The following is a 72089-nucleotide window of genomic DNA, read 5'->3' as shown; positions in this document are numbered from 1 at the left end:
TTGTGGGTTTTTTTGTGCCCTTGCCGAAAACGTGCAGAAAAACTGACATCTCTGCACCATGGTACAACTGAGGCCTTACATAGATATTGAAAATATGAAGTTGGGTCACATTTTTACCGCATCTCAAACCCCTATCAATGCCACTCAAAAGTGTTAAAATAATTCAACAAGTGTTGATGCTTTGCAACCGCTTCTATTCACTGCTACTGAAGAGCACATCAAGCCTATGGTATTTACACCAAATTGCTAAGTATCAAAGTGATCATTCACAATTTTAGCATTTTAAATTTTTTTTTTACATTTTAAGAATCTCACAGGGTGTTTGAGGAGTGTCGCCTGATAACACCTGTGCATTGTGTCCAAAACTCTCATTAAAGTGATTGTAAACCTTTTTTTTTTAAATAATAAACATGTTACACTTACCTGCTCTGTGCAATGGTTTTGCACAGACCAGCTCTGATTCTCCTCTGGGATCCCCCGTTCTTCTCTGGGATCCCCTGCTGATGCCCCTGGCTCCTCATCCTCAGAGACTGCCCCCATAGGAAGCTGCTTCCTATGGGGTCACTCGTGTGGGCTCAATTCCGAGCCGCAGGTTCTGTGTCTATAAACACAGACAGAGAGGCTCGGTCCCACCTCCCTCATCACAAAATTTGATTGACATCACCTGGAACCAATGGCTCGCACTGCTATCAATCTGTCCTGTGAGGAGGGAGAAAACAGGGAGAGCCATTGCTCTTGAGCACAGCACCGGATCAAGATCTGGCTCAGGTAAGTATGGGGGGGATTGGGGGGAATCCTGCAGCACAAAAGGTTTTTTACCATAATGCAGAGAATGCATTATGGAAAAAATCCTTAAAGCAGGGTTCCAGTCTCCTAGATGGAATTATACTAATCACTTAGTTACATAGTTAGTCTGGCTGAAAAAAGACAAATGTCCATCCAGTTCACATCATCGAGATGGTTGTAATTCACCATAACTACAATGGATATTGCTGGCCATTATGCACATTATAATTACTTACTAACTGACCATTTCTCTTTTCTCCCTTGATGCAGCCATGGAGGATGTGGACAGCTGGCAATCCAGTATGTATTTTCTGATACACTTCAATGTGCGCTTTGTTCCGATCAGGAAATCTCAATCGTAGCCACATTAGATGCCTGAAGACTCCTGGGACTGATGACATAAATATCCCAGGAGTCAACAGGTCAGGCTGTAGTCGCCTAGGCGGCTCAGGGAAGACAACTGTGAAGGGTACTTTCTTAAGAAATTTCATCATATAGGTATCCAAACATCACCATGGGTGCACATTCCAATTTATAACAAATGAGTGGACCTCCACTTTAAAGTATAACTATAGGCACAACGTTTTGTTTGGTTTTGCATAGAGTGAAGATGGACTAGTGTACCTGTCAGGTTGTTATTGCTGTCCGTGCCCCCGTTAGGGAGATTCACCCTATTTCTCCTGTTTACTATTATCATTGAAAGTGAAAGTAAAAGAAAATCCCAAATTTTTAGTTGTCCCCAGAAAAGTAATAAAGGGGAAATTTTCCAATGGGGACACCAGTTCTAGTGAGCTGGGGGTCCCCAATGAATTCCCTTCATTTGCAGGGATTCTATCTCACTTCCTGTTTTAGCTATAGGACAGGAAGTGAAGGTACATCTCCCCAATGGGACGTGGACATCAAATAATTAACTGATAACCCAATACTCTATCCAAAAAGAAAAAAAACACTTTAATGCTGTAGGTGCATTATTGTGCAATAAAGGCTGCTTTAAAATTCAAAGCTTGTGTGAAAGTCAGCATTTCAGTAAAGGAGTAAGCGGGGCACTTTTAAAATGTGAACTTTGTATTTCAGCTTCAAGGTTTGTATTTACGAATTCAAATAAGTTTGTTTATGTTAGTTTCCGAAGCATGAAAACATACATTATACACACCCATTTCTCCACTGCCCCGAAGCCATCTATACACCCCAAAAGCCAATGTGTCACTGTCCCATGTCTCTGAAAAGCAATCCACCCCTGGATCACTTTTCAGAAGCAGCAATGAGGAGGTGATATATTACCTCCTCACTGCCTGTTTTACCCCTGCAAAAGCCACACCATTGTGCTGTAATCATGAGCATTGCACAGAATTGCGGTGCAGCCCCATTCACTTGAATGGGTTGCGTTTTAACTGCACTACTGAATGCCAATGCGACAAAGGGGATAATTCCTGCCGTGCCATTTTTACTCTAATATGGTCTCTGCCTTAAGGTAAAAGTGACCCACTACCTGTCCTACCCCCCTCTGTCCCTAAACACATACCTGGCTCCATGTCACTGCTCCAGCGCTGTTTCCGGCTCCAAGACTACTGCCTTCCTGTTTTTTAAAGGAGAAACCAGGGTGGATAAAAATCAATGATTTTTAAAAAAAAAAAATAAAAAAATCTTATTTCTTTGATTTAAATCAGATTTTTTTAAATAAAATGCTTTTTGAGGAAAATATATTACCATCCAAAGGTTATTCCACCATGAAATAAAGATTAGTTTTTTAATTATGTAGAATAAGGCTGTATATGTTTAATTTGTTTGGTAAATAAATTCCATGAATCCATTCACAATGTCATGCTCTTCCAGAGGTTTTTGTAAGATTATTGGGCAGTTTCTCTCCCTACAAGGTATCATCACAGATGCTTGGTTTACTTTTGCACTTCTCAAAACTGAATTTGACTCAGCGGAGATCACATGCCTCTTCTTCACAGCAAAAATGTTATAACATGAACAGAGTTAAGAAAAAGACCTTAATCCTAACTTCTACAAACCTATGAATACAGAATCAACCCCTTCAATGCTAAGTTTCAAGAAGTTCAGTGAATAGAATAGAAACAATATTTTTCTGATTGTTTGGAGTGGAATAGATCTGCACAAGAAGAAAGTGAAACTAAGTGTGAGGAGGAAGGGGCTGACAGTCTAAGTTTCTTAAAATATATATATTTTGTTTAGCCAAATTAGTTACCAAACATGGATGTTTGTTTAAGCAAATAACATATGGTGGAATGTTATTGTTTCAGTTGAATAAATCTATTTAAATTGTTATTATTAAGGTAATGATTATTTTTCTCCTTCCTAAGTACAACAGAAAAGTTGTCCAAATATGAATGATTAACCTATTAAACTGGGGATAAAAAAACGAATATGAAAAGTTGTTATTCTAAAAATCTTCATCTACTTGCATATTAAAGTTATACCAGCAAGAATTAGTCTATGTAGAAAACTAGGATTTAAATCAAGCCTTACTGACTAGTGATTTAAATCGTGATTTAAATCAGTTTGATTTAAATCAAATCCACCCTGGGAGAAACTAAAGGTAGTGGAGTCATAGGCGGGTTACCGACACTGTGTGTGTCTATGAATGCACACAGCCAGACTTGGGACCTTGAGCACAAGGGTACCTCCTTAGCACCTGGCTTGCTAATGGAGACCCCCAGCGGAGACTGCCAGAAAAGGAAAAAAACAACCTTTCTGTGCAATATCATTGCACGGAGCAGGTAAGTACAACCTCTTTTTTATTTAAAAACAATAGAATTTGCCTTTAGTATAACTTTGACCACTTGCCCTCCAGAGGATTTACCCACCTTCATGACCAGGCCATTTTTTGCAGTACTTTAACTGACAATTGCGCGGTCATGCAATGCTGCACACAAATTAAATTTACGTCCTTTTTTCCCATGATTTGAACTTTCTTTTGGTGGAATTTGATCACCTGTGCATTTTTAATTTTTTGCGCTATACGCAAAAAAAGACCAGCAATTTTGAGAAAAAAACAATATCTTTGATTTTTTGCAATTAAACATGTCCAATAAACAAATTTAAAATATCAAATTTCATCATAAATTTAGGCCAAAATGTATTCTGCTGCATGTCTTTGCTAAAATAATCCCAATACGTGTAAATTAATTGTTTTTCGTAAAAGTTATAGTGTTTACAAATGGCGGTATAGATAATGGGATTTTTTTTTTTACTAGTAATGGTGGTGATTAGCGACTTTTAGCGGGACTGCGGTGGACATTCTGACACTGGAGGGGGGAACTAACTTGGTGTCACTGACATCTTTAGTGCAACCAATATGGTGATCAGTGCTAAAACAAAGCACTGACACTGTACTAATGGCACTGGGCAGGATGGGATTAATGTGAGGGGCGATCAAAGGGTTAACTGTGTGCTGGGAGTGTTTTACTAGGGGGCAGGGGGGGGTGTTCTTCACTGTAAGCACACTGTTCAGGATGGCTGTGCTGTGCACAGCCATCCTGAGCAGTGTGCTTGAGTTAACAGGGAGGAAGATTATTTGTAAACAAAACAATCTTCCTCCATATCGGAGATGCTCGGTAATTAGTGGGCGCCAGCAGGTAATTACGCACGTGCGCTCCTACCCGGAATAGTGGAATCACACACACACACACACACACACATATATATATATATATATATATATACATATATACTGTATATACATGATTTTGCGCACAGGTGCTGCCCTGTAGCAGTATATCTGCTATAGGGCGGTTCTTAAGCGGTTAAAGAGTAATGCAACTTTTGTTGAGAAAAGAAAACAATCCCCTCTGGGTGATCAATGTTTTAGCAAACTTTGTTGCAGAGCTCTTCCTTTTGCTCTGAAGATAAAGCTGTTTATTGTCTGCAGAGTCTGAATGGAAGTGAATTTTTCATTATTAATCAGCTGATGCACTAGCAGTGTTCTAATGAGCAAGATCCAGGGTCTGTATCCCTTTAGATGTGGTTACCACTTTTGAATTGTCACACCTAAAATGACATTTTTGTTGCACAGAATGTCAAAAATTTGACTTAGTTCAGGATTCTGTGAAAATCAGAGAGCCAATTCCACAAGCATGGCATATCTGGGGGTGTTTTGTACACCATCTCCAGGTTGCATTGCATGTTACAGAAAATTACAGTGCTGCAGATTGAAAAGGAAAGGCATATGTAGCAATTGTATATGCTCTTTCATTTTTATTTTGTTTGCTATATTCATTTCCCATGAATGCGAAGTTGTCCTCGGTTCACATATACCATATTGCCAAAAGTATTGGGACACCCATCAAAATCATTGGATTCAGGTGTTCCAGTCACCTCCATGGCCACAGGTGTATAAAATCAAGCACCTAGGCATGCAGACTGCTTCTACAAACATTTGTGAAAGAATGGGTCACTCTCAGGAGTTCAGTGAATTCAAGCGTGGTACCGTGATAGGTTGCCACCTGTGCAATAAGTCCATCCGTGAAATTTCCTTTCTACTAAATATTCCACAGTCAACTGTTGGAGGTATTATAACAAAGTGGAAGCAACTGAGAACAACAGCAACTCAGCCACAAAGTGGTAGGCCATGTAAAATGACAGAGCGGGGTCAGCGCATGATGAAGTGCGCAGAAGTCACCAGCTGTCTGCAAAGTCAATAGCTAAAGACCTCCAAACTTCGTGTGGCCTTCAGATTAGCACAACAGTGCATAGAGAGCTTCATGGAATGGGTTTCCATGGCCCAGCAGCTGCACCCATCACTAAGTGCAATGCAAAGTATCGGATGCAGTGGTGTAAAGCATGCCGTCACTGGACTCTAGAGCAGTGGAGACGTGTTCTCTGGAATGATGAATCACACTTCTCTGCCTGACAATCCGATGGACATGTCTGAGTTTGGTGGTTGCTTGCAGTACTTGCCTGATTGCACTGTACCAAGTATAAAGTATGGTGGAGGAGGGATTATGATGTATGGTTGTTTTTTTTTTAGGGGTTGGGCTTGGCCCTTAGCTTGATTGAAGGGAGCTCCTAAGGCATCAGCATACCAAGACATTTTGGACAATTTCATGCTCCCGACTTTGTAGTAACAATTTGAGGATGGCCCCTTCCTGTTCCAACATGACTGCACACCAGTGCACAAACCAAGGTCCATAAAGACATCCATGAGCGAGTTTGGGGTGGAAAAACTTGACTGGCCTGCACAGAGTACTGAAACCCAATAGAACACTTTTGGGATGAATTAGAGTGGAGACTGCGAGCCAGGACTTCTCGTCCAACGTCAGTGCCTCACCTCACAATTGCACTTCTGGAAGAATGGTCAAACATTACCATAGACACACTCCTAATCTTTGTGGACAGTCTTCCCAGAAGAGTTGAAGCTGTTATAGCTGCAAAGGGCGGGCCAACTCAATATTGAACCCTACGGACTAAGACTGGGGTGCCATTAAAATTCATGTGCGTGTAAAGGCAGGCATACCAATACTTTTGGCAATATAGTGTATACACGGTGCAGGAAACTCAGCGAATCCTGAGTGTTTCCTGCACCGCATTGAAAATTGCATCGCGTCATGCGATCTGCTTTGAGTATCAATTTTAAATTAACAACACCTCAAAACAGTTCACAAAATGCAGTGCCTTGTCACAAGGTACGGTATCAAAGGTTATAATGGCATACAGTTTCAGGGAAAACATCGTCTGATAAGCATAAGTATGGTCGACCTGGTCAACTGACCAAAAGAGAATTGCATAGGATTGTGACTGCAGAGCTCAGTCTCAGTCTTCCAAAGCCTTACATCACCATCACCAGCATGCTCCCCCCAAGCTTAACTTCTGTCTGCAAGCCAAAATCCTCCCCAAATAACAATGCAACTACTCCTAGCACAACCCCTTCCAATGTACCCTTCCCAGCACAGATCCTCTCCCGCCTCCTCTTAGCACAAATATGCACAAAAATTCCCCCAAGCCCCCTCCTGGCATAAATCCCCCCAAAATCCTTCTCCTGGCTGAAATCTGCCCCCCCACATTGCTATTACCCTTTCCAGCACAGATAGCCCATTCTCATCCCAAGCACAACTCATCATTGATGTCACATGGGGAGGGGTTTCTCGGATGATGTCCCTGGCTGGCCCCGCCCCTTACCTATTTAAGAACTGTCACCCTGTCTGTCCACTGAGGCTAAGTAGCTGAATGCAGGAGACAGTCTGACAGTTCTTATATAGGTAAGGGGCGGGGTCAGCCAGGGACAGCAAGCATGTGACATGGGGCAGGGTCACTCGGATGATGTCCTCGGCTGGCCCTGCCCCTAACCTATTTAAGAACTGTCAGCTAGGCTTTTTTTCAGACGGCTGGAAGCCTCCGACGGGACCGGAACTTTTTTTTTTTCTTTTTTCGGGTCGCCGCCACCGCCGCCGCCGTGATTGACGTTGGATCTACTTCGGGGGACATTGTTTTAATAAAGGACTTGTCAAAGACCCTGTACTGTGTTTTTTTTACACCACACTTTGTTTTTTTGTGAATGAGTCGCGGGACCATGTACCGCAGACTCGTTCACGTGGGGGGGGAGGCGGGATCTGGGGGCCCCCTTGTTAAAGGGGGCTTCCAGATTCTGATAAGCCCCTCGCCCGCAGACCCCCAGAACCACCGGCCAGGGTTGTGGGGAAGAGGCCCTTTTCCCCATCAACATGGGGACAAGGTGCTTTGGGGGGGGAGCCCCCCTGCCCCAAAGCACCCCCCCATGTATGGTATGGATATTGAGGGGGACCCACGCTGTTTTTTTTTTTAATTTCGGCATGAAGTTCCCCCTTAATATCTATACCAGACCAGAAGGGCTTGGTGTGGATGAGAGGGGGGACCCACGCTGTTTTTTTTTTTTTTTTTTATTGCGGACCTTTATTTTTACATTCAGCTGTCAAAATAAATATTATCTAGACCTTCGAAATAAGTAAAATCATTACAGAAATAATTATAAAGGATAAGAAACAAAAATACAATCACTAGAACTAAGGAAATCAAATTAGAATACATAAAGATATGCTTAGTGCTGTTTGTTAAACACATTAGACGCGACCGAGTGCCGGCTGTCAGAGGAATCCACACTGAGATTTACTATTGAGCAGTAGCTAAAAAGCAAGCGCCCACAGAGGACGTCTAAAATGTGTTCTGCACATGCTCAGTTATATCGGCCAAAGACACTGCACAGGCGTCTAGTTTTACTGTGTTGATTTGCTTTAAAAAAACTATTTTTAACACATTCTTAATTTCTTTTGAAATGGCAGATATTGTTTAAAGGGAAGTCCTGATATTTGGCAAAGCAAATTTTTCAAAGTGAACATGTCTCTGCAGTGATTTTTCATGGTGTTAGACATGCCTCTTAGCAAGTCTGCTTTGTGAGTTTGATTCCGGGCGTGTGTCTTGTTAGTAAATTCGATTGGGCGTCTACTTATGGACGCTGCTCAATAGTAAATCTCGTTGCGGGGTAAAAGTAGATGGTCGCTTGTAAAAATTAAACATTCGCCCACGGAAATGCGCCCAGGCACAATAGTAAATCAGGGCCTATGAGTCACAATCTGACTCCTTCAGATCCTATTAATGCAGTGCACACCACTCAATAACTAGAGGGTTTGCCTGTTGCTTTTACCAGTACTGTCCTTTCCCTGCTAATGGCTCCTGCTGCTGTATCTCAGCCAATCAGGAGGTTGAGACCCTGGAGAGCTGCTGCTCTCATGCACATAGCTGAATTGGGCTCGGGGGAGTTAAGGGGAGCTGCACATAGAATGCATAAAGGTTTAATATAGCAACCACCATACCACCATATGCACATATCTTTAACCCTTTCACTATAAGGTTATTCTGCTATGTTTATGATCCCCCCCCCCCCACACCTACCTCTCCTTCTCTGCCTTTCACCTGCTGCTTCCTCCCCTCCACTTTCCTGTCTCTGACTGCTAAAATTCCTCCCTAACCCACCCTTATTGACTCCTTCCTGTGCCCCCCCCAGCACCAGCTAAATATCCCCCGACCATGCCCCCCACCAGCACTGATCCCCTGTGGCTCTGCAATTACCAGCTTCATTCCTCTGATTCTCCTGTCGTTAATTAGATAGTCTCCTTGTGGCTGTGGCACCCACCCTTTCCTGCACCTCTGCAGCACCAATCCCCCCCAGTATTGGCCGATTACCCCCCCCCCAAACAGCGCCGATACGGTGTGGCTCTGCAGCTACCAGCTTCCCTCCTCTGCCTCTCCCGTCAGTAATTGCAAACCTTTCCTGTGCCCCCCAGCACAGTACTGATCCCCCCAGCACTGGCCAATTACCCCCAGCCAGCACCAATACCCTGTGGCTTTTGGCAAGATAACTCATATGTTCAATATCAATGCCAAAGGTTCATGATTTCTGCCAGGGTATGCAAACGTTTGAGCACAACTTTAGTAGCAAACATGACAAGGACAAAAGCATGGGAAAATCTGTCGCATTTAAAAGTGACATTTTGGTTATAGACAGAAACTTGTGGGTTGCGTCACCCATTGGCAAATACAGATTTTGAGGACTTTATTGTTGAAATATCTTGCAGTAGGCATGGGGAAATACAGATATTGATTATTTCTAGCTCTCTAGATGCATTCGTATTAGTATAAAATGAAAAAAACAAGCAGAAAAAAAGAGACCTTCTAGTGGGTTTAGTCACCCACTGTCAAATATATTGTAACTTCTGAGGATATTACAGATGCGGAATCACACATAGCCATGGAGAAATTTTACATAGAGAGTTTTAGCTTTCTAGTTTAATTCTCCATATTGCAAAATAAAGAATGAGCAACAACAGATGGACCCTGTGATGGGGGGAGGGGGTGGTACTGAGAACTGGGTGGTACTGGTTGCTAAAAGCTTTAGAATTCAGCATTGCAACCAAGGTTAAAGGAGGATGAAAAAAATTAACGCAGTGTCCTTGGTGGGAATACTAAATCCAAGGCTCCAGTGCTGCAAGGCAAAAGTGTTGACCTAACCAACATACATAGACAAACATGGCATATACTGGTGCTTACCAAGCCTGATCACAACAGTTTTCCAGCATGTTTTGGTTATCCTTATGCTTGGCTTTTATGTAATTGATCTGGTCAATGAGAATTTTTAAGGAGACAACTTGGATCAGAAAAACCTTTTACAGTTAAAGACAACATGGATTTATGACTTAAATACTTGGTTTAACCCAGAGGTTTACAAATGAAAGGCTGATTTTATTTTTGTTCAGTTTTTTATGTTTTTAGATATTTTTTTCTTGTTTAAGGACTGTTTTATAGAGGTTCTATATTTCAACCTGGTAATACAAAATGCAGTATTCTTTACTGTCCTTTTAATGCAAATATTAAATGATGCAGTACCTACTTTTGTCCACAAGATGGTGCTTTTGTTTTGTTTTTTTTATTGTTTTGTAATGCATTTATTTGTTTTGTATTATACATGAGAACATGAGAAGTAGTAAGGTGGCACTGCCATGTTTCTACCACATGGTGCATACTTCCACAAGTCTCATTCAAACTATTGCAGTAATTAAACTAGTTGGTATTCTTTAACCGGGCTGTAGTGTTTGTTTCAGATGCTCTTAGGTCACAAATGTCTCTATCTGCATGAATAATTTTATTTATTTTTTTATTAGAGGTATTTACAGTATATAGCTGACAAATTACAGTTTAAGGTTTTTATGGACATATTCTGCTGTTTGATCCTATAAGCTCATAAACTATGAGTGGACTTTTGATAGAACAGAGGTCTGCTTGGCTCCAAATTAAGCTTTTCTTCAATATAATGTCTACAATGAAGAATTTTAAAATAAAAGGATTATGAGGAAGCAAATAGAGCACCTGTTGCTGACAATGACTGCCAAGTATCCCACATTCAATGAGATACCTAATAGGGATTTAGCAGGGTGGGAACTTTGCAGATAATTTATTTATAACACAAAAAGGTTTATGAGGAAGCAAAGCAGAAATCTACAGAATGAGTTAAACAGAGGGGCGCAGATTCTTGCACTGCAGGCCCTCAAGTACACCTTTCTCTCCAGCAAGGAGTAGAGTTTGTAGCACAGTAGTGACATCACCAAATGTCAGACATCAGCAGCACAGGTGGGCAAATTTGCGTAGCTACTCTCAGGGAATTGGAAGCAGACCATATATATTTAAAGTAATATTTATTTGCAGTGAAACCAAAATTCATCAAAACACCAGCAAACAGGAAGCATAAGTGGAGTAACAAAGCCTAACAAACTACCTACATACAATATATATAAATAGGGAACACAGAAAAGTAGGGTAAAACTGGAGGTGCAGGGAAGATATAGGAAGAGGGAACCAAAACTGGGATCAGGAACCAAAACTGGGATCAGGAACAAGGGGGGGGGGGGGGGGACAAGGTGGTAGGGTTTAGGTTCAAGGCAAAGAGCACAATCAAGAACAAGAACAGGATAATGGCTAGTAGTATCTGGCAGGCAGCAAAGCAAAACACTGGAGTGAAGGTGAAATGTAGAGGAGGAACTAATTACTCTCCCAGCAGCCAGCATTAGTTGGTATTGATTACTGGGATCTGATGGCTGCTAGGAGACACCTGCTGGTGGGCACCAGAACTACAACCTTCTGCTCGGGGAAGCAGACACACAGGTCCTGACACCAAATCGCACTTCAAATGCGGTGAGACTATAAGTCAGAGGCAGCAGTACCTTAGATCTTAAACAGCAAATATACAACTACAAGTCTGTATGCACAGTAGTACCTAGGCACATGAAGCACACTGCTATTTTCCAGACACACCACCAAATAAAATGTATATTTTTCAGGGTATTGTTCAGGGACAATTTCTAGAAGTCCCATATAATATAGTAAATCTTTCTTTTTTGAATTCTGCTCCACTTTAAGGGTTTATTTAGCACAGCTAAGCTTTAGGTTCTGCACAGTTTGCCCAGGCTAATGCTGAAGCTCTTCCTCCTATCACTGACTACTAGGAGAGAGTTGGAGAGCACTACAATATGTGCAAGGCATGTTCTGATATACTGCAGTTCTGTTGGTCATATGTTTCTTACACTTTACACTGAGTACATAAAAGTTGTGATAGTATGGTGAATGGCAATTATATGCAAATAGGATAATAGATAAGTCAGTTTTATTTGCACTAGGCCCCTAAATACTAATTACCAGTAAATTGACCAATAATGCCATGGTATGAGGGCCTACCTAAATAATCAATTCAAATTATATAGACTCATCCCCTCACAATACACAGCTCCTAAATTCATACAGTTCTTTAAATAACACCCCCCACTTGCCTCCGCCACCACCACCACCTCCACCTTAAAGCCTTATGCTTGTGGTCATTGCTCCTTCCTATACAGCACTTTAGGATCAAACTACCCTGGGTGCTCTGTTTCATTTTCTGACCATGCATAAACCAATCCTATTCATCTCTATGAAGAGGCCATTTATTATGCATCCCAACAGTGGACAGCCACTTTACATTATTGTAAAGTGGCTGTCCACTGTTGGGATGCATAATAAATTTGGTTTTTCTACACATATGCAGTAAAAGTAAGGCTCTGGCCAGGAGAGTTTGCAGCAGAAGCTGTGTGGCTTCTAGTAAACAAATGAGATATCATGACACTAAACAGTTAATCCTACCTACGTCATACTTGCAGTGGCCTAAATCGGATATTGTACGTGAAGTGGCAATTTTTTACTGAAACTTGTAAAAGCAATAATTGAAAACACAGAAACATACAGTTGCAAGAAAAAGTATGTGAACCCCTTGGGATTACGTGGAGTTTTGCATGAATTGGGCATAAAATGTGCTCTGAACGTCATCTAAGTCACAACAATAGAAGAACACAGTCTGCTGAACATAATACTACACAAACATTAGATGTTGCCATGGTTTAATTGCACATAACATGTAAACATTCACAGTGCAGGGAGGAAAAAGTATGTGAACCTTTGATTTAATAACTGATTGACCCTCCTTTGGCAGGAATAACCTCAACCAAACGTTTCCTGTAGTTGCAGATCAGACCTGCACAACGATCTGGAGTAATTTTGGACCACTCCTCTGCACAAAATTGTTTCAGTGTAGAAATATTCTTGGGATGTCTGGTGTGAATCGCTCTCTTAAGGTCATGCCACAGCATTTCAATCGGGTTGAGGTCAGGACTCTGACTGGGCCACTCCAGAAGGCGTATTCTGTGCTGTGGCAGCCATTGTTTTGAAGAATTACTTGTATGCTTTGGGTCATTGTCCTGTTGCATCACCCATCCTCTGCGGAGCTTCAGTTGGCGGACAGATGGTCGTACGTTTTCCTGCAAAATGTCTTGATAAACTCTGGAATTCATTTTCCCATCAATGACAACAATCCGTCCAGGCCCTGAGGCAGCAAAGCAGCCCCAAACCATGATGCTCCCTCCGCCATGTTTTACAGTGGGGATGAGGTTTTGATGTTGGTGTGCTGTGCCTTTTTTTCTCCTCACATAGTGTTGTGTGTTCTTCCCAAACAACTCAATCTTGGTTTCATCTGTCCACAGTATATTTTGCCAGTAGTGCTGTGGAACATCCAGGTGCTCTTTTGCAAACTTCAAACGTGCTACAATATTCTTTTTGGACAGCAATGGCTTCCTCCGTGGTGTCCTCCCATGTACTCCATTCTTGTTTAATGTTTTCCTTATTGTAGATGTGTCAACAAAAATGTTAGCATGTGCCAGAGATTTCTGTAGGTCTTTAGCTGACACTCTGGTATTCTTCTTTACCTCATGCAGCATTCTGCGCTGTGCTCTTGCAGTCATTTTTACAGGACGACCATGCCTAGGGAGAGTAGCAACAGTCCTAAACTTTCTCCATTTGTAGACAGTCTGTCTTACCGTGGACACATGAACATCAAGGCTTTTGGAGATACTTTTGTAACCCTTTCCAGCTTCATGCAAGTCAACAATTCTTGATCATAGGTCTTCTGAGAGCTCTTTTCTGCGAGGCATGGTTCACATCAGAGAGTGCTTCTTGAAACCAGTAAACCCAAAACAGGTGTGTGTTTTTTAAGGGCAGGACAGCTGTCAGCAACACATCCAATATCATCACACTGATTGGAGTCAAGGTTGGCTCACTCCTGGCTCCAATTAGCTCTGGGAGAAGTCATTAAGCTAGGGACTCACATACTTTTTCCTCCCTGCACTGTGAATGTTTACATGTTATGTGCAATTAAACCATGGGAACATCTAATGTTTGTGTAGTATTATGTTCAGCAGACTGTGTTCTTCTATTGTTGTGACTTAGATGACGTTCAGAGCACATTTTATGCCCAATTCATGCAAAACTCCACGTAATCCCAAGGGGTTCACATACTTTTTCTTGCAACTGTATGTGTGAGATAGTTATATGAAGTAGCAACTTCTGATAGTGGATATAAGTAATTTATTAGATGGATGAGTGAACAAGCAACTATTAATGTATGCATACTGTATGTAACCACTTAAATGCAGTTATATGTGAACAGTGATGGCAATGGCCATTGATTTGTACAGTGGTACAGTGGCTGCTGGTCACATAAAGAGTGCACTAGGAAGAATCTACGTATTCTCACTTATTATGGCCACCCAGTGTAGCCATGTGAATGTACCATTAAGTCCTCATTCACTCCCTCTTCTGTACCCCCCCTTTGCTCCCCCCCTCATTCTTCTTTTTTTTTTGTCCATCTTCCTTCTTTCTTTTCACACTATCTTCTTTCAGACGTTTATAAGGTAAAATGCAACATGAGGTGCAGAGGCTCCCTCTTATTGGGACCCTTGAAGTTCTCTAGCTGATGTCCACTATTTCTCCAGAATTGGACTAGATATTCTGCTCTGGAAGATAGTAGGTAATGAATGACAATGTACGATTATTGTGTATATGTTTGTTCCTCTACACATGGGTCTGTTTTTTGGAGATGTGGATATTTTTTCTTGGTCTCTGTACTGTTACTGTGTGTTGTAACAAAAAGAAAGAATTTATTGAAAAAAAAAGTCCTCATTCACATTGCAAAGGGACCATTTTTACCCAAGTGGGATGCAGAGGTGATCTATGCCTGGATTGTTTCTTAGATACACAGAATATAACTGGTTACTAACATTTATAGGTAAAGTTGATCCAGGGAATATCCGATTGCCTCTCAAGGGAACAGGAAGGATTTTTATTTCTCTGCAGAAGCAAATTGGATCGTGCTTTGCTGGGGTTTTTTGCTTCCTCTGGATCATCTGTGGGTGTAGAATTATAGCTTCTTTTTTTTTTCTTTTTTTTTAATGGTTGAACTGGATGGACTTTTGTCTTTTTTCAGCCAGATTAGCTATGTAAGATCTATGAAGGCAGCCTGTTCAAACCAAAGACAGGCGGTCAGCTACATAGACCTACATAGATCCAAGCAGTTCCAATGCATGGATCACAATGCAGTCTGTTTGAGTCCTGATCCATGCATTGGTCCCCTATGAATGTACACTCTACTACCTACTGCCTGTCATTGATTTCAACAGGCTGTCTGCACGGGTCTACATGGAACACCTGTGCATCTTGTGGACAAAGACAGCCCTTTGCACAGGGGAACAGATCGGTATGCCCATGTGAATGAGGCCTCATGCTCCTTAATGTTTTGTGCTTTTTAACATCTGAGTGCCTCTGGTCAGCAGGCATCAACCTTTATTTGTGTTTTTTAAAGACCTACAAAGCATTATATATACTATATACACAAGGCAGACTTGTGTGAAAAAAGTGTGAAAAAGCAGTGCTAGACCATGCTATTCAGCCAAGTGATCACAGTCAATTGGAAGTGATCTTCAACTGGAAGTTGGCTTGATTGATCTTAGTCATGACCATAGAACTAAACCAGAACAATTATAAAAGATGGGAGTTGAGGCTTCTCAGACACTACTGGCTGTATGCTCCTATATCACCACTAGTAGTGAATTCAGGATCAGAATGATAGCACTGGAACTTGCACCTTTAACAGGTCAGTCCAGTTTATTCATGTAGCAGAAAAGAAAACACTCATCAGACATTAGTCTTTACAACTTTATTTACATACATTACAGGTTTTAGAATATTTTATCATCATGAGCAGCCAACCTTGTATACAAGCTATAGTTTCAATTCCCTGCACCAACTAAACCCTCTAAACATAAATATAAACAGCAGTCACCTGAAAAGTGCAATAACACTTAAAAATACATACAGACAGAATAAAGGGGTGCTAAGTGCTCATGTGCATAAAAAAAGTGACCTGCACTCTTCATGTTTGCATATAAACAAATATATTAACCAATATATGCTAAATCTTGTATGAAAGAAGAAGAATCAACCCAAAGGACACATCATACTGACTGTATGTTATGTCCCTTGTGCTGATTTATATGTTTTTGCTATGTGGTTCTCCAGATAAATGGTTTGAAGAGAGGGAGCTCCAATGTTTACAATATATAAGAAAGAGGTAAGAACTACCGATCACAGGGTCCCATAGATACATTTTAAAGTGGTTAATCTGCATTCCTCAGTGACTTCTTTGCAAGGCAACCAGAAATTTCCACTTCTGGACAGTAGCCAACTCCACTACTGATAATTTGCCCCTTTATTCATCGGTGGCCAACATCCTTTTGTGAACCTACTTACTTTAGCTCCTTTGCACTGGTAGCTGGTGGACTTTCAGTTCCAAAAATATTGTTCCTTTTACATTGTGGCCTTTGTATTTTCTTGTAGAGTAGGCTGCTCCTAGCATAGCTATGCTATTACTTATACAGGCCATAGATGATTTGTTTATTAGCCGATTTTTCGTCCGAAAAACGAAACATCGGTCTTTCTGTTGCCACCAATTATTGTGAAAATCAGCCGTTTTTGAACATTTTCCAGCATGACCGATAAAAGAAATGAGGAGGAACCACGAAAATTGGTCGATGACATTGCCCACTATCAGTGCGAAAATCAGCCGATTATTATTTTGGATGAAAAATTGGCCGATAAACGAACCGTCTATGGCCTGCATTAGAGCTGTAGAATGAAATGAAAAAGTGTCAGTAGGAAATACTGTTGATGTGCAGAGAAATTTTGAATGAAGTTAGATTTTAATAATCTAACTGCAACCAATTATCCTAAAATCAGCAAAGCTCATACAATTTTTACACCTATTTCAGTTACTATCAGCTATTCTCTTACCATCATTCTGATAATGTAAAGATCTTATGGAACACCTGATGAAAAATGTATATATACTGTAGCTAAATTTTCAACATAACTGTCCATATGGAAAAGCTTTTTTCTGAAGTGTATAATATAGATATATGTTTGAGCCTGGTTCAACCCACATTTCTGAAAAACAAATCAATATATTGTTGGCAAATTGTTAGCTTGTGTATTTCCTATATTTTATATAAATATGAGATGTGGAAATAAATACGTGCCTGTTCCATCCCACATGTTTAAATACCTACCAAATAGATAAATCATTGTTAAATTGTTAACTCTTGTATTTCCTATTTTTGATATAAATATAAGAAAGAGAAATATATTTGTGTTTGTTCCATTCCACATTTGTAAGCCATTAACAAATCATTATATACAGTAGTTGGTGAATTCTTAACTCATGTAATTCCTATATTTGAAATAAATATAATAAATAGAAATATATTTGTGTCTGTTCCATCGCACATTTCGAAATAATTAACAAATCAATATATTGTTGGTAAATTATTAACCCATGTATGTCTTATTTTTGATATAAGTATTCATGTATTTCCTATTTTTGATATAATTATTAATATAAGTAATAGAAATATATTTGTGTCTTTTTCATCTCACCTTTTTAAATAATTAACAAATCAATATATTGTTGGTAAATTGTAATAGAAATATATCTGTGTCTGTTCCATATCTCATTTCTAAATCAGTATATTGTTGGTAAGTTGTTAACCCATGTGTTTCCTATTTTTGATATAAGTATTGATATAAGAAATAAAAATATATTTGTGTCTGTTCCATCCCATGTTTCTAAATAAATAACAAATTTATATATTGTTGGTAAATTGTTAACCCGAGTATTGCCTATTTTTTATATAAGTATTAATATAAGAAATAGAAATATGTTTGTGTCTGTTCCATCCCTCATTTCCAAATAATTACATCAATATATTGTTGGTAAGTTGTTAATCCATGTGTTTCCTATTTTTGATATAAGTATTGATATAAGAAAAAGAAATATATTTGTGTCTGTTCCATCCCATATTTCTAAATAATTAACAAATAGATATATTGTTGGTAAATTGTTAACCCGAGTATTTCCTATATTATTATGTTACTAAACCAGAACCCTGCATTCACTATATCTGGTCTCCTACAGTACACATGACAGTGAAATGCAATTATTTTAGCAAATATAAACTGCTAAATACCTTTTTTTCATCAGAAGAATATAGATAGCAGTCTCATGGCTTCTGACCAAGCGCTGGTTATTCTTGTAGGAGGAGTTTTTATTCTCCTCTGACTGTCCTATGAGGTTGCAAACCCTTGACCCTCTGTCTGAACAGTGCTGATTGGCCCTGTGCTAATCACATGCACCCTCCCAAAGAAAAACAAACTCTCTAGCCATACACACTAAATTGAGCATGTGCAAAGTGACTCCTATGGCTCTGTACTATCAGCAGATGAATTGGGGACAGTAGAAGAAGGGGAGAGTCAGAGAAGACAAGATTAAACAGCCTTTTTACACAATACAGAGGATTAACCCCTTAGGTTCCACAGTGAGAATAACAAGTGTGCTTTACTGCATATACAGACTGATTTTACCGGTGTGGGTTTAGTAACACTTTACGATAAGTATAAATATACATAAAAATATATTTGCGTCTGCTCCAGTACACATTTGTAAGTGATTACCAAACTGATATGATTTATAAACTCATGCTATGTTTGAAATTGTTCTTCTTATGTTCACACAGGCAGTGTATTGTACAGCCGCCGGAAATAAGCACAGGTGAGATAGAGTTACACTTTGTTTCTTGAGCCTTGTAGAGACTGTGTCCAGGTGCTGAGAAGGAATGGACATCATTGCTTACACTGACGACAAAAGTGCTTGGATCTCCTAGCACTAACCAGGAAACACATCAATCAGTTTGGCAACAATGGTTGTAGAACCTGTCTGAAGAGCTGCATTCCCAAATACAAATCTACCTTGGCTCACAGATTAACCAGCTCCACCTGCTGGACCATCAACCCATCATCACTTTGGACTCCTAAAGCAGAGATTCACGCGCTGTAGTGACAGTAAATTTCCTTTTCCCTGGAACCCATAACTAGGACTATTTTATCTGTTTTTCAGCAACTATAACCTAATAGACAACTAACCAATCAAACTCTATATTGCTCTGCACCTTTTCAATATCCTATGACATCAGAAGCACTCGATCCTTTATTATTCCTATATGGTGACAAATTCCACCAATACTAACAAAATTTAGCAATAACATTAAAAATCATTTTATACAAAATGTGTGCACTTTGAATTTGATAACTGTCATAGGACTCCCTTTATTATTAGTGACATGACGCTAAACTCTGGTTTGGTTAAAGTCCGGACACTTTCACCCCCTTTCTGTCCAGGCCAATTTTCAGTTTTCAGTGCTATCACAGTTTGAATGACAATTGCGCGGTCATGCAACACTGTACCCATATGAATAATTTAGCATGTTTTAGAGACAGATAAAACTTTATTTTGGTGGTATTTATTCATCACTGGGATTTTTATTTTTTTCCTATATAAATGAAAAAGTCCAAACATTTAAAAAAAAAGGGTTTTTCTTATAAAATTTTGCAAATAAATAATCTTTTTTCATAAATCTTGGCCAAAATGTATTCAGCTATCTTTTTAGTAAAAAAAAATAACACAAATTAGTTTATAACCAAAAATTATATTTTTTCAAAAACATTTTTAACATTTTTAATTTTTTTTATATTAATATTTATGGTTTTTTTTACACCTATAAAGGCTGTAAAAGCAATCATTTCTCCTTCTCTCTGGCTGCATTCTTGCAGCTGTTGAGAAATATTGTGTGACCTGTGATTGATCACAGCTTGTCACATGGTACAAGGCAGTTGTGAACAGCCTTGTACCATGTGACCTCTGTAATCATTCACAGATTTCACTAGTACTAAGCAATGATGTCAGAAGTGACATCTTGCTTATTACTATTCATGTGATCACAGTGCCGCGCGCTCCTAGGGAGAGCGTACAGGCAGGGAAGCAGGGAGGATGTTTATAAATGGCCACCCGCTCCTGCAATGCTCCTATCGAGCCGTTTATATACATGGGCTGGACAAGAAGTGGTTAAAAAAGAGAAGTATGTATTCTTAACTCAAAAAAGTACCTTTTATTGCTCTCAACATTTTTTTTGCTGATGTGATCCACTTACTGTTTAGAGGTTTGTTACATTTGGTCTCCATGGTCCCACTGTTTGTTGGAATGTAGCCAGCCGTTCTTGCGCACCCTCGAGATAGACTAGGGACTATTGACTATAGGACTTGTAGTGTGCATAGAGTAATGCTCGTTTGGAAATGGAGAGGTTTGGGAACTCATGGAGGAGGCAGAAAAATGCAGTAAGCAACAATTTCATGAAAAATTGATTACAGACCCACTAAGTAGTGGATGTGTATGGATTATTGAGACTAAGTATATTGTTTATTGTCACTGTAACAAGCCAAGAACCTTGCTTTTTGTTTAAAAAAAATATTTGTGTGAAACTAAATTATGATTGGTTGCTACATGTAACTAAAAATTATTGCTCTTTTGGCCAGCAATGTACCACTAGATGTGCAATGTGCTCATTCAGATTTGTTTTTTGAATGAATATTTCATTTTCAGCAATTCGGATCTATCCGAATTCCTGAATGGACATAGTAACAAATCTGAACGAACCTGAAAAAAGTTATAACAAACTTTTTGGATTCTTCAGGATATTTTGGATTTAATAAGAAGAGCCAGTTGTTAAGCAGTGGGTGGCTGCTGCGTCCTTAACAACCATGACTTATCTGCTGTCAGTGTGATTTCCTGCTGTCAACAGAATGTAAACAAAAGACGTTCCGCGTGGGGGTCCCCCCAATCCTTACCAGGTCTGGTATGGATTCTGAGGGAAACCCCACACCAAAATTAAAAAATGAAAATGGCAAGACCAGACCCTAATCTTAGTATGCAGCCTGGCAGGCCAGGAAAGGGGGGGGGATGAGCATGCACCCTCTTCCTGAACCATACCAGGCCACATACCCTCAAACTGGGGGGGTGCCATGGGGGGGAGGTCCCCCCCAAAGCACCTTGCTCCCATTTTGATGGGGACAAGAGCCTCTTCCCCACAACCCTGGGTTTGGTTGTAGGGGTCTGCAGCCAGGGGGCTTATCAATGTCTGGAAGCCCCCTTTAACAAGGGGACCCCCAGATCCTGGCTCCCTCAAAGTAAATCCGATGTCATTCATGATGAATGCTGACCCACACAAAAAAGCTCACCGAACACAGCGTTTCCTGTCTAGCGACACAATCCAAATGACAGGTAACATGTGGGTGGGTTCAGCCGATGACTCTGCCCCCATGTCTACCTGTCATTGGGCAAGTATCTCTCCATGCCAGTGGCTGTCAGTGCTGATCAATGGGTTATGGCAGGGGGTGGGGTGGTGGGGTTGCCAGTGTAATAGCTCAATGGAGGATATCGTCGCACTAACATCGCTTGTGTTAGTATGGCAATCTGTAAGTATTTTTTGTTCAGTTAGCATGGTTGAATGGAGAAAAAATGTATAGTGTGTACCCTACATTACCTTCCATCCACTTGCACAGGGAGTGTGCACAAGACATGGTATAATGGTTATTTTTTGCACTTATTGAACACAATATAAATTAACACTTTCAATGGTATATTTAATAGACAAAAGCAAAAGAGAGAAGTTCATTCTAGGGTTTAAAGTGAATATACACTATATTGCCATAAGTATTGGGACTCCTGTCTTTACACGCACATGAACTTTAATGGCATCCCAGTCTTAGTCCGTAGGGTTCCATATTGAGTTGGCCCAACCTTTGCAGCTATAACAGCTTCAACTCTTCTGGGAAGGCTGTCCACAAGGTTTAGCAGTGTGTCTATGGGAATGTTTGACCATTCTTCCAGAAGTGCATTTGTGTGCTCGGGCACTGATGTTGGACGAGAAGGTCTGGCTCGCAGTCTCTGCAATAATTCATCCCAAAGGTGGGTGCAGGCCAGTCAAGTTCCTCCACCCCAAACTTGCTCATCCATGTCTTTATGTACATTGCTTTGTGCACTGGTGTGCGGTCATGTTGGAATAGGAAGGGGCCATCCCCAAACTGTTCCCACAAAGTTGGGAGCATTAAATTGTCCAAAATAACTTGGTATGCTGATGCCTTAAGAGTTCCCTTCACTGGAACTAAGGGGCCAAGCCCAACCCCTGAAAAACAACCTCACACAATAATCCCTCCTCCACCAAACTTTACACTTGGCACAATGTAGTCAGGCAAGTACCATTTTCCTGGAAACTGCCAAACCCAGACATGTCCATCAGATTTCCAGACAGAGTAATGTGATTTTTCACTCCAGAGAACATGTCCCCACTGCTCTAGAGTCCAGTGGCGGCATGCTTTACACCACTGACTCCGACGCTTTGCATTGCACTTGGTGATGTAAGGCTTGGATGCAGCTGCTTGGCCATGGAAACCCATTCCATGAAGCTCTCTATACACTGTTGTGCTAATCTGAAGGCCACATGAAGTTTGGAGGTTTTTAGCTATTGACACTGCAGACAGTTGGCAACTTCTGCGCACTGTGCTGCTTCAGCATGTGCTGACCCCGCTCTGTCATTTTACGTGGCCTACCACTTCGTGGCTGAGTTGCTGTTGTTCCTAGTTGCTTCCACCTTGTTATAATGCCACTAACAGTTGACCATGAAATATTTAGCAGAAATTTAACAGATGGACTTATTGCACAGGTGGTAACCTATCATGGTACCACACTTGAATTCACTGAGCTCCTGAGAGTGACCCATTCTTTCACAAATATTTGTAGAAGCAGTCTGCATGCCTTGGTTCTTGATTTTATACACCTGTGGCCATGGAGGTGACTGGAACACCTGAATCCAATGATTTGGAAGGGTGTCCCAATACTTTTGGCAATATAGTGTAGGTCCACTTTGAGTTGAGGGAGGCTTGTTTGTGTTCATGATAATGGATGGGGCATATCAATAGGCACAAGGATGGTATACAGTATCTTATTGAAGTTGATAAAAGATGAGGCATATATGGGCAGGCTTTTGATTTAGACAGAATCATCCTGCATTTACTCATATGAGTACATTGTCTTTATTGGTGGGTCTGGAAGATGAGAACTGTGGCCGCGTTAGTACCAGCATCAGGCACTGCACAGACCTAACTGCTTTCTGTAAAATCCACTTACACCTGCAGAATTTCCTGCACAATGGTAGCACTTCTCTAAGTATGTAACAAATAGCAAAGTAAGCACTCCAGTTTATTCTTTCAGTTTTACATCTGTGCACTCAGTAATTTCACCCTCATTCCTTCTGTCATATTTATTTCCTCTGTACACCTGCATGTATTATCTACAGTATGTGCTTTGAATTCTATGCAGCTCACTGTCTACCCTAATAAATATGACAATGGTCTTACTGAATACTGAGGTTATAATAGAAACCTTTTTTTATTGACATACTTGCAGATTTGTATAATGACCCACTTGGCAATACAAGTTTTTATTTTTAATACTGTTATTTGGTCTATAAGTTCATTTTGTTATACTCTGATTTCAAGGGACTTCCCTTTTCTTTAACAGTTTGAATGGAACCTATTTTCCAAACTGTAGCAATATGTTCAAAATTGATTACATGTCAAGAAATATTTTACAACATTTAGTAATTAACGCCAAAGACCAACCACATCTTCTTTGAACTGGTTTATTATCACAAGAAAAGGTTTATTCACATTAGTATATTTTTATATTTAACATTTTAGCATCTTTCATTAGATGCTTGTGCTAGTTTTAACTGGAAATGAACATTGCAGATCTTGCTACTTTATTACTGGAAGGCCACGCAGCTCCTTTTTTTTTTAACACTTCCCATCTCTTCTGTTCCTCACCTATTAGTGGCTTGATACAATGTTGAGAGGGTGCAGAGTGCTGGATCTTTTTGTTTACAGTTGAGCTCCAGGTAGATACAAAAAGATACATTATTGCAACTCTGTATTCATTACAATGTATCTAAACCCCAAAAATGTTAAATAATGTAGCTTACCAATAGAATCATTGTTCACCTTTACTAAAAAAAACTGATGCAGATAAGGGGTGTCTATAGATAAAAAACAAACTGTGCAGCTTTGACCAAAGTCGAATAATGCCCTTGCTATAGGTATAGGACATTTACATACCTCCTGAAGCCTGCCTTGTTACTAAGGCGTTGCTAAGACACACCCAGCTGTTACTGTTCACCTTAACCATTACAGGAGTTAGCTCTTTCTCTGATTCAAACCTCGTCAAATGCTCTCTCTCTCTCCTCAGATGCAGTGAGCAATAACAGATGAGTATATATTTTGAAAATATATATTTTTGAAATATACTCTTCAGATTTTTTTAACATATAAAAAAGTAATTTTAACATATTTTTACATATATTTGTAAATGCATTCCAAAAATGTAGATTTGTATTTTTAAAGATATACAGTATATTTGAAATGTATTTTAAAAAATACCTTTTATATATTTTGTAATAAAAACACATTTCAACATGCAGTGTGTGTGTATATATATAATGAAATATATTTTTAAATATATTGAATATAGCCAAAATTGTAGTATTTCAAATGTCAGAATTTGTTCATTTTATTAATTCATGTAAATCCTTTATTCCAAGAGGAAACAAGATAGCTGTAACTGCTTAAAAAATATCACCAGAGGTTCATCTTTAAAGCAGAATTAAACCCAAAAGCAAACATTTATTATATTGCAACTTACCAGTTCTTAGATGTGATGATTGGATTAGTTTTCCTTCCCTTATTTTCATCAGGTGATCTGGCCAGTAAGTTTTCTGTTTTTCAAAAGAACAAGCTCTCTTCCAGATGTATCAATTACAGGGATGAGACTAAGCATTTACCACAGGGCAGGGTGCTTACAATGATAAGCTTTTATTTATTTATGTAAAACTTTTATCCCAAAAGTAACAAAAACTGTTGCTGTAACTGCTTATAAAGTGTTAGCTGGAGTTTGGCTTTAATCTGTTTAGTGTATTTAAATATGCTGAGACTTCTAATACTTCCCTCCTCCCAGACTGACAATGCTGCTGTCCAAATGTGCCACCTGGTCCCCTTCATCCAGAATGGAGTATTACTAGCCACATTACCAGGAGATGTGTGGGGGTGCCAGCAATCCTAATGGCACCCCCATGCATTAAAAACAGCTTGGCCTCCTGCACTGGGAACTGCATTGTGGGTTGCGTTTTCTGAAAAGGTGCTGCTGTGACCACGCAAAATGCGGCTCACAGAGCTACAGAAGTGTGAACCTAGGGTAGGGGTTAAATGCTCATTTATGCCTAGGGTACCTGTAACAAGGGTTTTTAAACTCCCTCAAACTCACAGGTCCCATCAGTGGTTGGGGCGAAACGTGTCAGGGGTGTGGCTGGGATGGAGATAAACTGAGTCTGCTACCACCTCCTTGATGTATGGGATTGCTTGGTGTGTGGATCATGGTTCATTATTTTTGTTCTCATACTCTTGAAAGGTTCCTTGAAAAGAACAGGTAAAAAAGGTCATGGTAATGCGTTTCAGACTCCATATATGTATTTCATCTGTGTGTTTAGTTGGAGTTCAGACACTTCCAAGTCTGGCAAAGACCTCAAAGGAAAACACAGGACTTGATAGGGTCCCCACGTTCGAGGGACAGAACTGGCGGGAAATTTGAAAGTTGTAAAAGTGACATTCACTAAATACACTAAAATCACATAGTAAAACATTACTGTATCAAACCATTTCACATACATTTTGTCCCGAGTGCTTTGTCCTGTCCCCTGCCTGCATTTTTACCGTTCTTTCTGCCTGGAAACTGAGAAACGTCCATGGCGTCCAAAAAGCGTCCCTTTAGGTCAAATGCGGTTTTAGACCAGCTAGAGAACAGCGATAGTAAATTAGAACCACTTGCAGAATTGAGTGATAATGATTCGTGGGGAAATTCGTCATCAGACACTGAAAACGATTTTGCGACTTTGCTCATTGATGTGTGAACTTGGCGCTATATTTCAAATTTCAGTGCTTTTGGTTTGATTATATTATTGAATTAAATGTATTATTATATTATTATTTTTTATGATAATTTATTAAATTATAATTTATGATTTCGTGTTTCAAATTTTAACATACCCGGGATGTTTACTAGATTCTTGTTCAGACAGATTTCAGTGAGTTATTCCTAAAAATGACAGGCCTACAATAAAAAAATACATATTTCCATGCAAAAAAATGTACCGCTTTGAGCACAGAAATATGGACATAATCAGACTGCTAGGGAGGCTACTGTGCTTTTCAGGCGTTTTTGAGGCATTTTCCATTGATTTCAATGGGAAGAGGCATTTTTGGGGTGTTTTTTTTAACTCCCCAAACATGCCCCAAGCAGGAGTTTTTACACCGCACCGCAAACTCAACGCCTCAGTGTGAAAACATACATAGATATACATTCACATACATAGGGAAGCGTTTTTCTTGAGCTTTTCAGGTCCTTTTTTTAACGCAAAAATGTTTCAAAAACTTCTCAGTGTGAAAGCAGCCTAAGTCACAAGGAGAGATTGAACCTGAGGGGGATCTAGTCTCTCAGGTTCCCCATTAGGATCAGTCCACTACAGCATCATTGGTTGCTAGCAGCCTGTTGACTGTGAAGCCCACAGGGTCCTAGACAAACAGTGACAGGTGGGGAAGGGATTATGGTGGAAAACATTCCACCCTGCTTCACAGTGTATACATATAGGAACTCTGTCTTTGTACACCATATTAGAGTTGATCTTAATTACTTGCAACTGGAGGTAATTCTTTTTAAATTTGATGCAGCCGAATCACCACTTCGTAAAAGTGGCACTATTGGGATTTACCTGAAGCTGTCATTCACATCTGACTCAGGTCTTCTTCAAGAGCCATATTGCCAGAAAAGTAGCACAAATGCCCTATTGAACCCCCCCAGCATGTTCTGTTTACATAATCCCATAGTGTCAGAGAGTCTGCATAGGTGTTAATCATTCAATAGATATGGCTGAAGGTGTGATTAGTTGACAAATCACCTTGGAGAAGATGTTAAAGTGGCATTACATGTGGAGGGCAGATAGTGTTAAAGGCCCCCACCACTGTTTAACCACTTCCCGTCTGGCCTATGTATATAAACGGCTGGATGGGAGCAGTGCAGGAGTGGGTGGCCATTTATAAACGCCCTCCCGCATTCCCTGCCTGTGCGTGCTCCCTGGGAGTGCGCGACATCGCTGACACTGCAAGAGGCTGATACTAAGTCAAAGTCAAGTAATGATACTCATTTCATAAAAAAAAATACATTTAATAATTTATTAACCTCCCTGGCGGTATTCCCAAGCGTAGCTCGGGGTTAACTTTCAGTACCAAAAGCGGTAACCCCAAGTTACACACGGGATTACACTGCAGTGTTGCTCTGGGATTCCCTGTTTCACTTACCTTGTCCTGCGCTCCCGCAATGTCCCCCCTGCAGCATCCCCGGCCATCTCCTCCAGCTGATGCCGGCATCCGTCTTCCAGCGTCGGAACGTACGGGCCGTACGGGGCACTGGAACCAGTGGGAAATTTAAAAAAGTTAAAAAGTGACATTCACTAAATATACTAAAATCACATAGTAAAACATTACTGTATCAAACCATTTCACATACATTTTGTCCCTAGTGCTTGGTCCTGTGCCCTGCCTGCATTTTTACATAAATATAAAAACAAATTTGTAAAAATTATAATTTTTGGTTATAAACTAATTTGGGTTAGTTTTTTTTTTTACTAAAAAGATAACTGAAAACATTTTGGCCAAGATTTATGAAGAAAGATTATTTATTAGCAAAATTGTATAAGAAAAACACCTTTTTTCAAAATGTTTGAACTTTTTCACATATATAGCAAAAAAAATTTAAATCCTAGTCCTGAATAAATGCCACCAAAATAAAGTTTTATCTGTCTCAAAAAAATGCTAAAAAGTTAATATAGGTACAGTGTTGCATGACCGCGCAATTGTCATTCAAAGTGTGATAGCACTGAAAGCTGAAAATTGGCCTGGACAGGAAGGGGGTAAAAGTGTTCGGACTTGAAGTGGTTAAACCAGAGTTTAGCACCATGTCACTAATAATAAAGGGAGTTCTATGACAATTATCAAATTCAAAGTGCACACATTTTGTATAAAATGATTTTTAATGTTATTGTTACATTTTGTTAGTATTGGTGGAATTTGTCAACATATAGGAATAATAAAAGATTGAGTGCTTCTGATGTCATAGGATATTGAAAAGGTGCAGAGCAATATAGAGTTTGATTGGTTAGTTGTCTGTAAGGTTATAGTTGCTGAAAAACAGATAAAATAGTCCATCAGTTTAGCTGTGTTTGCATACCGTGTTTATGTGCCTTTAGCATGGTTTATGCGCGTTTGCGTTTAGAAGCATTTTTAAAATATAACCTCAGGAGACCCTCCCAAATGCCCAGAATGCACTGAAAAATAGTAAATAATTAACTATTTCAGACATTTTGAGAGAAATATAGAGAGCAGAAGCAGAGAGAGCAGTATGTGTTGAGATTACCTGTCTTTTCTGGTTGTATTCACTATTGGTCCCATCATGAACATAATGCAGCACGTTCTACCATTTTTTTCCTTCACACGAAACCTGGAACTGGCTGCACTGGTGTACTGGGTCCATTTGAATACATGGAAAACACTTTGCATGCATTTTTGGCTCTGGACAACATCTGGATATGGACCAGTCAAAAACGTGTCTAAACGCAAATGCGCATAAATGCGGTTTAATGCGTTTACAAGCATTTACACATATTTGGCGTTTGAAACGCTGATAAAATCTACTCCTGAATGCAATTTTGGTGACTGTAAACTCAACTGCCTGTAAACGACTGAAAATGACATAGTGTACATGGACACATAGGAAAACATTAGGGAGAATTCAGGGGCTTCTGAAAAAAAACGCTCAACAGCTCCTGAATGTCAGTTTAGCAGCTGCAGTGTACATGAGCCCTTATATCTGCCAGAATTTTAGCTTTAAATAAATTTTTTTTCAACAAAGACATAATAATGTACAAGCAAGATTGGATTTATACTTCCTACCCACCTCAACTTACTGTGCTGCCACCCTCTTACCCCAGTTAAATTGCTATGCTTATGGGTATATTTATTAGGGATGCACTAGTGAAATTTCCCCAGTGAAAAAACAGCTACATTTGCCGAAAGTAAGGCCTCTTGCAGACAGGGTGGACTATGACCCTATCAGCAGGGGATCTGCTTACAGATTTCCCACTGATTGGAGCAGAGCGAGCAGATGACACATCTGTGTCCCCTCAGTTTATGCAGAGTCCGCTCTGCTGGGCGGCCAGGTGTAAACAGACTCTGCTGTGCATATACACGCAACTAATTTCTGATCCAATCCAGCTAACCTAAAGAGCACAGATCCCTTTCCATTTTTCAGGGGACCTGATTGGACTCATAGGTAGTTGGATGTAAATGGACACAAATCCGTTTACACCAGCCTGTCCATAGTGGTGAATGGACCAGCCAATCCTTGTATTAAAGCTTTGCGAATTCAGTTTTATGTTTGTTGTTGCCTAGTCTATACTGTGTATGGATGTAATCACACCCAACCTGAGCAGTTTATACATTTTTGTTTTTTTAAGGCATTACATGGACTTATATTTCCTTCTGAAAAACCTATTCCTTATCCAAATCTTAATTCCCCTGAAAGGCCAGGGAATCCCAGTGATACTGTTATCTTCCTTGCTATGTATACAGAGCAATCCAAACATAACTGTAGAATAAAAATACTGATAAAATAAATTACTAGAATAGTAGACCAAACTACAGATACACTTTTTTTTATCATCTCTTTTAGTTACTAACATAAACTTGAAGCATATTGTCATTTTCTCTTCCAATTGTGTTAAAGCATATATAAACCAACTCCTTAACATTTTATATACTGTATATTTTAAAGGGTATGTTCAAACTAAAACCTTTTGGATAGTGTAGGGAATGTTTAAAATTCCTGGCAGCTGCAGTGGAAAGCTGCCTTTAGTTTGAGTTACTGTCAGTTTTATACTAATGTTTTTGTAATTTATGTGCCATTGATAGCCCCTGCGTGGGCGCACCTTTTGCTCTGTTGGTGTTAGAGCACTGTTTTTTTGTTTTTTTATGTGCAATTGATAGCCCCTGTGTGGGCGTGTTTTGTTGCTCCTGTCTTAAACTGTTTATAAATTAATAAAAACATTGAAATACAAAACCCCTGGCAGCTTATTTTTATAGCCTCTGCTCTTCTGTAGAGGTTTAACTTTCAGTATCTGTCCCGGAGACACGACAGGAAATCAGAGAAAATCTCCCCAAAGTGAGGCTAATTCACATGCCAGCTGTCACCAGAAGAGTTGTCCCAATTGGAAGATTTACGTGTACTTTTTTGTTCTGGTGACAAATCTAAAATGTTGGATTTCATGCAATTTTATGTCTCAGTGGCAATGTTTATCAGGACAAATAAAGGAGGAAATCTCACTCAACTGGGACACAGATGGCAATAAATATTTGACAAACGGTCTAACCCCCTCACCACTCTATCCAAAAATCTGGTACAGCTCTGCATAGAAACCAATCAGCTTTCAGGTTTTTTTGTCATAGCTTAAAGCAGAGTTCCTCCCAAAAGGAGAAGTTCTGCTTTAAAGATTGGTCCCCCGCTCCTCATTAAAGATTGGCACCTTTGGGGAGCGGGTACCCGAATTTGACAGGTACCTGCTCCCACTTCCGCTGCAATCACCTAGGCTATCAGAAACGGAAGTTGTCCTCCTACCCTCCCTCCCCGAAGTCTTGTGGGACACATGACAGGTTCCAGAAGACAACAGGGCCATTCAGGAAGCACAGCGCTTCTCGTGCATGCGCAGTGGGCACCAGGCTCTGAAGCCGCAAGCTGTCACAGCCAGGTGCCCACAATGAAGATGCCGGATCCTGAAATACAGAACAGCCGGTGAAACGGGCTGCGGCGGGGGGCAACACATGATTGTGAGACAGGCGAGTGGCTGTTTTTTCAAAGTCAGCAGCTACAGTAGCTGCTGACTGTTATTTTTCTACAGAGTGAGTGGAACTCCGCTTTAACTCAACAAGCTGAGGTTAGAAGCTGATTGGCTATCATACACAACTAACCAGACTTTGCACTTTCCCAGTCACAGAGTCATCCAATGAAGACTACAACTGGCCTTATTCAGTCATGGTCTGCTGTTATTACTATCAGTACACCTACCCTGGCAAATATCATGAAGCCATCATTGGATTGCATTCATTTAGACAGAGAGGAGTTGATTCATTAAAACTGGAGAGTGCTAAGTCGGATGCAGCTCTGCATAGAAGCCAGTCAGCTTCTTGGATTTAGTCACCGGTCACACCACTGCGATTTAAAATCACGTGATTTGTGTGCAACTTCAGCATGATTTCAGGTGCTATTTCTGAAGACTTTATTGCTACTTGTGAAGATTTTCAACAATTTCTTGCAATTTGCAGTGTGATTTCCATTGTATTCTATGTATGTGAAATTGCAACAAAACTACAGAAAGAGTAATACAAGAACTACTTTAGAAATCATGCTGCAGCAAATCGCACATGCTAAGATACTGACATTAACATTCAGTCCCCAGTCACACTGGGTGCAACTTGGCATGCGATTTGCATGCCATATGACTTGAAAATCACATGGCAAGTTGCACCCTATTGTCTGCAATTACAGCGGTCATATCGGTGCGATTCCGACTTGGTCGGAGCCACACCGATTTCTAAAGTAGTGCATGCACTACTTTTGGTGCGATTTGCATAGACATCTGTGTCAGATGTCTTGCCAGTCGCACTCAAATCAGCATGTCATCGGACTTTGAAATTGTGCGACTAAACTAAGTCGCACGATTTCAAAGTCGGAATCGGTGTGACCATTGTGTCACATTCATTAGATGTGATTTCAGGTGCGATTTCAAATCGCACTGGTATGACTGGCCACTTACCCCTGGTTCACATATCTGCATTCCTGCGGTCCGCGTTTTGCGTGGTCGAGAGCCCATTCATTTGAATGGACTCCCATGCCCCAGGAAACACATGGAAGAAGTCCCTGCACTTCTTTGGAAAATGCAGCCTGCACGGGAACCTCGGTTCCCAGTACGGTTGTGATTTCCAGTGCAGGAGGTGTGCCATTAATGAATTAATGGCACTCTCCCGCGGGTCCGAATTCTTCTGTGCAGGTGGATTTTTGTGCGGATCCGCAGAAGCACCACCTGCACATATGTGAATGTAGCCTTATTGTCCAAGCTTGATTGAACAAGCTGAAGTTAAAATCTGATTGGCTACCATGCACAGCTGCACCAGATTTTGCACTCTCCAGTTTTAGTAAATCAACTCCAAAGTGGCTGCAGAAAGGCTACAGGAGATCAGCAGCACAGAGATGTAACAAATGATGAAAGAAAGTAATAAAAAGTGACAATCCTTTATGATTTATTGTGCATTGGATATCTAGGTGTCAGTCACTTGTACATCTGCTGCTGTCCTGACTTCAGGTGCAGAACTTGACCTTTGATGTGGCAGCTATCTGGCACCCATCTCTCTCTTTTTGTCATCTGTGTATAAAATCTGCTCACACTTGTCACCTGGATGTTTTTTTTCTTTTGCCCCTGAATGAGTAGGAATCTCTGATGTGTCTGCTTCCTTCTCTCCCCATTGTATTGTTAGTTTTGTGTAGAAGGAGGGGTCAGTCTCGGATCAGTACTAGAAAGTCTTGCAACAACTGACAACAGGTAATGATGAGACCTGCCTCTCTCATCTAAATAAAGCAAGAGGAGGAGAAGCCAGGGCTGTCCAGGAGTCTACCTGTATCTGACACTTGCAAGGGACACTGGGCTCATCAGTCACTGGCAGCTGGCTCCCAGGTATGTCACAATTCATCATTGATGATCACTAATGTCACATACATATGAAATACTCAGACATCATTTACTGCTTGTGTGCTTATAGAATTCGTAGTATGCTCACACTCATATATAGAAGCCAACTACTACAACGAAAGGTCTTATCCAGGTTTATGCAGCATGCTTAGCCTATAGTAGTTGCTCCCATTGTGGCCGTTAATAGAATTTCTTGTTTTAGTTGAATAGCATACTTCACACTGGAGCCGATGACTATGTCCAAGATCTCTGGTGACATGTACGATGACTCTGACTGCATCTGTTCCTATGGGATGAAACTCACCTGGGACATCAATGACCCCAAACTCCCGCAGGTGGGTACAGCTGTGTCAGGTCTGCTGTGTGCGATCACCTGCGCCTCTGCCATGTACTAAAACAACACGAGGGAGCTGGGAACTCTGCCGGAGAAAGTTCAAAGAGTCAGCCTCTCTAAACACACTTCTTTTAGGCTAAGCCGAGCCTAGCAAATACTTTCACACTGCATGCACCATCTGTACACTACCTATACGAGCGAGAAACAGGACTTCTCCATGTTCATATATCACATACATCAAATCACTTGCATGTCTTGGAATGTCACACACTGATATGCTGGTTAAACTGACTGCTCACATTAAATACATCCTTACAATAACTATACAGGCTATACAAAGCCCTATTACACATACATAATATGACACTATATAAATCCTGTATAAAATTAATAATATATACACACATACATATGTGCTTATTATGTAAGTATGATAGTCTAATAGGGCTAAGTATATATATAATAATATATTAATAAAGTAGGGATATAAATTTGTGTGATTTGTGTGTGTAGAGAAATATATATATCCCTACCTTATTAATATATGGTATATATATGCTATACATACCTAGTATATAAATATTTTATATATTGCATGAATGCATGAATATTTATATATATATATGCTATACATACTCAATATCTAAATATTTTATATATTATATATGTGTGCTATACATACATATATATATATATATATATATATATATATATATATATATATATTTATTACATTTTATAAATACACACACACACAAATATATATATATTTTTATATATATATATATATATATATATATATATATATATATATATATATATGTGTGTGTGCGTGTGTGTGTATTTATATATTAAGTAATATATAATGTAATATATATATATATATATATATATATATATATATGTATGTATGTATAGCACACATATATAATGTATAAATATTTAGATATTAAGTATGTATAGTGTATATATATATATATATATATATATATTTACATACACCATATATTAATAAGGTAGGGATATATATACATATATATATATAGCCAAGTGAATTTTCAGTTTTGCAAAGTGATGCACTGTACAACTTTAGTTTTATATATATATTTGTGTGTGTGTATTTATATATTATGTATATATTAAGTAATACATACTGTGTATATATATATATAAAATTAGTAGAGCGCATCACTTTGCAAACTGGAAATTCACTTGGCTTTGTAAAATTCTTTTCACTGGGGTTTATTTACTAATGCTGGAGAGTACCAAATCAGGCTCACTTCTGCATACAAACCAATCAGCTTCTAACTTCAGCTTATTCAGTGAAGCTTTGGCAATAAAACCTGGAAACTAATTGGTTTCTATGCAGAAGTGAGCCTAATTTTGTACTCTCCAGCTTTAGTAAATAAACACCACTGTGTGCAAGAGAAATAAAAAAAAACTATTTTTTTTGCATGAAATTAGTTAAGTGCAGTGAGCACAGATTCGCCATATTTACTAAATCAGGCAACCATTCACTTTTGCAAAGTAAAAAATAAACCCTACAAAAATGAACATTTTGGGGGGAGATTTACTAAAACTGGTGCATGCAGAATCTGGTTGTGCATCGTAGCCAATCAATTTCTAACTGCTTCATCAATTAAGCTTTGGCAATAAAACCTGGAAGCTTGTTGGTTTATATGCAGAGTTGTACCAGATTTTGCACTCTCCAGTTTTAGTAAGTAAGCCCCACTATATATCCACATGCTCACTGTAGGAAGCCAAATAGGTTCAGGTTGAATATCAAAATCCTCCTACACCTTTAAGTGAGCATATACAAGGGTGAAAAGTACTCCTTTAAGACTTTTTTTTTTTTTGCTACATACAAATGAGCATCAGCATGTTTAGATGGGGAACGGGTTTTACAAATAATATGTATATAAATGGTTGTAATATAGTTACAGTACAGTAAGGATAGTCCACATTTACAATCAGAACATATAAAAACGATTTTAAATCAAAATGTGTAAAAAAAAAAAACACATTGGCTTCATTGGTTGCTATCTAGTATTATGAGAGTAAAACGTGCAGAAGAAGTATATAAATAGCTAGGGGCCAATTCCATAACGCAGTGAAGAAAACCAACAATGATTTGCATGATATAATAGCCTACAACAACCGATGCGATCTGATTAGATTCATTCCGTTTGTGATGGGTCCGACCTGGAATAATATTGTTCTTTGAGGAATAAGCCAACAAATGTATTAAAACCAACAGGAAAAACAAGTTAGTTATATAACAACCGCACATATAGTATAGTATTGATAAAAACGGCAGAAAACTGCTGTCTAGATAAATGTGATAAATATAACACTGATTATAAAATCTAAGCATCCCAATATTTATGGTGCTCCGTGATTTATTTTTTTTTAAATAAACTATCTAAAAAAATATAAGCACATAACCTAATATAATATAATATCATATAATATAATATAATATAATATAGTATAGTATAGTATAGTATAGTATAGTATAGTATAGTATAATATAATATAGTGCAGGGGTGGGAGTTGTTAAATGTATACGTATCACCAATACAATCAGTAATATCATCGTGCCAGCTATACATAATAGATAAGAAATAGATAATAAATAGATAAATTAATGGACATACAAATGAAGCGATCTTTAATTGGCCAGACTTTAGGGCATAAAGAAATGGGCTATTGAAGCTTACCTATTAAATCGTATCTACTAAAGGATTGTGTGTAAAGGAAACAGAATGGGATGACAGCGATCCAGTGATTGGAGTGATGGAGAACACAGCAGAGCCCCTGGCAATGGCACACAGACATTGCTATTCTCAGTGGGATCGCCTTGTCTGCTGCTAATACAATTCACATGTTGAAATTATCTTTTTAGGATGATGGAGCTGACATCACACAACATCTGCTTTAAAAAAAAAATAAACTAGCTAAATTAACATTTTCTAAGGGCCCCCGTTTACTAACATTGTAACTGCTAATCTTATGTGATTTAAATTTACTACATTTTACTCATATTGAATAAGATCTAGTAGAAATGTAGACTGGTTGCCACAGGATTCATTTACTAAATGATGTTCACTTTTGAACTTTAATAAATAATGAGAAGCTGTGTTCCCATCAAATCCACAAACATACCCTAGCAACACAAAAAAAAAAAATCATATTTATTTTCTTTTATTCCAGGTGAACACAGGTTCTCTTTTTTTTTGCTAGCATTTATTTTGCCATGTGACCAGCCTCTATTTCTTTAGTAAATCAACCTCTATATCTGAGTTATTAACCAGAACTTTTCAGTGTTTTATCCCAGGATCCATATAGCAGTGATTGCACTATGGAGGAGTAAGGAATAGTATAGCCTTATTCACTAACCTCTAGGGGTAGTTTCTGCCCCTTTAGGTAATCAAGTGCACAGGCAGGCAGCTGTAATAGGCAGGCAGCTGTAATATTCTAGCAGTATTTAATTTATTTTATTTATTACAGGTACTTATATAGCGTCATCAATTTAAGCAGCACTTTAAATATATATATTGTATATTCACATCAGTCCCTAACCCTCAAGGGGCGTACATGTTCCCTAACTCACATTCATACATACACTAGGGCCAATTTAGACAGGATCCAATTAACCTACCAGCCTGTGTTTGGAGTGTGGGAGGAAACTGGAGTACCAAGAGGAAACCCATGCAGGCACAGGGAGAACATGCAAACTCCAGGCAGGTGGTGCCGTGGTTGGGATTCGAACCAATGACACTAGTACTGCCAGGCAGCAGTGCTGCCCACTTAGTCACTGTGCTGCCCGTATTTAATAAGAATTAAAGTTCATTTTCCTAATATATAGGGGCTGCTGACCATTAGTAAATTCTACTAAGCTTTGCAAATCTATTCATTACTTCTTTTGTAAATCAATTTCACAGCACAATCACTGCCATGTGTGACAAATATGTGTGATTATGGAATAAAACACAAAGCTCTAATAGCTCAGATATATGGGCTGGTTTAATAATTAAAAAAAAAGTAGTATCCACACGGTCTTCAATAATATCTACCAAGACAAACACCTATGCAGATTAGAAAAGTTGGAGAAAAGTCCTAAACTACTGACTATTATAAGTGACAGCCAGGCAATCTGCATTTTCAGAAGGAAATACCAGACACTGCAGCCTGTATGTTTCTCCCTAGACAGGTTTGTTTTATTATGATGAGATGATTAAAAGAGATAATTACTGATGTAATTCGCCGCTAGATGTGTGCAGTTACCTATATACTGAGGAATAAATGGTGTTTGCCATAAATCGGAAACGTTGTAGAAGAGCTGATATTATGACAATTATCGCTGTGTCGGACGATCAGACTTTTTAATGGTATTAAATAGACTTGACTCTATGGAGGATGGATATATACCGTCCGATAATTATTATTAGTGATCTGGCGACTCATCTCTAGTGACCTTGGTCCATTCCTCACCACTGTCATGAGTTCGTTATGTATTTCCCCCAAATAATGAAATGTCCTGTCCTTTGCCATAAAAACAGTTCATAGCCATGACCCCGACAATGACACTGACCTGTCACAGGGGAACATTCGTCACGCACATCTCTCAGCTTCCCAAACTTGTTATTTTTACACTGAGATTTCATAAACACATTTCTTTTCGGTTCAATTAAAGGGAACTATTTAGAAGCCGCAGTATTATCAAAATGTCATTACTGAAATAGGGTGGATGTGGAAATAAAGGATGGCATTCATAATGTAAAGTGAAGAGAAATACAATTCAATATATTCTCTTATGCACAAAGGTGTAATGGTAGTAAAATAATAAAATAGAAATGCAGAAGTAATTGGGGCTGTAGAAGGAAGACTGTAAAGGCTGTATAAAATATAGATATTGTACTGGGTACGGTGGGGTCTCACATATATATAAGTTACATAGTCTGGCTGAAAAAAGACAAAAGTCCATCTAGTTCAACCATTAAAAAAATAAAAAGTTATAACCCTACACCCACAGTTGATCCAGAGGAAGTAAAAAAACCCAGCAAAGCATGATCCAATTTGCTCCTGCAGGGGAAAAAAATCCTTCCTGATCCCCGAGAGGCACCCTCACATATTGCTACTTTTGCTACCAATGCTAAAACATAGTAAGCTGTATTATTATTATTATTATTAGTACTACTATAGCACTACTACTACCATTCCTACAAGTAATAACAATAATAATATTTTATATATTATATAATACTATATCTTCTTCTTCTTCTTCTTCTTCTTTTTATTAATTGTGTCTTTACAGATTTGATGGTGATCCCCATGCAACAATAATATACTGATAATAGGAATAGTAATTATAAGAAAAATAAGAAAAAGAGCAAAGATAATGATAATGATGATGATTATTATTATTGCTATTAACTGTGTCTTTAAACATTTGATGGTGATCACTACTCAACAATAACATAATGATAATAAGTATAGTCATTATAATAAAAATAAGAAGAACAAATATTATTATTATTCATAATTGTGTATTTACAAATTTGATGGTGTTCACCATACAATTCTAACTTCATGATAATAATAGTAATAATAATAATAATAATTATTAAATAAATAAGAGGAATAGCAATATTAATAGCAAGTAAGAAGAACAGTTATTATAAGTATTATTGTGTCTGTGTACATTTGATGTATTATTGTGTCTGTGTACATTTGATGTATTATTGTTTCTGTGTATATTTGATGGTGATTAACATGTAAAAGAGGACACATACAATTTATAATGTTCAATGAGGTACAATTACTATAGCCTGTTTCCCTACCACTTAAACTTTAACCTAAGTGGACTGTCCCTACTTAATCCTAATAAACACAGCCTGCTCTAAGCAAAAGAAAACTGATAGAATCATTGAGAAAAGTACAGTACCATATGGCCAATCATAAACTATATTCATTGTTTTAACTGCTTTGAAATTCAAAGGAAGATCTGATTGATTTGCAATGACTGCACATAACTGGACTGTAGGATTGTCTCTATTTAAACCTAATAAACACAGCCTACTCAAATCAAAAGAAAAACTGATAAAACCATTGTGAAAAGTGCAGTACCATACAGTAACTAATGATAAATTATTTTAATTGTCTAATCTGCTTTGAAATTCAAAGGAAGTTCTGATTGATTTGCTATAACTGTACATAACTGGTTTTATTGACATTATCTCAATAAGTGCATTGTCTGCCGGAGTATATAGGTTAGACAAGTAATTACTATAGCTAAGGGAATTGACTGACAAGAGAAATCATTTGCACATCCCTTAGTTACTGAGTAGCAGTGTAGCTACATGTTAATCCAGTCTGCACACAGAAGTTTAGGCAAACATCCTTAATCACAGATTACAATGGGGAATATGTCATCACTTACTGGAGTGTTTAATCTGTAATGACTATGAGTAGGTAAAACCAGAACAAACACCTGCACACCTGCTTTGTGTTTAATACAGTTTATGGAAAGTGATAGGAAACAGTTACATTATTGTATGGAAATATATAAAAATCATTTGTTAAATAACATCTCATCACCTGTTGATATGATACAATTCATATTGGTGCAGTATGGAGAAACCAAGTTCATAAATCAGAAGCAGGTTTTGGTGTCCTTTTATCATGTAGTGGTAAATGACCACTGCTCAGTTCTCTGGCATTCTCAGAGGAGAGAGTTCTCCTCTGAATGCCTTTTTATGAAGCGGTGTAGATCACTTCTCTGAATGAGGAGAGAAGTGATCTACAAATGCTTTGAACACTGGAAAACAGCTGCTCTTACTATAATCTCGCGAGGTTACAGTAAGAGATCAGTCAAACACCGTTTACTAAGCAGTGGTAAATTATCGCTGCTTTGTTTACGGTTCCCCCGATTCTCCAGCTCTGGGCTAGAGAATCTGGAGGGAGAACACATATCGCCACTGAAAGGCTGACATCGCTCCTTCATACACTGGTAGTCTGTGTGCTGAGATGATCAGTGGAAAACATGTTCTCTGCTGATCATCTCTGTTTCTTAAACCACTAATGATCTGAGATCAGCAGCGATCCTCAGGATCGCTGCTGATCTCAGTTTCATAAAAGGACACCGTTGTGTCTTATAATGTTACATACATATTCAATATACTTATTATGCAATGATTGTAATTAAATCTGGATTTGTATAGATGTATTGTAATAATAGGGGTGCTCCAGTATAGCAATTTTATCATTTTGGGATAAGAGTCAATACAGTATAGTTCATAGAAAGATAAGGAACCTTACATTATTGGTCATAGAAACTGTGAGCTTGTGGCCTTTGATACTCTGTGCAAGGAAAATTCCAATGTTGTGTATTTTTCTGAGTCTTTGGAATGCGCAAATGCACCTGAAATATATGTACAGCCCTTCAGATGCCTGTTGAGCAAAGCATGTGTTCTATCCAGCCATAGGGTCCCATACAGCTATATTCCATGTAGGGTATGAACATGTCCTACTTCTTTTATATTTTATTACAATGAACAGTCAACAAACATTGTTCATTTTAACATGATAGGATCTGAAGCAGTTCGATAGTTTCCAGGAGTGGACAGATGGCTATGTTCGATATATATACACCGGGGAGGATAAAAATGCTCAACGTCATCTCAGTGGATGGGCCATGAGAAATACTAACAACCACAATTGTCAGATCCTAAAGAAGTCTTGCCTGGGTGTGGTGGTGTGTAGCCGAAATTGTACGTTGGCTGATGGTGACAAGCTACAGCTCAGGCCAGCAATCTGCGACAAAGCAAGACAGAAACAACAAAGTAAGTGGGAGGTCAATGATATCTGCCAACAGATATCTGTCTGTCTATCTAGCTATATACCTATTGTAAACCCGAACGTCAATCAAATTCCTCATATTACATTTTAAAAATCATTATGCAGGCTACAAAAGCCAACATATGTCAAACAAATACCAAAGACAAATTTTACTTGAAATGTTGAAAGTACATAAATATGGTTCATACATTTACAACAACACATACTACATGCAACTCGGTACAACAAACAAACTTTTCTCCTTAAGGTATTTGGAAGTTTCAGGACATAGTTACATAGTTAGTCTGGCTGAAAAAAGACAAAAGTCCATCCAGTTCAACCATAGGAAAAAAAAAAAAAGTTATAATCCTATACCCACAGTTGATCCAGAAGAAGGCAAAAAAGACCCCAGCAAAGCATGATCCAATTTGTTCCTGCTGGGGAAAAAATTCCTTCGAGATCCCCCGAGAGGCAATCGGATATTCCCTGGATCAACTTTACCTATAAATGTTAGTATCCAGTTATATTGAGGACAGAACTCAAATCCTGGTCATTAGAGTTACATAATTACATAGTTAGTCTGGCTTAAAAAATACGCCTAGTCCATTTAGTTCAACCATAAAAATGATAAAAAAAAAACCATTATCATCCAATTACACATAACCAGTCAGCTTCTAACTTCAGCCTGTTCATTTACGCTTTTAAAGTAAAACCTAAAAGCCAGATTCTGGGTGTACCAGTTTTAGTAAATCTCCCCCATAACATTGGCTGTATATTGTAGACAATGAGATGTTAACAAAAGATCTAAACATCAAATGATAATACAAGCACCTAAACAGGTACACTTGTGTCCTATATGGTCACATCTCTCAAGGTTGACACCCTTAGTAGTAATTTTCAATTTAAGGAGCAGAAAAAGTCATCCAACCTAATTTATACATTTTTCCATTGGGCATGAGATTGCCGGAGGTACCTGCTGGGGACTGTAGGAACCTCTAGATAATTATCTTGGGTAATATAAATTGACTACATGTGGCAGATCATTTCTAGTCAAATAAAAGTAGCAATACCAAAGAAAAGAATAACTGGATTCAAAGCAGCCAATAGAATTGAAAATTGAAATAGGCAAAATAGGTTTGTTAAAATGTTGCCAAACCAGGTCTAGGCTTGTGTGGTGGTTTAGAAAACCCCATGTCTGGCAATAATATACCTTTATCTGTCTGTACATGCTTATGCAAGGACAATGTCTTAATTTCAGAATTAATTTTTTACATTACAGAAAAGTTGTGTAGTAACTGCAATGCAGCTTTGGAGTTGATCCCTTGCCGAGGTCACAGTGGTTATCCGGTCACTAACTTCTGGCGCCTTGATGGAAAAGCCATATTCTTTCAGGTACTTATCTTATGTAATGATGTGTATAAGGCAGCGTGTAGCAGAGGTAATATCTGATAGTGCCCATAACCCCAAGGGGTCACATCTCTGTTCCTGACTGCTTGTTTTTCCCTTAATGCACCAATAGAAGCATCATTGTAGTGGGATTGATTTACTAAAACCGGACAGTGCAAAATCCAATGTATCTCTGCATTGTAGCCAATCAACTTCTAACTATAGCTTGTTCAATTAAGCTTTGATAAAAATTCCTGGAGGTTGACTGGTTTATGCAGAGCTGCATCATATATTGCATTCTCCAGTATTAGTAAATCAACCCCATTGTGTCTATTAGATATTATATTGCAAATATTGTAAATACACATACTTTAAATGTATGGTATTTGTTAATGAGAAGTATTACAGTTTGGATATATATTTTAAATGGGGGTCCAAAGTTTAATCACTGTTATGTTGATCCATTTTTAATGAAAAATAGGAAAAAACCTCCCGTGTTACCACTACACACTGATAATAGAATCTAAGAAAGCAGCAAGCAGCTATGGTGTCTGTTTATGACACAGAGAATAGCTGCGATTCAACGGATCTCAGCTATTCTCTGGTCATTCACAGTTTATAACACTCAGAAGATCATGTCAGCCCTTCACTGGAGATCTGTGTTCTCCCTCCAGATTCTCCAGCCCAGAGCTGGAGAATCAGAGGGACCGCAAACTAAGCGATAATTTACCTCTGTTTAGTAAACTAATCTTTTACTGTAATCTCACGAGATTATAGTAAAATCAGCCGTTTTCCAGCGTTTGTAGACCGTTCTCCAGCGTTTGGAGACCGTTCTCCCTTCGTTCGGAGAACTGCTTCATAAACTGCATTCACAGGAGAACTGTGTTCTCCGAGAATGAAGGAGAACTGAGCAGCGATCTATTACCGCTGGTTCATAAATGGACACCTATATACGAAAATAGAAAAAATGCAGAAGAAGGGGGGGATGATGCTGCGCTAACAAATACAGGGGAATCTAAATAAACTAAAGATAGTGAATGACCACAAAAACCAAAACGCATGTATAAGACTATATTAACACTACAGATGTGAAATAAACACAAATATGCACATATTAGACTCCAAATATGTGCTGGGAAACTAAAAGAAAAAACAAGTAATATAAGAGTCAATGGATGAAATATAATAGCGGACAATGAACAAATACCAGGAGAGCCCAAAAGTTGATGTCTAATGGTGGGAAATAAAAAGTGGATGACATAAATGTCAGGACAAATCAATAATAAGTGAGCACAAACACAAAAATACACAGCATAAATTATGTGAAATAGTGCCACAAAACTGTAGAAAAACATGGATATCAAAAGTGCACTACCTTAAGAAAAAAATGTCCTCAACTCTATAAGTGCACTGTAAAAGTGTGGCCAGCAAGAAAGTATAGTGAATAATACAAATAAAGTGTACCAATAATCAATATATATAAACACAGGGTGAATATGTCCCAATAGGGAACTGAATGTGGAATAACGAACATGTCACAATAAATGGTGGAAGAAAATATTGCATATAAAATAAACACAAAATCCACGTAATAAAATGGCATATGTATTGCCACGGGTGATGAATAAATCCAAAGGATGGTGCGATAGTCCACAATACATTAATACATGTAAAGTTCGATAATTAGACTCCCAAGTAAACTTGATCGGTGGTAGTAAAAGTGATCAGTATGACTAGCAATCCATCACTGGCTAAATTGCCTCCTCACTTCCATTTTGCGACCCCAAGGGGCCAACACACTTTCAGGGCACTCAACGCCAAACAGATCAGTAAAGGGGCCTTTGCACTCTAATCCTGGAGCATCAACCGTCAGCAACAGTGATTTTATCCCCCTTACGGAAAAACATGCACCACACAGCCAACTCAAAGGATCCCAAAAGAGGAGAAAAGGAACACTTCCATAGTGTAGTATTTATTAAAATTTATTGAGCAGCATATTGCCAAATGCCCACTTACATCAAATCAATGATGTACATTCACACCACCCTGAATGCGCCCGATCTCGTCTGATCTCGGAAACAAAGCAGGGTTGGGCCTGCTTAGTACTTGGATGGGAGACCACCTGGGAATACCAGGTGCTGTAGGGTTTTGTGGCAGCACAGTGGCTAAATGATTAGCACTTCCGCCTGGAAGTACTAGGGTTGTTGGTTCAAATCCCAGCCACAGCATCACCTGCCTGGAGTTTGCATGTTCTCCCTGTGCCTGCGTGGGTTTCCTCCAGGTGCTCCACTTTCCTTCCACACTCCAAAGACATGCTGGTAGGTTAATTGGATCCTGTCTAAATTGGCCCTAATATGTGTATGTATGAATGTAAGTTAGGGACCTTAGATTGTACACCCACTGAGGGTTAGGGACTGATATAAATGTACAATATATATGTGTAAAGCGCTGCATAAATTGATGGCGCTATATAAGTACCTGAAATTAATAAATAAATAATGTAAAACAAGCTCAAAGCAGCATGTAACGATTTGGGTGTACTTGCATGGGTGTAGCAAGATGGCAGCTGCTGTCCAGGCCGGAAGTGACGTCACCACGCTTGATCCATTTTTAATGTTTTCTTTCTGTGATGATAAACTGAGGCCCATATATTAGTAAAAATAAAAAAAAATGACTTCTGTTAAATAAAATTATGTAGCCTGTAGCAGCAGAGTATTGTTCTTGGAAACACACTATTATTATCCTGACAGTTAGAAAAGTGAGCTTTCCATTGCATCTTTACTGTCAAGAAGAAATTACCTGTTGATAATGTTTGTTATAACAGAGCAAAAAAGATTGCAGAAGGACATATCTTTAAAAAACAAAATAATGGGCCAATTAGTCAATCAAAGCATAGCGAGCATTGGGTACACTAGGGACTCCAATAATCTTTAGTGATTCTTTGTAAAGATATCTCTATTATGTTATTCATTTTTAGGCAAAGGGTGTTCACGATCACCCCAGACCAGAAAGTAAGTCAGAGACAGAAGCTCGGAGAAGTGCTGTAAAAAGACAGATGTCGTCCTCCCATTTGTCCCAGAAAAAGAAGCTTCTGGAATCCGAGGTGAGAACTGCCAACCATCTCTGTAATGTACAACTACCCCAGACTGGTGGGACTTAAACTCCTTCATCATGTGAATAGTGAAGATACTATTAATAATGATGACATTTAGAAACTAATATCACCAACAAACTCTCTCTGATTAGGATTTGATATATGGCATCTGGGTATTTTCCACTAATATGAACCTTTTACTCTAGAACAGGCGTGTCCATCCTTTTGACTTTCCTGGGCACTGGAAGTAGAGGAATTGTCTTGGGCCACACATAAAATACACTAACAATAAGGAGAACTGATGAGCAGAAAAAATCAGGCAGATCACAAGTTAATGATCACTGATATAGATAATGTAGCTATCTGCGTAATAAAACTTTTTTTGTATTTTTTTCTAAGTTATAAAAGTATAAGAGGACAACATAAAACTAGTACGATATGTGACACTGTTCTGATAAACTAACGCATAAATATCTGGTTCGATGGATGTAGTAGCAATTCTCAATGAATTCTCAATGTGCTCATCAGATATTTTGGTTTTAATATTGCCATCCATGTACTTCATCCTTGAAAACAGTTGCCCACAAATATAGGTGCTGCTGAAAACTGATCACAGACGTGATTGTGAAGAGTGGGACATTTTCATGTGTTCACTAAAAATATTTTGACAAAAAATTCCCCCCAAAAATCAACATTTTTAAGTATGTTTATGATTTTGTGTTGGGACGCATTCATAGCCATCTTGAACCGTATGCGGCCCGTGGGTTGGATGCCCCTGCTCTAGAATGTTAAAGAATTAAAGCTTACACGTGCTTGGTTGCTGAGCAAAAAGGAAAGTTACAGCAATGACAGCAAAAAACAGCTTAGCATACTTTTTCCAGCTCTCCTGTCCTAAACTATATTATCTCCCACTAGTTTTGGAAGAAAGTATCTTAAATAAAGAAATATCCCTCATGGAAGAAAAATATATTTTAAATATATTTTAAAAATATTCTTCCCAATTATATTGGCATATATTTGAAATACTATAATTTTTGCTGTATTCAATATATATAATAATATATATACTGCATGTTGATATATATATATTACAAAGCATATGAAAAATATTTTTAAAAATATATTCTTCAGATTTTTTTAACATATAAAAAAGTAATTTTAACATATATTTTTACATATATTTGTAAATGCATTCCAATGCATTCCAAAAATGTAGATTAAATGTATTTTTGAAGACATAGAGTATATTTGAAAATGTATTTTTAAAAATATTTTTCATATATTTTGTAATAAAACGCATTTCAACATATAGTATGTATATTTATTTTTTGAAATATATTTTGAAATATATTGAATACAGACAAAATTGTAGTATTTCAAATATATGTCAATATATTTGGGAAGAATACTTTTAAAATATATTTCAACTATATTTTCCTTCCATGTGGGATGACTGAAACATATCTAAATCCCTCCATTGCCACCAACTGGCGCTGTTCAGAATATCCACATCCATCTTTATGGTTCAGGTTAACGCAATAAAAAATGGGGCTGTTAATGCTAAAATGGCTCATAATAATGCCTCCATTCTTTATTACTAGGATCCTGAAGTTTCTGTGTTGCTCCCATCCAGAATTTCCAACTGCCTAGTTACGAGGTTAAAGGAAGTTCTTTCTATGTGTTCTTACAGCATAACTGTTGTTTTTGGCCTGCCTACGGCCTTTTTCCTCCTTCTTTACAGTCATTGGCCTTTTTAAGGAATCATTGGAACCCTTTCTTAATAGAAACATTGAGGCTGCTATTTTTACTTCTCATTGTTAACATCTTACTTCAATACAATGAAGATGATTTACAAAAGGATTCAAAAATTAGTGTGAATATTTACATCACCTATCATGTGAAAAGCAAATTCCTGTTTAATTTGAATACCCAATCCTGTGCAGATGCTTTTCACATGATTGGATGATTGAATTGAATATTCACACAATTTTGAGTGAAGAATCTCAACTCTTTTAGATTATCAGCTGATTTGTGTCTTTTACCTGACGATTTTTAATTTTACTCTTGAGATATCTTAAGAAATTGACATGGCCATTCTAAAGTTCATAAAGTAATAAGTAAAATCCCCAGTTCAATGGGGCAGCACAGTGGCTAAATGGTTAGCACTTCTGCCTGGCAGTACTAGGGTCATTAGTTCAAATCCCAGCCACAGCACCACCTGCCAGGAGTTTGCATGTTCTCCCTGTGCCTGCATGGGTTTCCTCCCACACTCCAAAGACATGCTGGTAGGTTAATTGGTTCCTGTCTAAATTGGCCCTAGTATGTTTATACATGAATGTAAGTTAGGGACCTTAGATTGTACACCCCTTGAGGGTTAGGGACTGATGTGAATGTGCAATATATATGTAAAGCACTGTGTAAAATTGACAGTGCTATAGAAGTACCTGAAATAAGTAAACATTTTTGGTATTAGGTAGGTGTCACGTTCAGTAGATCCAATGTGACATGTTTGGATGTTGGACTAGTGTTTTTTTCTAGTAAATCCCTCCCACTGATTGATTGTTGCTGATTCACAGTATCAGTGTGTCTTAGATTGGTAATTTAATGTTGCAAATTTGCCAATAAATATTTTTAGAAATATACTATGAATGGACATTGAACATAGCAAACAATAAATCAATTCTATAAATATTCTAGAAAATGTACTGTAATGTTAAAAGTGGTTCTAAAGCCAAGACTTTTTTTTTACCTCTATGCATTCCCTTCATTAAGGTAAAAAAATGTCCGTGTAGCAGTATCACCCCTCACCCAACTAAATACTTACCTGAGTCCTCACTTAATCCAGTGCTGTACGCATCTGTAGCAGCTCTCTCCTCTCTCCCTACATTCAATGGACAGAGAGGCAGCATTGGCTCCTGCTTCTGTCAATGAAATCCTGTGAGCAGAAAATGAGGGGCGGGGCTGAGTAATGCTGTGTGTGTCTATAGCTGCACACAGTCAGGCTTAGGAGCGAGTCCAAACATCTGCTCCCATAGCAGATGGCTTGCTATGGTGGCAGACCCTGAAGAGGAGAAGCAGGCAAAGCTCCTCCTAGAAGAGAAGGTTTGGGGCCAGTCTGTGCAATTCCATTGCACAGAGCAGGTAAGTATCACATGATAGTTATTTATTTAAAAACAAAAGCCTTTAAAACTGCTTCAAAAATAACCATGCACTTTATGTACACATTTAATTTATTTAATTAAAATATTTAACATTATTCCATTTGTTTTTAGGTGGGCAGATACAATGATAGTGGTGGACATTTCTCCAACATGCATCCTATATCTTGCTTAGATGGACCAGAGCGTTTCAGTCTTGTAGCAGAAGGAGGTTTTCCTCTCGCACCTCAACACTACCCCTCATTTCAGAACACAGACCCCTTCAAACCGAATTATGGTACAGTAGGTTACCAAGGTGATTCAGTTTCCTCATTTCCAAAATGCTCTGAAAGAATATACATGCCGAGAACACCATGTGGTTATGATTTCCATGTCCCTGGTTACATGACTCCCAATTCATACCCTCCAATATACAAAGAACCCATGGGAAGTCTGCCAGAAAGTGACCGAGTCTCATTAAATGGACCTCAAACCAATCTTAGTATGCTGAGCCCCCATGAAAGGAGTTTTGATGGTACCGGTAAACATCACGGATGGAAGCAGATATTTTCCAAAGCTGGATATGCTGACAGAAATGACTATGGCCAGATTCAGACAAATGCTGGTCATTCTTACTACAACCCTGAATACCCATGTAGATATGCGAGATCACCATCTCCTGCTTTACAGACTGTTATAACAACCACCACCAAAGTTTCCTATCAGGCCTACAAACCTCCAGTAGTGAAGTATAATGACAATGTGTGTGATGTCAAGGCTTTGCAAAACTATCCACATTTACAAGACAGTGTGTCAGAAGGGAACTTTCCCGATGTGAAAGCCCAAGATGACTTTAGTGTAATTAAAACAGCATTGGGTTACCAAGAGCAGATTCCTACAAAGTCTGAAAGACTGGAAAACTTGGACTTTTACAAATATGGTCAGTGTATGAGTAACGGCTTCTCAGGACAACCTTATAGATATGAAAATGGAGACTGCTGAAAATGGAAAATGTACACTGTTTTAGCTTGTGTTTTAGTGAGTTAAATCTGAAAAGTTCCTGTAATTTACGATATTGTATAATTGTATTTACTAGCTCAGAACAAACTGTTATGTATTTACATTTTACAAGGTCCTCCTGCAAAACATTCACAAGTGAAGTCAATTCAAGTGTTAACAAGGCAAACAAATTAACACATTTCCAATAATGTATTCACTTAAAAAATCATTATATGTATATTATAATATTGGTATTATGACTGTCTGAACTCTTTATCTAGCAACAATCCCTTGACATATAGGGAGGTCTGCTTACAACAAGCCAATCAGGGTCTATTGCATAGTATATTGCTGGAACTTGAAAATATCAGGCATTGGAGTCCAAAGGGTAACATACACTGAAAACCTCATCAGTGTAATAATACCAATTCATCAGCTAATCAGCAAGTGGGTCACACAGCTACTAAAGTGAACATTGGTGCTGCCCTGTAGACTGTATAGTGTGGCAAAAGTGTGCTAACCACAAGACTGGCTGAACAGGATTAGAAATACTTTGGAAAATTAAACAGTTATCATATATGTATTTCATTTACGTATTTCAGCAGTTCAGCAGGTGTTGTATATTGTATCCCAAAAGAGAAACAATTTATATAGCTATAAAACCAACATACACTGTCATATTTCCAGCAATGCTCATGTTCTGATAAATTATACAGTGGAAGCACAGAAAAAACCTAAAACATGAGCTACAGTAAAGCTGGCCATACATGGAACAAAATTTGTTTGGTTCATCAGGGACCAGCCAAGATTCAATCCACCCAAGGGCAGGTTGGACGTACCCAAGTTGATCCATCAATTGAATTGGGTGAAACCAGCCTGTCAGATAATTTCATTCGATTATTGCTACTGGCTATAGCTGCTATCAGTAATCATTGTGTTCTGCTGGTCAAGAAGGCTCCCCATGATCCCCCCCCCCCTGACAGAACACAATAGCTCTGCAGGGGACATTCCCCCCTGAAAGTGTTGATGGGGGAACCAAGTGTAAGGAAAAAAATTAGTCATCTACGGGCTGCTTAGTACTATTGACAAAAATTGAAGTATTTTTCACTCTTCTATGCAGGTAGGCTGCTTCCTTATCCATCATATTTATATATAGGAGTATTCAGTGAAAAAATACTGAGAAACATTTCACCATGTGCAGAATACCCTTATTTAAACTATTTGGTGCATACACAAAGGGTTCATTTACTAAAGGCAAAGAGCTTTCCCCAGAGCTGAGTGAAAGAGGTGAAAGGTGAAGCTCTTTTGACTTCCATCATCCAATCATGTGCAAGTAAAAATGCTTTTTTCCCCCCTTGCATTTAACTGAGTATTCTTTGCAAATGGAATTTACAGTATTCACTAAGCTCTGAGGAAACTTCCCATTGCAAAATGCAACCTCCCCTGCAAAGTGAATAGTCTATTTGCCTTTAGTAAATCAACTCCAAAATGTATCACCAAATTATCTGTGACAATAAACAAGCTGTGCATCATCTAAATCCATACAAGGTTCTATAGCTATTTTAGGCTACAGGAGGCTTACTAAAAGCTCTCCAACCTGTCCTACAACTGGATTTCTTGTAGAATGTCTTCTGTGTGCAAGAAAAGGTCCTATAACCATGTTATTATTGACCATGGTAACTTTTTTCCATATGCTATTTTAGCGCAGATTGAAGAAATGAAAGGATTTAGATACAGTCATATTTCCATTGACACAATAGTTTATTAGGTGAAGCGTTTGTCAGATCCATTAAATACGTGAAAGGTTTATAGATGTATTTGAAGTGGACTAGCCATAAACTGCCCCTGTAAAATTACACCTTAGGTGTAACAATGGGTACTTCCGGTGTTGGAAGTGGTCATTGATACAGACAAAGATTTTCCAAAAATGAGAGACCTAGGACAAGCTCCTAATCCCCATACAGAAGAGGGAAATGAGTAGTGAACTTTGCATGGATCCCTTAACCCATCAGGCAAATGGTGGGTCTTGCTTCAATAAAAGTATATGTAAACTCTAACCAAATAGTCTTTGCTTAAGCACTGTGTACCATAAACAATTTCCTTTGTTTAATTAAAATACTTGTTTTCACACTCTTGTCACCCTTTGTTACATCTCAGTACTGCTTATCTCCTGCAGCTTTTTGTGCAACCATTTTCCTGCTCCATCCTTTCAATGATGGCTGCATTGCTTTTTCTCAGGTTGGGTTTCCTGATAAAGACAATAGTAGACCATAACTGTGTAAAGTGTGTGGAAAGGGCTACTGGTAGTCGCCATCAGAAACCAGTGTGACAATGCAGGAGCACAGCTGGAAAAAAGAACAGAGTTTTGACCTCATATAACAGGAAGTTATATGAAGGACCTTGATGGAAATATCATCAAGTATTCCTCAACTTTAATAAAAGCTAAATATGTAAAAATTATATAAATGACTTTTAAATTACAATAACATGGTAAAGCCTTTATGAGATTTTAGTGTTAGAGTTTACATATTTTAAGCATAGGTAATTATCTCCGCACTTGTCATCCTAGGGAGATGCCTGTCTAAGGTCATCTTTTACTCTTTCAATAAAACCCAGGCTTAATATTGGTTTACCATCCACTTTAATGATTTGGCAATAAAGAAAGATTATATATTCAGTGGTAGCCTAAACCAGCGTCATGACATGTGTGGAACAATTCTATATCCTCTACTGTTGTGTGGTTATAATAAACCTTAAATATAATGTATAGCATCATGCAGCTACAGCAGACTAATGGGGACATAAGAACAACAGTAAAAAGTAAAAGAATGTCAAACTTATGAAGTGTGGTCTAGAAGTGCTGCCCAGGAAAAGGCAAACAATAGTTATGTGGCATCTGTATATTTTGGAAACATTTTCTTCATTGTAGTTTTATGCTAGTACATATTCAATGTAGTATTTTATATAGCTTACCACAAAACACAAATATGGCTTTTTCAATAATCCATTCATTTTAAGCATACTCTAATTTTTGTACATAGCAACCATGTAAATGACTTTATTGTTATATACTGAATGTATTTGTTTTTGTATATAAATTTTGCTAATAAAAAAATATCGATATTTGAGTTATGTGTGTGAGTGCTATATTTAATTACTTGAGTTATGTTTCACAGCTTCTTATAAAAAAAACTCAAACTTAATAATCAAGAGATTATTATTCTTATCATTCAAAAGCCATATAAAGATTTTGGAAGCTATAATAAAAAACCAATACATGAAACAATACAAAAGAGAACGCCAAAAGATAGCTTACAATATATCATAGAGAACAGAGTATTGAAGGGAGGTGATCAGTCATTATGGTTTCCAAGATCATAGGTTTAGCTGTGATCAGGGGTGGACTGACAACTCATGGGACCCCCAGGCAATAGGGGATCATGGGGCCCCTGTGTCCTTGCCCAAACTCAAAAAAGCCTATGAAAAAGGTACCAGGGGCATTTCATGGGGCCCCCTACTGACCCCGGGCCCTTGGGCAGTGCCCGAGTTTCCAAATGGTCAGTCCGCCCCTGGCTGTGATCATTAACAGTGATGTTAGTCATTACTGCCAATGTTTGCTACTGATGTACTGTACATTTAATAAGTCTAACAAGCCTACATCTTAAGATATTTTTATAGTAAATCTATAACAATTCCTGACAATTTATTCTAAGCAGATGATGTGAAGAGTGAAGAGGCAGAACAGACCTACAATGAAATGAAAAAGCTAAGATCTGCTTACATCTTCAGTTGCCTATATCTGGGGATCAACTGAACACTTTGATGTGTCCTATTTGCTAATCCACAAATATCCCTGTAGGTTGTCTTCCTCCCAAAATTTGCAGTAGTGTGTATTGTAATCTGTCATAGGGACATAGATTATATTGTGAGCTCCCCTGGGGGAAACAATCTGATCCTAAAGGCAGTCCACTTTACATAAATTAATATATGCACATATATTTCCAGGAAAAAATGGGCATTTATTATTTCTTGCAAATCAGCCTGCAAAGCATTGCATCCACAATCAGTGGATTGCAGGTGCAATGCCAGGATCCACCACACTCTTCCTTCAGCTTTCTGTCTGTACAAAGGTAAGTTGGAGAGAGCTGGAGGACGTATCAATGGTCTACAAGTGTAGGGGTTCCCATTGGGAACTACAAGCCGCTTGCCAGAGTGATAAATGGAATTAGTAGTTCATTTATTCACAGATCTCTGTAAATGAATGACACAGCTATGCAGGCAGAGCCCCACATAGCCTTACATTTCAAAAGTCCAGAACAACATATTCAGAGGTATTGGGAACTTTTAGACTTGCAAGTGTAGTCAGATGAATGAAAATGTCAAACAAGCTGAATGGCAAGGCTTGTGCTCAATGGGCAACCAACAGAGGCTCAAACCATAAAAATACAGAAAGGAGTACCAAACCAACACCAGATAAATAAGTCAAAGATATTTTAATTGTTGGTGAAAAAAAAGTCATAGAAAAGCAGCCAATGCATTTCTGGAGCAACACCACTACCTCTTCATCAGGGTTAGAAGAACAAACAAAAAACAGTTATAATGCCATCATAACGCAGAAACATGATGTCTAAATATGCATATGAGTATATATCACAAAATCTGTTGTTATTATGTGATGTTTTAGATTTATATACTCTATATATGCATATCTAGACACACTGTAATTCTTCATCATTATGATTATGTATTTGTTTGTTCTTGCATTCCTGATGAAGGGAGAGTGGTGTTGCCTCTGAAACGTGTTTTTATAAGACTTTTTAACGAAGAAATAAAATTATCTTGGACTCTTGTATACTGTTTTGAACATATGCTCCTCTCTGTATCTCTATGGTTTATATTTCAAAAGTTACAGCTGGCATGGGGAGGAAACATTCCCACATGCTTCTTGGGGGGTGGTTTGGAGATGGGGAGGTCACATTTGCACCATGTTACAGGTTACACCTTAAAGTGTTACTAAATCCAGGACCCTACATTCACTATATCTGGTCTCCCACAGTACACACAACATGGAAGTGCAATTATTTTAGTAAATATAAACAGCTAAATACCTTTTCATCAGCAGTTAGAGCAGTCTTGTGTTCTATCAGTGTTTAGCCAAGTACTAGTTAAAGCTTGCAGGAGGAGTTTTTATTCTGCTCGAGGAGGATGCAGAACCCCTGACCTCTGTCTGGACAGTGCTGATTGGCCCTGTGCTCATCACATGCACTCTCACAAGAAAAAAAAAAACTCTCTAGCAATGCACACCAAACTGAGCATGTGCAGGGTGATTCTACACAATATGTCTTATCAAGGGATAACAAGGGGGCACTGGAAGAAGGGGAGGATCAGAGAAGTCTGGATCAAGAAGCATTTTTACTCAATGTAGAGGATTAACCTTTTAGGTTCCACAGTGAGTATAACAACATGCTTTACTGCATATACAGACTGATTGTACTGTTGTGGGCTTAGTAACACTTTAAATACGAGTGTAACATGTAACATGTTGCAAAAGGTTCAGTTAGCCTTTATTGATTCCATATACTGTGTAAAATGTTGATGGAATATAAATATTGGAAATAAGGAAGTAATAAAATATGATCTCGGGTTTCATGGAAGAAGATTCTGAATATTTTAAATTTACATTACAAATATTGAAGGTGCATAAATTTAAAGAGAATTAAAAGATGTTCAATGTCTGTAGATGTTTAATCATATTGATAAAAAACAGCATTACGTATTACTGCAACCTGTTACCCTAAACTTATATGTGTGGAAACAGAACCTTCATATACAGTATGTAGACTCTCTGAAAGCCTGACATCTCTCTGTATGTAGCTGGTTCACATCTATTTGAGAAAGATCTTTCACTTAGAAATGGTTAGGGGTGTGCCATCCCACTAAGAACTTTCATAAGATCTATGAATAAGATTTGGTTTGCCATTACCATGGACTTGAGGCAAATCGTGCGGGTTTGTAATCTGCAGTCCTGGCAAATGTATGTACAGATTTGCCTTGAAGAATTTTCCTTAAACACATTTTTTGTTAAACAGTGTACTGCATGGCCATTGGGCTTAGATTCGTTAATAAGGGGACTTTTGGATAAGCCAAATTGCATAAAGAGAGAAAAGTGGGTCAGTTAGGAAGCTGTAGTTTAATAAGATTATTTACCCCTTTTGCTGATTATTTAATTGCTCTTACTATTTTATTTATTACAGGTATTTATATCATGAAATCAATTTACACAGCACTTTACATATGTATTGTACATTAACATCAGTCCCTGCCCTTGAGGAGCTTACAATCTAAGGTCCCTAACACACATTCACACATACTAGAGACAATTTAGACAGGATTTAATTAACGTACCAGAATGTCTTTGGAGTGTGGGATGAAACCGGAGCACCCAGAGGAAACCCAGGCAGGCACAGGGAAAACATACAAACTATTAGGGCTTTTCAGTTTTTGTTTTTGTTTTGTGGGTGATTTGAGGTCTGCAGTCACTCTTACCTGCTTTTCTGTCCATAAATTTTTTTCTTTTCTTTTTTTAAACTTTCTTGTAAAAGATGGAACCATTGAGTACTGTCCGTGATACTTTTTTTATTTGCACTAACATACAATTTTGAGGACAAGCTTTCGGGGTATGTCCCCTTCTTCAAAGTCCAAGCAGTACTATTACAAATCACAAAGTTTAAGCAGAATGTTAGAAGGGATCAAAAAAAATCTTGTAAAAGATGGTAATTGGGCCTCTCTTTTTAAGTTTGGAGTGCTCAAAAAGCAGCATTCACTTGCTAATGACCATACTTTTTTTTAAAGCTGTCTGTAGTTTGCAATACGCCACTGTATTTGAAAGAAAACACAAAGGCCCAGTTTACAGTCATGATTTGCATTTTAGGTGCGATTTTCCTCTTTTACAATTGAACTTTATATTTCATACTATCTGATGAAAGTGCATGAAAGATACAGCACCCAGGATTTTTTTTAATGCACTAATTCCACATGCACAAGAAGTCCACATGCAAAAAACTAGCTAATGCGCTGGTATTAATACACCCTCAGGGTATACAGATGATCAGTAACTCATATTAGAATTACGTGGTCGATGGCGTTGCTGCTCTCTGATAATTCCACTGGGAGATGGAATCTTTAACAACATAAAGAAAATAGAGCACACAACCGCCCTACTGTATTCCAATTTACTGCAAACAGCACTAGAATTTCCATTATATGCACTCACATGTTTCGTATAAAAAAGAGCATGTATGTGACCACACCAACCCTCCTCGATGGCTGCTGCATGATCCGAGTGGTGAGTCACCTCCAGTTTGGCCAGCTGACCAATCCGGTTGGAGCAGCACTCCACAGTTAAGAGACTGCAAACCAGAGGGGTTTTGATGGGGCCACCTGTGCAGGCTTGCTCCTGAGCCATTCTGTTTGCATTAATTGACACACACCAGGTGGTTTGGCCCTGCTCCCACCCCCTCTCCTGTGTCACAGCATTTGATTGACAGCAGGGGGGAACCAATGGCTCCCGCTGCTATCAATCTGCCTTAATGAGGAGGGAGACAGTGGCTAGATCTACTGCTCTTGTGCACATTGCTGGATCGTATCGAGCTGAGGTAAAAAAAATGGGAGGGCTGGGGGAGCTGCAGCACAGAAAGTTTTTCATCTTAATGCATAGAATGCATTGAGGTGAAAACCCTTAAGGCTTTAGAACCACTTTAAAGCACACAGGTATGAACAAGGTCTAAATGGAGGAATGATGTCCACCTAAATTGACCTCAGATTTTACGAGTAGCATTCACCACACCCTCTATCCCCATAGTAAAAATAAAAGTTAAGCATACAGCGGTAAGGCCTATTATCCCTGAACTTTTTTGTTGCTGGTCGATTTTACACTACTGTGTCATGTCTCACTTTTTCTTAATGAGAGTGTCTTGGACTAGGTCACTTTCAGACCATTTACCGTGATCTACCAGTGAGCCAAATTAATGTGAGAATACGTGCACGTGGAAGTAAGACATTGACACTTCGCAGTTTGCAAACTTCCTAAAATTCAGTTTTATTGAGGAACTAACAGTATCATTTATAGGGCTTATGATGCAGGCAAAGCATATACATTGATTGGGTGAAAAGTCCACTAGGTTTCTGTGTGTTCTTTCATCCGTGTTGATATCTTCCAATCATTTTCCCCAAAAAGACTCATTCCCTTTTATGGGGGTTGTTTACATTAAAATATACTTTTCTCCTAATGAGTCACCAAGGGTGAGACTCCGGATGAAGGCGCCATCTTAATTATCATCATTATTCTGTCAACCTGTATCTGATTGTTTACTTAAGAGAGTAAGGAATTTAAAGAGCAAGAAGCAGATAGTAGCAAGACTATAAAATTGTCATTTTACTGATCATCTAATAAAACATGGACTGTCTATCACAATCCACTACAAGAGTTTGATGGACGTTGGCCATTGACAGGAAAGTTTTGTGTTACTGAGAATATGGACAGGTTCAATGAATTACTGGTTGGTTTTTATTAAATGTATCAGATTGTGGTGAAGTGTGATGGTGTCATTTAAAGGATTTTTAACATTTTCCTTCAAAGCTGTGTAGCACCCTCTTAGATAGGTGCTAGGTTTTGTGATTTTAACTCTTTGGCTCTTCTGTAATCAGTGGAGCTGGTTGTAATTGCTCTGGTATACTCTGAGCTTCACAGGCTGCGGGTTTGACTGCTTCCCCCTACCTTCTGGATAATTCTAGAAAGTAGTGGGAAGGGAGAGTTAAATCTACGGTCTGAATATTTATGTAGGTCCAACTAATCCCTGGGGTAGGGTGCTCAGTAGGTGGCTGAGAAGGAACATAAATAGCTTGAGCCCTGGAGCAGAGGGGCTCTTGTCCAGGATGAGAAGATCCCATCCTGATGGACTGCTGCCCTTCTGGGCAGTCCAACTGTGTTTCTTCATTTGCTCATCAAGGTCCCAGCTGTTCTAGTTGGGGAGCCTATTCTACTGAACTTTGCTGGAGCTGATCGAGGGATTTGTCTGGAAATCCGGTCTGAAGAACCCACAGGAGACATGTATCAGTGATATTGGAAGGAGGCATTCAAATATCCAAGGACATTTGTGAGTATAGACCGGTGTGTGAGATCACAGTGAATGTGTGCTGCTACTATCCCTCTTGCATAAGAGTCAGCATGTGTTTAAAGGTGGACATTTTTTTTATATTGTCCCTGTGTAGTACAGTCCATTGTTTGCTGCTGCAAGGACTGAGCTAGGAAGCTTTCAGAAAGAGACCTCAATTTACTACTTTGCCCTACAGGAGTATCCCACAGTTACCCTGTACCCAACCAAGTTCAAGTTTTAATAAAGCATGAGCAAAAGGGTCCCCCTAAACTAATCACTGCACCAAAAGTGTAACTAGGACTGGGTGCCTGGCTGCGACTACGCTAGTTGGGAAAGAAACTTAGGATCATTCAGTGGACCAGTTAGGGGTGAGCACAACAGCTGCATTAAAAGACCTTCTCCGTGGTGTACAGAATTTTTTTTTTTTTTTGCAAGTCCCCATGGAAGTGCCCAGCTTCTGTTACTTTTTTGACAATACCCTGCCTATTAGCCCTATAAATTGCACAAACCTACTATCAGGAATCACCTCCTATAGACTTCAATGGTATTTGCCTGTAGGTTCTGGTTCACCGAATTTCAAACAATATTTGTCAAACCCTGTATGAATCAAACCCAGGTAGATTTGCTTACCCCTAATAGGATCCAATAATAGCTTGGTGTTGTGCCAGAAATGTCCTGGATTATAGTACTTCAGGACTGAGCGGCGCCCTTATGTTATTATCTGAGTGGTGCTCAGTGCAGGAGGAACACTGTCCTCCCTATTCAACTGAGAAAAAAGCGGCAGAACCCATTACATCACCAGACTGCCTTGAAAACTGCAGGATAAAGGGTATATACTGGGATTTTTGTTAAAAGAAAATCTGGGGAACCTTTAGAAGAGAGGGGGGAGGATTTTACTGTAGGTAGCTTGAGTTCTGCTTTAAGTATTACTCTCAGGGATCAAAAACATTCACATGCAGTTTCAGAATTGAGTATTTAAAACTCATCACAATATTTTGCTCATTATTTAGTGATTTCTAAATGTATTTTTTTTTAATTTTAGGATGTTTCATCTTATACAGTATAATGGCATCAGCCTTGCTACTAACAATGTAGCTGAATAGCTTGGAAGGGTGTTTTACAAGCTTGCTCTAGGTGTCATGATGAATTGTTTTTATTTTTATGTTTTCTAACAGCTGCCTGGGTTCTTAAAGATTCCTCCTATGTTTAGGACCTATTGACAAACATCCGGATTCATATAATCAGAGGAAATATTAGGGGGGAAACTATCAGCACTTGCACTTTAGAATTGTGCAAGAAATTTGTCAGCCATGACTAACAAGTGGGATCATGTCACAGTCTGTGTTTTGGAAGAATTTGTGGTTTATGTTTCATTGGCATCTACATGCCATTTTAAAAGTCATCTAGTACCTGTAAAAATGTGCTTTCATCTGTGATCCTCCATGTAAACACTGGATTGGTTAGTCAGGTGTAAAGTCGGCATTTATCACATGCTCAACGTGCAAACACAACCCCATCTCAGCAGAGTTCATTGCAGTTTTCTCAGAATCCTGGTCTAAAGAAAAAGCAGAATTAAAGTGTATGTGAAGGCAATGCATTTGATTGATATTTGAATAGAGTGGGGAAGGGTTCAAATTATGTTAAAGTGGTTCTAAAGGCAGAAGATTTTTACCTTAATGCAGTCTATGCATTAAGGTATAACAACTTCTGTGTGCAGTTCCCCAACCCCAGCCCCTTCCCCATATACAGTACTTACCTAAACCCAATGTTGATCCAACATTGTTCATGAGAGCAGCACTGCTGCTCTTTCTCTCTCCTCGCTGGCTCAGAGGCAGCAGTGGGAGCCATTGGCTACTGATGTCAAATGCAGCAAGTGAGGAGGGAGTGGGGGCCGAGCCACCCTGTGTGTGTCAATAGACACACAGAGCTCAGCTCGGAAGCAGGCCCACATGAATGCCCCCATAGCAAGCAATGGGGAAAGGGGCCAGGAGCACCAGCAGGGAACCAGAGAAGAAGAGAATTGGGGCTGCTCTGTGCAAAACCATTGTGCAAATCAGATAAGTATACCATGTTTGTTATTAAAATATATACATTTTTTACCTTTACAATAACTTTAAGCTTTTATTGCTGTCTGTGTGGAAGCTTCATTATTCTAAAAGCCCTGGTGACCATTGTCATTGAAATAGTTTGGGGAAATCCAAAAGAGTTGAGAGTTGTCATGAGATGAAGGAAAATATTCTAGTGAGGACAAATGTTCTGGTGAAAGTTGTCTAAAATGGGATTTCCCCTAACTTAAAGAAAATTTCCTTTCCCTTCTTGTTGTATCTGGGAGTGAAGGTAAATTTTCCCAGCAAGGTACAACAAACATACTGTACATTTACATTTTTTTTAAAAAAAGCTTCTGGATGGACACATAGGAAATCTTTAATGTGAATCTGTGCTCCACAAGAGGTGCTCTCTGTGTTTTGGCAGAAGTGGATTTTGGAGAACTGCTTGAAGACTAGCATTGGGAGTTTTACGTTTTTCCTCAAATTGCTTTTTAAGGCTCATTCACATAGGTGTGCTTATGCGTACATCCGTGCAAAGTTCTATCTTTGCCTGCACAGGTGTTCCAGACTTCCCCATGTAGGCATTCTGCATTTGGGAACATACATTTTCACTTGCACAGCTGTCAAACTGGGAACAGCAGCTGTTTCTATGCAGCCGCTGCATCCCAATGGACATGAATAGGACTGCCTTCATGCAGAAACATGGAACAAGTTTGCATCCTGTGCGTGCATCCTGTGAAAGAAACCTTAAATCTCAATAGCCAATATTTTTATCTTCTTTTGGATACAGTGGAGAAGGGTTAGAGCCTCTGCCAGTTTTTTTGTATCCCTATTGGGTAGATTTTCCTTTATGTGCTGCCTCCACATTTTTTCCCATGCCAGTCTTTTTCAAAACGTAATAGAAAAATATGATTCTCTTAGAATCCAACACTCTCGTATTGTAATATACTGTATATCACTACTATCAGAAATCATTAGGAGATTCATTTATTCTCCAGTTTCCAAATATAAAATGAAGACTTGAGTATATTTTGCTTTTTTGATTTAATTCAAGACAATGTGGCCAGTTGGCAGTTCCAAACCCTGTGAAAAGAATTGCAAGAATATTTCATGCAAACTCCTGCCTGAGTATATTTTCAGTTGTTTATCTCCTAGGGCAGTGGTTCTCAACCTTTCTAGCGCCGCGACCCCTTAATATAGTTCCTCATGTTGTGGTGACCCCCAACCATAAAATTATTTTCGTTGCTACTTCATAACTGTAATTTTGCAGTAGGAGGAATAGTGCCACGTCATTGGTATCAGTGGGAGGAATAGTGCCCCGTCATTGGTGTCAGTGGGAGGAATAGTGCCCCCTTCATTGGTGTCAGTGGGAGGAATCGTGCCCCGTCGTTGGTGTCAGTGGGAGGAATAGTGCCCCGTCATTGGTGTCAGTGGGAGGAATAGTGCTCCATCATCGGTGTCAGTGGGAGGAATAGTGCCCCATCATCGGTGTCAGTGGGAGGAATAGTGCCCCATCATCGGTGTCAGTGGGAGGAATAGTGCCTCATCATCGGTGTCAGTGGGAGGAGGAATAGTGCCCCATCATAGGTGTCAGTGGGAGGAGGAATAGTGCCCCATCATAGGTGTCAGTGGGAGGAGGAATAGTGCCCCATCATTGGTGTCAGTGGGGGGAGGAATAGTGCCCCATCATTGGTGTCAGTGGGGGGAATAGTGCCCCATCATAGGTGTCAGTGGGAGGAATAGTGCCTCGTCATAGGTGTCAGTGGGAGGAATAGTGCCTCGTCATTGGTATCAGTGGGAGGAATAGTGCCCCGTCATTGGTATCAGTGGGAGGAATAGTGCCCCGTCATTGGTATCAGTGGGAGAAATAGTGCCCCGTCATCGGTATCAGTGGGAGGAGGAATAGTGCCCCGTCATCGGTATCAGTGGGAGGAGGAATAGTGCCCCGTCATCGGTGTCAGTGGGAGGAATAGTGCCCCATCATCGGTATCAGTGGGAGGAATAGTGCCCCATCATCGGTGTCAGTGGGGGGAATAGTGCCCCATCATTGGTATCAGTGGGGGGAGGAATAGTGCCCCATCATTGGTGTCAGTGGGGGGAGGAATAGTGCCCCATCCTTGGTGTCAGTGGGGGGAGGAATAGTGCCCCATCCTTGGTGTCAGTGGGGGGAGGAATAGTGCCCCATCCTTGGTGTCAGTGGGGGGAGGAATAGTGCCCCATCCTTGGTGTCAGTGGGGGGAGGAATAGTGCCCCATCCTTGGTGTCAGTGGGGGGAGGAATAGTGCCCCATCCTTGGTGTCAGTGGGGGGAGGAATAGTGCCCCATCCTTGGTGTCAGTGGGGGGAGGAATAGTGCCCCATCCTTGGTGTCAGTGGGGGGAGGAATAGTGCCCCATCCTTGGTGTCAGTGGGGGGAGGAATAGTGCCCCATCCTTGGTGTCAGTGGGGGGAGGAATAGTGCCCCATCCTTGGTGTCAGTGGGGGGAGGAATAGTGCCCCATCCTTGGTGTCAGTGGGGGGAGGAATTGTGCCCCATCCTTGGTGTCAGTGGGGGGAGGAATAGTGCCCCATCCTTGGTGTCAGTGGGGGGAGGAATAGTGCCCCATCCTTGGTGTCAGTGGGGGGAGGAATTGTGCCCCATCCTTGGTGTCAGTGGGGGGAGGAATCGTGCCCCATCCTTGGTGTCAGTGGGGGGAGGAATCGTGCCCCATCCTTGGTGTCAGTGGGGGGAGGAATCGTGCCCCATCCTTGGTGTCAGTGGGGGGAGGAATCGTGCCCCATCCTTGGTGTCAGTGGGGGGAGGAATCGTGCCCCATCCTTGGTGTCAGTGGGGGGAGGAATCGTGCCCCATCCTTGGTGTCAGTGGGGGGAGGAATCGTGCCCCATCCTTGGTGTCAGTGGGGGAGGAATAGTGCCCCATCCTTGGTGTCATTTGGGGGAGGAATAGTGCCCCATCGTTGGTGTCAGTGGGAGGAATAGTGCCCCATCGTTGGTGTCAGTGGGAGGAATAGTGTCCCATCGTTGGTGTCAGTGGGAGGAATAGTGCCCCATCATTGGTATTAGTGACACCAATGATGGGGCACTATTCCCACTGACACCAATGATACTTACCTTGCAGACCCCTGCTCCAGCCTGGGCTCGCTCGCTCCCTCCCTCTCCCATGGTACCGACACTTACCTGTCAGATGTCTTCCTTCTCCGGCCGCTCTCCTCCTCTTCACTCGCTCGATCTTCGTGGTGCCGCTCGGCTCCTCCTCTCCAAGCTCCACCTCCTTGGCGGTGATTGGCCGCCTGTGTGCCTCTCCTGAGCTACAGTGCCGGCGGCCAATCACAGGCGAGGATTGATCTCGAGGTGTGTCCAGATGACAGGGGCGGCATGTCATCCCGCCCACACCTGGAGACGGCGGAGGTGGCGGCGGCGGCGAGGAGCGGTGTCTCGGTTCCTAAGACCATCGGAAATATGTGTTTTCCGATGGTCTTAGGCGACCCCTGTGGAAGCGTCGTTCGACCCCCAAAGGGGTCGCGACCCCCAGGTTGAGAACCGCTGTCCTAGGGGAATATAGGATCTACATTTGATGTATACTTTTTTTTTTTTTTTTATCTTTCTAGCTTCTTATATCAGTAAAATGTACCTTACCAATATTTGCCATCTGGTATAAATATATCAACAAGTCATAAAAGTATTAAAAAAAAGAGTGGGTGGTACAGTGCCTTGCAAGTCTTGGACCTGAACAGCTACCTTGCTTTCGTGATCTCCTTCATGTGAATCTGGGTCTGATTAGGAATTAGAGGAGTAATTTTGTCAAAACTGATTTCTAGGAGCTCCTAATTTCACTCATTGAGCTGTTTAGAAAAAAAAAAAGATGAAATATATATATATATATATATATATATATGTATATATATATATATATACAGTATATATACGTATATATTTATGGAGTGGAGGAACTTTGCAGAGCATGAATCCATGCACACTGGGTTTCAAAAAAAGACCAGTTTTCTTGCAGAAAAAAAACACTGATATACTGCGTTTCTCTACACAGTTTAGGCGAGTTTAGGAGAGTTTAGCGTTTTTTCTGCCAGAAAACTCCAATCGAAAACACCAGCCAGAAGGTGTTTTTTTCCTGCCTGTAAACTGTTGACCTTAAAATATGCCTCTAATCGTCCTAATGTGCATGGACACATAGGATAACACTGAGCTACTTCTACAGGCAAAACAAAACTTCTGTAGAAGCAGCGATTTTAAGGGCAATGTGCATGGAGCCTATAAGAGTGAGACGTTAGTATTATACCCTCTCAATGATAAATTGGCTTTTTAGCATTATTTGTAATTGTGTTTTTTCCCTTTTTCGTGTATTTAGAGCTTACCTCCAACCTTACCTTCACTCTTGCACAGTTGTACAAGATCCTCTTTTGTACCAAAACTTCTTACTCTGATTAGACTGCACACTGTGAGCTTTTCAAAGTATTCATTTGAAGCTGCAACAAATTAGCTAGAGCCTGGCTCTCCCATTTCCTGGCTGGAGGACATCCAGCATCTTTTAACTCTTTCTTCCACACCCTGTCTGTCCCTGGACAGTCCCTTCTATTCACTGGGTTTCAGTTCTTTCAATCATGGATGCATTACATGTGGGTGTTACATAGGGCAGTCATCATGCACATGCAGTCTGCCTAGCAATGCCCACTACTCCAGACTGACATTTACTCAAGACCTTTTAATATTTGCATAACTCCCGCCAAGAGTCGCCATATTAGTCCAATGATGTCACAAATATTCCCACCCCATTGTGTACATTAGCTGTGGGGCAGGGAATCCCCCGCCTGCAACTCATAGGTCAGGAATGACAACTGACTTCCATTTTTTGACCTGAATCTGGTTCAGAACAAACACAAGCTTATGCCTGCACAGCAACCTGCCAGCCCTTCTAACCAGCCATCATGTACCTGCATTGCATAGAGAGACATAGTGACCCGGTAATGACATCGCTGGGTCTAAAATAAGGTACTGTATCTAATGAAAATGCAAAGATTTTATTTAAAGTGTTACTAAATCCAGGACCCTGCATGCACTATATCTGGTCTCCCACAGTACACAGAACATGGAAATGCAATTGTTTTAGTAAATATAAACTGCTAATACCTTTTCTCATCAGCAGTATATAGCAGTCTCATGATTTCTAGCAGTGTCCGGCCAAGCACTGGTTAATCTTGTAGGAGGCATTTTCTTTCTCTTCTGACTGTCCTATGCTACATGACTCTTGACCCTCTGTCTGGATAGCGCTGATTGGCCCTGTGCTGATCACTTGCACCCTCCCAAAATAAAAACTATCTAGCAATACAAACCAAACAGATCATGTGCAGAATTGCTACTTCTGCTCTGTACTAGGGCAGATGGATTGGGGACAGTAGAAGGGAAGAATCAGAGAAGACAGGATCAAAAACAGCCTTTGTACACATTGCGGAGGGCTAACCCCTTAGGTTCCACAGTGAGTATACCAAGCATGCGTTATTGCATATACAGACTGATTTTACTGATCTGGGTTTAGTCACACTTTAACCATTTTGTTAACATTTTTTTTTTTGCAGTTTAATTTTTAATTTCTGTTAGTGAAACCTACAAAAATAAGGCTAATTATAGCTGAACGGAGCTTCCATAATCATCAGGTGTCCTGAGGTGTGCACCCTTAAAAACCACCAAAAGCTGTATTTCTCCTTTCCCATTCACTCTTCTGCATTTCACAAAAATAGTGAAATTTTGTAAAAATGGACTCACTTTTCACTGGGGTTACATGGAGCAAGCGCTTAAGAGATTTGATTTTCCTGGGCATATCTTATCAGCTATTCTTGCTTTGTATTCCTTTCCTTCTGCATAAGTGTATATATCAAACATATTATCCAGCCCATTTCCCATAAGTAATGGAACCAGACAGGGATGCCCACTGTCCCTTTCAATTTTTAACCTTCTAGTGAAACCATTGGCAGAGACAATTAGATCACATCCTCCTATAAAAGGTTTCACTGTTAAATATAGATTACACACTTTATACCTTTTTGCAGATGACATCATACTCTTTTTAGCTGATCCATCTACTTCACTACTTAAAGCCAATAATATCTTACGCACCTTCAGCAATATTCCATATTACAAGGTGAATTATGCAAATCACTTATTTTAGATTTGGGTTTAAATTCTACTCTTAGAACAAATTTACAAATTCTTTACCCTTACACCTTAAACAATTCAGGCATTCCCTATCTGGGGTTAAAAATGACAGCAGACACCAACCAACTGGCTGATGCAAACTACTCCCCTCTCCGTAGAGGCCAACCGCACAGCCAAAATGGAACTCTCCTGGTCGGGTAGATTGTCTTCTTTCAAGATGCTCTTTTTGCCCCAGATACTTTATGTATTTAGAACCCTACCCACTCTCCTAAAGCCAATTCATCTTAGCCTTAACTGCCATTCTCCAACGCTTAATCTGGTGCAACAAAAAACCTAGATGCTCTCACTCCCAACTTCTAAAACACAGATCAGCAGGTGGTATGGGGTGGGTGAATCTAAAGGATTATCATCAAGCCTCAATTAAAATATTGGCTTTCTCCATCCCCAGAGATATTATGGTGTGATAATGAATCAGCCTTTATTCCAAACCACAACCCTCTCTTTTTTCTACTAACATCTGGAAACCCCATTCCTTAAAGTCTTTCACTCACCTTTCAAGCCTCTGTACTTGCCTGGAGAGCACTTTTCACTATACCTTCTTCTATCACTCAAGCAAAACCCATACAATTACCTCTAAATATCCTTACTGGAGTTATTTCAGATCTCAATTTAACATATTGGAAGACAAATGGTATCACGTTCATTGCCCACTTATACACTAAAAACACAATTAAATCTTTCCAAGGGCTTTGCAGTGAGTTTCACTTACCCCAGTCAGATCAATATAAATACCTTAGAATTACCCACTTCCTACAACAGATCAAAACTCCATTTCTATCTATCCATAGAAAAAGTTGGCAATTCTACAACTCTCACCCTACTCCTCCTAAAGTATATCACTATTTTACAATTTATTGCAAGATAAACTTAGTTTCTCAAAATCATCCCCATTCTTGAAATGGGATATTGATTTGGGGGTTCATTACTCTCCAGCCCAGTGGAGATCCACTTTCAATGTGATATACAAAGCATCTATTAACCACTGGGAAATTACACAAAAAATAGCTTTATGCTGGTGTCTTACCCCTTCTAAAATCTCTAAATTTCAAAATTCTCAATCCTTACTATGCTGGAGAAGATGCAGGTCTATAGGTCAGCTTAAGCATGTTCTGTGGTCATGTAGAAATCTTACTAGCCTCTGGAACATTATCTTTCGGCTCAATTCAGCTATTACTTGTTTACTTACACAGCCTGATCCAGCTTTAGCTATCTTAAATTTGGGGATTGAGAAATTTCCAATATTCTTACACTCAATAGTGAAACACATTTTACTAACGGCCAGAATTATTATACTTAGAAGATGGAACTCAAATTTATCACCCAATTTATGAGAAGCTATTGAGGTTGTGCGTACCTACCATATGTATTAAAGTCTGCTAGCTAATCAAAGAGGAACTATCGCTATCTTCGATTCAAATTGGAAACTTTGGTATGATAGATTTAACCAAGAATACTTTCTTATTAAAGGTGTTCTGATGTCTTCAAACAGTCAATGCATACTTTAATACTTGAATACTTATACGCTTTGTATTTTGTTACTTTTTATGTTTGTTTTTACATGTTACTGCAGAGTACTGTAGTTTAACCCACAGTGATACCTGAGTTTTACAGTTTTATAATGTAGCCCATCGGCTAGCTTGTTTTCATTTGTAGTGTGTATGTTGTACTACACTATTTTTGGAAAACAATAAAAAGAATGGAAAAAAAATGACTCACTTTCACCTAGATTTTGGGGAAATGAAAACTCTAAATTTTGCTCATTCCTGATGTTGACTGAGTGGCAGTCATGGCCCACCACTCCCATGTCTTCAGCAGTATTAGCATTTGGGAAAAACAGTAGAAAATGGAGATCACAAAAAATGTTGGCCATGTTACCTTGTCTGCACCTTTGATTTATAAAGCCTGAGCAGATGTTCCTAATTTCTTTCTTTACTATAGTAAGGGAATGATGCAAACATAAAGTGGCACTGAAGTACTGCTGCTATGCACTTGGAATGAACTCATGTCATTTTGTGTGGAGTCTCGTTCTCTGGACTTCCTGTCTTCTAATAGCTGGGTAACAGCTAGCAATCAGTTATACTAAAAAATGCTTGACTCCTAAATAAGGTTTTCTTCTACTGATGTCAACCTATTGGTACAAAGCATCTTCAGGCAGTTCTGTAACTTGTCAGCCATGATGTAAAACCTTCTGTCAAAGATTTGTGGAAAAAAGATGTTCCAGGTCTGCCTACTACCAGTTTACTGACAAAGGAGAATGTTTGGCTGGGCAAAACCAATTTTGTGGAAGCACTTGTACCTTCAGGAGGTAGATCAATTCCTGGCAATGTGATTATATGTCTCGCTAATTTAAAAATAATCAGAAAATGATAGTAGTTTTTTTCCTTACTACTGATCTACAATGAACATGTGTAAATGCTACAGCAATCAATGAATGCAGTAACCTGTTCCTGATTGTACTGAACGTTATTTTGGAGAACTAACAGAAAACAAGCCTTTCAAGCATAAAGCCTTGATGGTTTCCTTTAATTGAAAATGATTGGCCTGCAGGGATATGTGTTAGCAAGATGAACTGCGTTTTGTCTGGTCAGAGAAATCTTGTGAATACCACAACAACTTTAAAATACTTTGAGCTATTGTAAAGATGTCTGGTGCATTAGTTCCTGCCAGCCGCTTGACAAGCTAATTTGTCATACACAGCAGAACGAAAAATATGCACAGCTTTGCGCTAATGATGGCTTTTGTTCATGTGGAGAGACAAGAGAAAGAGATACCTATAATTACTCACTTTTCAGTCTATACATGTAACAGCAACTAGAAGTAAAGGTCAATAGGGAAACTAGTTTTGGCAACATGAAACACAAAATATGACTGAAGTAAAATTTTTTTATAATTTTTCAAAAGCATTGTGACATCCAGCAGGAGCAATGACTGAAAGCACATAGTGAACACCTAGGAGCTTTAGTTAAAAGGGCTATTCATTAAAAAAAGTGGTTAATGTATAGGTGGGGACTGGTGGGCTGAGAGAGACATCCCCTAGCTTCTCATACCAAATGGCTTGTCTATAAGGCACTGGATGTTGGGGACTACAGTTTAATATTTTAACTGCATCTCATTGTTGGAGTTCATTGGCTATGGCCATGCAGCTCACAGATGGGGTCCTCAAAGGGCACGCTGGAAAAATTAGTAAGAAGAAGCAAAGAATGATAACACTAACTCACTAATTTTAGGGGCAAAATGATAATATGCTTAATTCATAAACAGGATGACACAACAAAATTGTTGGTATGTTTGGAGGGCTAAGAACAATCATCCTGGTTGTGGATTAGAAATATCATCCTTTTGCTGTGATATTCATGCACAGTGCTGGATCAAGAAGCGGCTCAGGTGAATATTTATGGTGGGCAAGGGGGCTATTATTTTAAACTTTTATTCCTTAATGCAGAGAATATATTAAGGTATTTTTTTTTGTACATTTGCAACCACTTGAAGACAAAATTTGCGGTGATAAGGAGACCCTCCATCCATTACCCTTTTACCCTTTGGGAGAAGTCACAGGAAGTGACGAAACGTGTCAGAGTGGGGCCACCACACTTTGTTCCCTACTGCTCCAGGCCTTGATCCTATCCATGCCACTCTGCAGAATGTATCCTCCTGAGCAAGCCTGAGTCCAGCCTAGAGGCCTCCCCCCAGACCTAGGGGACCACTCCTAGGCACCGACAGTCTCCTCAGCACTCCATCTTCCACCCAACTCCTCTAGCAGCCTGACTCTCCAATATTTATAGGCCAATCCACCACTCTACCAGGGCCTCCAAACGTGGGATTGGCCAGACCCTCCATGAATATGCAGATTAGGCCTCCACCCCTTCCTTCTTACCGACTTCTGGAGGGTTCTATGGTCCTCCAGAGTCAAGAGGAAAAGATAGAGCCACAACCTGTTGAGTCATCCAGCTGACCTGCAATAACTCGACCTCAATAACATGACTCACCATGACTCACATACAATGATTTTGCCTATAATACTCTAGACTATTATAGTAGCACACTAAAGTGTGCTACATACAGATTACCTATAACTCACGGTAAGGAGAAATTCGTTAAAGCGAATTTCCAAGACAAACTCCACATCTGAAGAGGATGCAGACCAACCATTGGCTATAGCTCTTCCACACCTTAATAACCTCCCACAATATTATTTTAGGAGTAAAGAGAACTAGCTATTAGAGGCAGAAGACTTTCTGAGGCTATCAATCCGCACCACATTATCTGATTTCTGATTTAACTGTCTCAGCACATATCCTTCCAACAGGGCATTGCATATACACACTCCCATGCACAAGGTTGCCCCCTCAATCAGACTAAAAGAGGCAAGACTGCCGTACCAATTGTTTTAGAGTCCAAATTGTATTGTCTTTTTGAAATATAAAGGTTTTGTTGGTTTGTACCATTCCCCCACATCAGGTGTTAAGCAGCTGTTTGAGAGGAAAAAATGGCAGACTTTGAGGAGTTAGGGGATGCCTGAACTATAAAGCTTCTTTTTTCAAAGCATAAGATCTTAATAACCTGCTACTGAAAACTGCTTTGAAAGAAGAAACTGTTTTACCTTGTATTTTTATAGTAAAATACATGGTTCTGGACTGTAAAACTTGTTCTCTTTTAACTGCTGGATATTACAAAAGGTGCTTTTCTAAACCCTTCCATTGTCAGGAGTTATCTAACTAGAGTTACAATGTTCTAAAGCAGTGTTTCGCAACCTTTTTTCCGTCAATGCACCCTTCAAAATTATGCACATCTTGAGGCACCAAATACAAAAATGTAAAAAACTAAATAAATAGTATACATAACCA

General features: G+C 39.3%; 1 protein-coding gene and 1 pseudogene across 1 annotated transcript; both read left to right on the top strand.

Moving 5' to 3' along the window:
* Positions 1 to 33235: 33235 nt before the first annotated feature.
* On the top strand, positions 33236 to 52946 carry GCM2 (GCM transcription factor 2). Its single transcript, XM_089682152.1, has 5 exons — positions 33236 to 33364; positions 40955 to 41207; positions 42482 to 42594; positions 45566 to 45691; positions 48955 to 52946. The coding sequence occupies exons 1-5, from the start codon at positions 33260 to 33262 to the stop codon at positions 49819 to 49821; spliced, it is 1464 nt and encodes a 487-aa protein (XP_089538278.1). The 5' UTR covers positions 33236 to 33259; the 3' UTR covers positions 49822 to 52946.
* LOC149458328 (5S ribosomal RNA) lies at positions 44617 to 44735 on the top strand (annotated as a pseudogene).
* Positions 52947 to 72089: the final 19143 nt, after the last annotated feature.

The sequence above is a fragment of the Staurois parvus genome, unplaced genomic scaffold (assembly GCF_062004578.1).
Source record: "Staurois parvus isolate SC_StPar_1 unplaced genomic scaffold, SC_StPar_1.0 ptg000287l, whole genome shotgun sequence".
Lineage (NCBI taxonomy): Eukaryota > Metazoa > Chordata > Amphibia > Anura > Ranidae > Staurois > Staurois parvus.
Note: the sequence above shows the minus strand (reverse complement) of the source record. Positions and strands in the feature narration are given on the sequence as shown.

Excerpts from the sequence above, each read along its gene's own strand:
- GCM2 (XM_089682152.1), top strand. The coding sequence starts at position 33,260 with ATGACTATGTCCAAGATCTCTGGTGACATGTACGATGACTCTGACTGC. Across the intron at positions 41,208-42,481 it reads AGCAAGACAGAAACAACAAA|AAAAGTTGTGTAGTAACTGC; the intron begins GTAAGTGGGAGG and ends TTTACATTACAG. Across the intron at positions 42,595-45,565 it reads GAAAAGCCATATTCTTTCAG|GCAAAGGGTGTTCACGATCA; the intron begins GTACTTATCTTA and ends ATTCATTTTTAG.